Genomic DNA, 72,089 nt, shown 5'->3' with positions numbered 1-72,089 from the left:
AAGCGCTTTATCAATTGGCTTTATCAAAACAAATGGCCTCTATTCCACATATTCTTGAATATCCTTTGAAATTACCGCGCCTGACATATTTATTAAATATTTTAAATAATTAGTTACATTCGACAGCAATATTTCAGTTACAACGCCTGCTTCCACCCCCCCTACACGGTTACATTCGACACTACTGTTATTATAATGCTTTTTTTTCAAGGAGTCTAAGCTAAAATATTATTTGACATTGAACCGTTTATTATGTTTTAGCAATATGCGTGTATTTAATATTTTCTTAACGTTCTAATGTTAACGTATGCGAAAGAGTAAAAACTTTGTCAACAATTAAAAAATGTATGTCGTTGCATGAATAGACCCTACTCCATAAGTTATAAGACAATGCGATGCTTTTAAAATACAAGGCATGTGGTGATGTTTTTAGAATTGATAACGATGACGGAATGACGGGCGGACTGACACACTACCTGACCGCTTCTATTACAGATATACATCTCTTATTTTTAAAGCAATACGATTTAACATCTTGATATAATATCACAGGGTGACTGCATCCCACTGGAGTGTTCAGCTGGTAAAGTATTGCACAAAAGAAATTGTACAACAGCTTTTGAACTGATCAAAGGTCTGAGTTATATTTTAAATATGATATTATATACGGGATCAGAAGATAGCAAATCGTTATTGAATAAACAACTGGATAAAGAGCTATTAAAATTCCTGATCGGCAACATAAATAGCAGGGTAAGACTATCATAATGAAAACCAAAACATGTAATTAAGCAATCATGATTATCCAATACACTTAAAAATAACAATTGTATGTGGGTGTATGTTTATTTGAGTGTAGGTGTGGATGTGGGTTGTATGTGTAATGTCGTGAATGATAGTGTAAGTAAAATCAAGTTAGTGCTTGTGATTTCAATTTAAAATTTACGTAGGAAATGTTTTTCCATTAAGTTTTGATACATATTTACTCAGATTGACAAAGTACTAAAGAGGTACGCGTTATTCTACATGGCAGAAATAAATAATTTAGTGGCTACTCAACTCGGATCAGTAGGAGACTTCAACGTTACTTCAGCCTTGACTCTTTGGGCAAGCTTTAAAATCATATCTAACCAAAATTTCACCAGAGACGACTTTGAGGACAGAATTTTAAATGAAGAAATATTATATAATTATAATTTTACAATTGAAGTAAATAAATCATTGACTTTAAAATTATATTCTATGAACTCGATTGGTGATTCGAAAAATTGTTCACATTTTTATTCAAAAGAAACAAAAGATCGTTTAGCCTGCTGGGAATTTCATCAAAACATTTCGATTGTTGAAAATGAAAATGAAAAATATTACATGGACTCGTTCATTAACCTCAAACGCACATTAACTTGCAGTTTTGTGCGTTTTCAAAAGTCCTATTACGAACTGGATTTCAAAGACCAAGATATCCCACCAAATCTAATGTTGACCGTTTATCTAGAACCAACAAAGCTGATCTTCACAAAGAGATCTGATCTGAACATGATGGAGATAGATGAAGATGGCGAGTTAAAGATTTGTGTTGAGCTTCTGGAACAAAAGGTGAAAGAGATGAAACGTAACGAGCACTTACTGCATGAAAAACATTCATCTTGGGACGTAGCTTATTGTTTAACACTGACCTGTGTTACAGTTTCCATAGTTTGTCTTATACTGACTCTGGTAACGTACATGCGTTTTCCTGTGCTTAGAAATATTGCAGGAAAAAACACGATGTTTTTATGTTCCAGTCTACTATTGGCTCAGACTTCATTACTGACCAGCTCACATTTGTAAGTTATTTGGTATTATTTTTTCTCTGCAATATCGTATTATTTATATGTTATGGATAATTAACAATATTTTTTGCTAACAAATTTTTTACATTTATGAAGAACCGCTGCAAGCAATCTGTGCACCGCCTCTGGAATCTCCACCCACTTCCTCTGGCTCTGGATGTTGTCCTGGAGCTTCACCTGCAGTTACCACATGTTTCAAATCTTCACGTCCAACACACCAAACTATATCACTCCCCACTCTGAAAGACGACAGCTCTACAAAAACGTGTTGATGTCGCTAATACTGCCCTCAGTTGCCGTGTCTATGGTGGTCATTTTCTCATACGTCTACACCCAGGGGCGGGTCATTGGTTATGGTCACCTGACGTGCTATCTAGATTCTCCACTTCTAAATGGTACGGTTAGCAGATGGAAAAGAATATAAATATTTGGACCACATTGATAAAAAGCGTATTGACGTTGTGCGCTTAGCACTAAATCAATTTGAAATAGGAATAAAATTACAAATTTAATGTCAATATTATAAACGTTGTAAAATCTGCATTTATAGTTTTGTAAAAATTCTATTTTTCTCGCCCAGGTGTGACCTTTGTAGGTCCTCTCATTTTGATTACAACAAGCAACGTCGTCTTCTTTGGTATCACAGTTTACAAGATACAGAGCACCATAAATCTTCAGTCTGCCGAAACTTTCAGAAAAGACAACCAGCATCACATCTACGTTTACGTCAAGCTTTCCTTCATGACTGGAGCATTTTGGACATTGGCGATCGTAGCGGAATCAGTAGATAACCAAGTTTTAAGGTGATTGTAGTACAATGTGTAGCCTTCCAACTCAATTTAGAACTAGCATTTAATATGTAAATTCAAATGAAATTGAAAAATCAATTTAGTGTAACCATTATTTTCAAGAGGAGTACACTCTTGAAATTCTTTATATATATATATATATATATATATATATATATATATATATATATATATATATATATATATATATATATATATATATTTATATATATATATATATATATATATATATAGTTAATGCAATCTTTTGTTCTGATCAAAATCTATCAAGAAACTTATTTTATATTTTGTGTGATTAAATAAATAAAAGATATTAATTAAGTTTTCTTTCCTCTGTAGGTTAATATCCATCATCTTAAATGGATTGCAAGGTGTCGCCATATTTGTATCTTATGTCTGCAACAAACGAGTCTTCAATCTGTACTGGAATCCTAGGGGCCGCAACTCCACGATGGTCTCCGAGGTTGAGAGAAACAAATAAAACAATTCATGAAATAATTTCCTACTATGGAAGAAATTTGAACAGTAAAATAAACCATGCTACTATGAAAAGAGAAAGTAGTTTTGTGTTTTGGCATTAACAAACTGAAGCATTGGTATCTAGAGTAAAGTTGTTGTACGTTTTCTATATTTAAATAGTATTTTGTTAAGCTCTTAATGTGTTGTTTATTCTTGTGTGAAATAAATTTTGTATATTATTTTCTATATTTACCATTCCTGCTACCATTGTTTTCTCTGAATTTCTAAAAAGCACTAAGAGTACATCCGTGTCATTTAATTTCTAAGTCTTCATTACCACATTTTAATATTTTTTTCTCTTTTAAGGCTCATTATGTAATTTTAGGTAAAGATCAAATTAAACGTATTAAACATTTCACTGACAGAGTATTTTATTTATTTCTTTTAATGTTTTTTAATTCATTTGATGTTGTAATCAACAGTTTGGAAAGTCGCCATATATTATGCTTTGTATTTAGGTGCGTTAAATTTACAGAACAGAACAGTGAGACATACAAATATCAAATATGATGACAGTATAGCTCACAAGTTTAATGTTACGAACAAAATTACAAAATATGCCAGATAAAATGTGTTATTATCTAAGCCTGTGATCCAAAAGGCTGGTTTCAATTTATTCAATTTATTCCATTACGGTAACAATAGTAGGCACGAAGGCCTTTTTTCAAATTGGACGTTTTAAAATAAACAAATAAAACAACAATTCAATAACAGCCTTAAAAAAAAAGCAATTGCATACTAACGACATAGCAGTAACATAGCACTAAAAATGTGGAATAAAGAAATAATATTACATAGTTATAATACAAGATGAGATAAAATAAGTATGTAATAGATGAATGAGAAATGTTTCAATGAGTCAGTTAGAGAGGTCATTAAATAATTGTTGTTTTAGTTTAGATCTGAATATATTTTCAGATCTAGATAGCTTTATTTTATTAGGAAGATTGTTCCACAAATTAGAACCAGAGTAGGCGAAGCTATGATTTTGGAAAAAAAAGTTGTATATGGGAACGGCAAATTAAGACGACGATTTAATTTTATGTTAAAAGAAAATAAGTCTGATAAGTAAGAGGGGGCTGTTTCGTGGAATATTTTATATAAAAAAGTTGATTTAGTATATATTATCTTTTTATTTAATGGAAGTATTTTAGTTGTAATAAAAGAATCCAGACTACGAGACAGGCCAGTAACCAGTTTTATAGCCCTTCTTGTAATAATAGAAGAGGACGCTGCTTAGTTATAAAGCTACCGCTCCACACTACAGAAGCATAATCCAACCTAGATTGAATAAAAGCCTCATAAAAAAACTAGCCTGTTTCTATAGTCCAGAAAGTTCTTTATCCTTGCTAGTTGAACAGTTGTCTTTAATAAGGACATTCTTAGAAGATGAATATGATCGGACCAAGTGAGGTTGTGATCTATAACCAATCCTAGGCATTTGTAACTGTTAACCTGTTCAATGTTTGTATTGTCTATAGTAATGCGTAATGAGGTGGACGGAAGACGAAGGTGTTTCTGATGAGTAGTAATAATCCTTGACTTGGTTTTATCAGGGTGAAGTTTCATTTTGTTAAATTTTGTCCAAGTAGCAAGCTGATTGGCACATGTTTGAAGTTTGTAACTGAGTGAGTCAACACTGTCTGCAAAGACATGTAAAGAAGTATCATCAGCGAACATCTCGCACTGACCTGCGTCGATGTGCAAAGCAAGATCATTAATGTATAAAGAAAAAAGTAAAGGACCTAAGATGGAGCCCTGTGGAACCCCTATATTAACATTTTTCTGTGAAGAGATGGTATTAAGGTGAAACACGCGTTGACATCTGTTAGATAAAATGGAGTGAAGTAACCTAACTGTAAATTCGTGGAATTCGTATGAAATTAGTTTTTTAAGAAGTATGGTGTGATCTATAGAATCAAAGGCTTTTCTGAAATCGACGAACAGCGTGCCACAGAGTAGGTTTCTGTTAATATTTTTAAGCCAGTTTTCATTCATCTTAATCAAAGCAGTGTGACAAGAATGAAACTTTCTAAACCCAGACTGATTACTATGGAAAAGCGTATGCTTTTCTAGGTAGTTTTGCATGCATTTGTTTATATGTATTTCTAGTGGCTTGAAGAGGGAAGAAAGTATAAAAATGGCCTGTAGTTATTAGCATCATGGATGTTACCTTTTTTGTGTAGTGGTATGTATAACCTTAGCATGCTTAAAATGTTTCGGGTAATAATGCTTGGCAATACAGAGGTTATAGATATAGGTTAAAACTTCAATACTTTATTAGAGATATCATCAAACGAAGTTGTTGTAGACGGTTTAAGAGAGCTTAGGCTAACATAAACTTCATGAACAGTGAGAAGCGGAATTAGAGTTAAGTTAAGTAGAGTGTACCTGTTTTTGATACCTCGGCAAAACAAAGGATAATTTGGTCAGCACTTTGAAAGCCGGGTTTTCTTTCCATTAGAGGAGTCCAGGTCATAGGCTTCCTAAGGCCACTAGTCCACGATATGCACTCGAGACAAATGGGCCAACAAACGAACTTTCATTCAAATTACGCAAAATCTAAAGAAATGAAAGCATTTTCTAAAATGAGAACATAGTTTGTTGCTTTGAACTTATTTAACGAGGCGTGGGACATAGGGTTCACCTATTAATTGAATCCCAGAATAAGTGGAGCATCATTTAAGTCAAGGACACCATAGTTAATACGATGTCCTATTTTTAGCGCAATTGCCATTCTGGAGAATTGCGTTTATTAACCCGTCATTTCTGGATGTATGAATGGATGAATGGATGTGTGTCCGCAGCTTTAAGTCGTATCTCCTCCTCAACGAAGCAATTTAGATGACTAGTTCCAAAAGCAATTATGTTAAGCAAGTTACGAGGATGAGCATAGTCCATAAAAATTCCGGGTTTCTTTCATGGATTTCCCGGAAAAGCCAAAAACCTCAAAAAGAAGCAGTTTTTTGCCCATATCTCGGCAACCAGACCACTTAGCGACTTGAAACATGTACCAATCGATCCCTGCTATAATTTAGAACAATATTGCCGAAGAAAGTTTTCAAAAATATCCTTTCGTTCGGTCCCAAAAAAATTTTGAATTAATTAAAATTTGGACCGAATTAGTAGGCATGTTTATCCAACCACACCACACGCGTCATCACGTTCAATAGCTGCGCCATCACGTTCAATGGCTGCGCCATCACGTTCGGTTGTTAGGCGCGCAATGGTTTTTAGTCAAGTAACTCTATTGTAAATAAAACATGTAAAATACTGAAAAAAAAAATAATAAACGTTTTAATAACTAACCAATGGTTTTATTAACCCTTCTCTTGATTTACGCTACGACAGAGCTATTTTTAGATAACATAAGGAAATTGCGCTTAAATGTCACTAGACTTTTTAATTAACTTGTTTAACTAATTTTAGTAATTTCGCGGAAAGTTGATCACTGTATATAATAATATTTAAAAGATTTATTTTTAATAAATTAAATATGCTTCTATGTTTAAGATTTAGTCCATTATAACAAACTTTTATTTTACTCACTTCCTCTGTCGTCAGTCTCTCGTCAGTCTGTCTGTCTATATCGAAACGGCGGTGCAAAATTGCAGGCACTTCTAACTGACAGATACGGTTCGTAGTTGGTACGTGGGTCAAGACATTAAGACAATGCATCATGACATTCAATTTGACTTAATTGGTTGCCTGATTAATTTTTTATGAATTAATTAAAAATTTGACCGAATTAGTAGGCAGTCCAATCCAACTACTCCACACGTGTCATCACGTTCAATAGCGCGTCATCACGTTCAATAGGTGCAGAATGGTTTTTAGTCATGTAACACTATTGTAAAGAAAACATGTAAAGTACTAAAAAAATAATTCATAAAAAACGTTTTAACAACATGCTTTTATGTAATAATGCACTAAAAAGTAGAAAATAAATTATACACTACTATTTAAATAACTATTAGTGTATAATTTATTTTCTACTTTTTAGTGCATTATTACATAAAAGCTTGTTATTAAAAAGTTTTTAATGATTTTTTAACCTTTATAATAACGCATACTTAATAGAATACATCGAATATTTTACAATCATGGATAAACACTAGCACTGTTTATAGAAATCATAATTTAATTTAATTTTTAGCAATTGGCATACATCTATTTATATTAACGTTTATGTCATGTCATGTTGCATTGTCGTTGGGTCCCAAATTTTTTTCCTTAGTTTCTTAGTTTTAATCTATTATCCATGGAACCTGGCTCACTTAATAATAAATTATTACAAACACTTGTGATGAGATGTTATGCGTGAAAGAGACGGACCAAGATTTCTTTGGGATTTTTGGGGTAACCAAAAAATTGAAACCCTGCACAGGACTTATACGTCAAGGGGCAGTACTCTAGTAAATCTTGTGTATATGACAGAAATGTCCAGGGGAAATAATGCAATAAACTAGTAGTTATACAGGACGAATATGCACAGGGGCAATACTGTGACATCATCGAATTCCACTGCTCTGACATGCTTCTCCGGCGTTCTCCTCGTCTGATAAAACAGAGACAGACACAGAAGAACTTGGACACGTTTTTTAAGTAACCGGTCGCCGAAATCAAACAAAATAACAAAGAAAGGTGACCCTATAATATAAAAAAAACCTTTAACGTGAATGATACCTCGATACATGGTATATTGTACGCAGCATGATTAACCAGGCGTCACAAACTAATATTGCAGACGGATCACATCCATGTAGAAACCACTTTTTTGAGATTTGTGAGAAAAACCACCAAGACAATGTCTCTAGTATATTTTTTATATTTTCCTTTTTTGAGGTAAAGTTTTAAACAAATATAATATATAAACAATTTTATATTATATTTTTTGGGTAATTGTTTGTTTTGGTAACTAAAGGCATTGGGCCAACAAAAAAGATTTCTAATTCTAATATAGATCTATTTAGGAAACTCAAAATAGATTTCTCGTATAAATCTGTATGAGAGATCTCAAAAAAGCTTGGACATTTTTAACCATTGTGGCCACCACCTCACCCCCCCCCCCTCTCCGGGACAGGACTGAGGTCAAAGAATTGTATAAACGTCACACATGAGTCATACATACAATTATAACCAATGACGGCAGCACCTCTAAACATGTGGATATCCAAAAGGTGTTTGGTGTAACTAATTATGGAATCAATAATTCGGCAGAAGCTGTTTGATGATTACAATTGTAAAACTAGGTTTATAATAAATATGTTTCGTTAATCTTGATATTATGGGGGACTTTCTTTTTTGTATATTACATCATTTTAACATACTGTTATCGTATGGAAGACGGTACGTAATAGTTGGAAAAGCCAGCGTATTAGGCGCTCTTTTCCTCAAATTAGAAATTCACACGCATTATAATAGCCTCGTATTGTCTATTATACAGATAAATCGTGAATTAGATTTTTACGAAATTTACAAGGGGCGATAACCTCGCTGACCTAGATGCTGCTTAAGTCATGCACGTAACTTATTTTAATATAAAATAACAAGGTTAATGTTTTCTTTATTCGGTACGTTCGTTATCGATCAATTAGCGCTATATGTAATGGATATCGTTTATGATCACTGGAAGATTTCATACAATGATATCGTTTAACATTTCATATTTCAATTTTTGTTGCATTTTATTATTTATTTTTTTGTATTTCAAAACACAAATATGGAGTAGATAATTAACAGGTGTTAATTATATCTATGGATCTAATTAACTGAAATCAAAAGATGTGGAATATCAAATTCTATACTGATTACACTATCGGTAAGAGAGTGTTATATAAACATTAGTTTATTCACGTTTCTGTTCAAAAATATAAATTAGCCTTATAAAATTTAGAATTACCATCAGATGATGCAAGTAGAAAAAAAGTATCCATTAGCTGGGATTGTGAACTAGCAGGCTCATTCTTCATCAATTCAGTTTTTCCCTTTTTTAATTTAATAATGTGTTGTGCTTAATTGTAGTTTTTTATGTAAACTTTAGTGTTTGAAACACTCTGGATCTTAAAAACTGATGGCTCGAAAAGTTAATTTTTATACGTTTAGGTTGGTTTATTATTTAATAATTTATAACCATTTCACAATATCCGACTCTTTCTATGGAGCAGCCATAAATAAACAAAGTACTTACGTTTCCTCAAAATCCAGAACATCATCATGGGACGTATCTGCAAACAAACCTAGCAGCGGAGTAAAGGAATTGACTACAGTGAAAAGTGTCATCAAAGCTGAGGAACATACCGAAATGGAAAAATCTTCTAAGTTGTATGTCCCAGGCTACTCATACCAGTCCATGCATGGTGAATCTACTTCAAGCAAAATCGGCTTCGAATTTGAGTCTCCGTGGAAATTTATGACATTAATTCAGCCTGGCATGAAACGATCACCGAACAGGTCTCCGAGATCAGTGCGTAATTCGCAGTTTACAACACATCGGGCTATTTCTCCATTCAACAGCAGCTACATGCTACCTGTTGACTACCAGCAGAGTTACTGCCCCTTACGATGTAACCACAACCAGACTGTGAAGATGTACTCAGCGGAGAAATGTTACGTCCCTTATTGTCACGCCTGTAGCTGTGTGAGACCGGCTTGTGAGATCTACGACAACTGCTGTCCTGACGTCAGTGACACGTACTACCACATAATTGAAAACAAATCTGAACCGCAACACAGCTTTGAAATTCCAACTCCATCGAATGATGAAACAGTACGTTACAGCCCGGTTTTGACATGCGATAAGAAATTCTCCGACAGACCGGTACTGTACATCCACTCCTGCCCACCTGAGTACCCAGAGGACAGTGTGCGGGAACAGTGTGAACAATTGGCGGCTCCTGGTGCTCTCACACTGCAGACATTCACTCACGTGACGAACCAGTATACCGGAGTCCTCTACTGGAACATTTTTTGTGCTGCGTGTCACGGGGTCAATCTGGTAATTTTATTTTAATTTACCGTTGAGTGAAATATCCTTTAGTTAGAAAAAAAATGTTTTACTTTACCAATTTTGTTTTTTAATACCAATTTTTATTTCAAATTGTTTAATTAGCTTTTTTAGAATTAATTTTTTTATAAAGTACTATTTTTATATTATTATTTTTAATTTTTATTTCAACAACTTTTACCGAACGATTTTTTTCAAACTTGACAAGCCTTGATTTCAATGCAATGTGACCTAATTAGATGTTAAATTATTTTTTAGGTATTGAAGTATTTTTTAATATAAAATACTAATTTACGTGTTTTAATTTTTGTATACTTGCCTGTTCCTTTAATCCCTGATTAATTTCTGTTTTATTTTTACTTCTTTTTTATGAAAAATTTCATTTTATGAATAACATTGCAGGTGAATTCTCTACCTATACAAATCCATTGCAAAAATTTTATGAATGTGTACACTGAAACAGAACTTGTACATCTACTGAGAGCAGCGATTAAGCATTGTGCCGTGGTTCACATCACAGAAGGTCGGGAACATAGAACACCTTGTGTTGATACAAGGCCGATGTGAGTATTTTCTTCACTAACTGTGTTTGTGTTTCTTCCTCTTCTTCTGCGTTCTTAAATTTTAGCGTTGGAAGAGATTTCACACAACACAATTAAGTATACTTGACAACTTGTTTTGCGCCATATAGGCCGTTTAGCAGCACTGAGCATAACTGATTCGACCGCGGCCTTTTTGGGTGTGTTGATACACACTTTTTACTTTTCACCATTGCGATACTAATTAAAGGCTATCAGTCATAATTTATAATTAAACCAATCGAACTACAAAATAGAAGTGGAAAATGGGGGGAGGGGGATGGTGAGTCTTACGGTTTAGCGGGGGTTTATGTCCAAGGGGTTTTTGTCCAGGGGGCTTATGTCAGGGGGTTTATGTCATGGGGTTTATGTCAGGGGGTTTTTGTTCAGGGGGTTTATGACCGGATACCTGATGAACCACTTGACCACTAATTTTAGTCCAATTCTGCTTTTCTTATTTTATTATGCCATCATCGACTCATTCAAAAGTATAATTAAGTATAATTAAGTAAATGTATATATTATAACACAGCTTTTACACTTGCGTCATGTATACTTAACATGTTCTGTTGAAAAAAATGTTTTCAGAAAACATTTACTTGTTGCGAGCTGGGTTTTTTTTTCTGGACATGTATAGTAGACATGTATATTATACAAGTCGCAAGTGTAAACGCGATGTACATCTTACGTTAGGTGCACAATCATTACTTTTTCAACTTACAGAATCTAAATTATTAGAAGTCTACTAACCAAATTTACACTGTAAATAGCCACACATATTGTTTATTTATGAATTTGTATTTCCCAAGTGTGATGTTGTTTCTACACCGTACTCTTATTTCCTATGTAGGAAATACATCGACAGCTGTAACTCAACTACAACAAAATGGAAGTATAACCAGGACGTAGCTACAGCATGTCAAACGCTGAACAAGACAATTCATAAAGTCTTTATTACAGCCGCGGACATGCCGGGTGTACTGTATAAAAATATTTTCTGTGCTATGTGCCATATGGTGAGTAATTTTTTTATGTAAGCAGAACAATGTGTAATAATGTAGAATGTAAGACCTTGTTTGGCTGGTTAGTAGACGTAGTGTCTTCTGCCCCCTCCCCCCCCCCCCCCATCCTAATATCAGGTGAGTAAATTGTTATAGTTATAAACGTCTTTATAAAAGCAGCCGTTTTTTTTTTCACTTTTAACATTAATATGTTTCCAGCAAATTTTTGGTTGTGTGTAAATCATTAGGTCTCAGACACCCAGATAAGCAGAACATTTATTTTTACAGAATGTAATTTAGTATGTCGATACCCTTACAGATCACATTCAACTTACATATTACATCCTACAGTTAAACAGCTTACAAATGTTCACGTTGCCGCCATACAACCGTCTTCCTTAAAGTACATCTCTATACAAAACGAGTGATGTAAATTGAGTGTAATTTATTATTGTGACTCAAACGAATTTTGGCAAACGATTTAAAATTTAACAATGTCAACAGGAAAACTTTCCAGGTTATGGTCAATGTCTGCAAACAGAAATTAATCACTCAATTGACACAAGTCAACCAGTTGTAAGTATACTACTGCAATATATATATATATATATATATATATATATATATATATATATATATATATATATATATATATATATATATATATATATATATATATATATAATCGTTTCACATTCGAGCCCAAGACACATAGGGCAGATGAAGTAGAGTTCAGAGACCACGGCATATAAAGGGATAGTATGATCAGCACTATGTCCATTCCCGCCTTTGTTTCCTTAACGTAATTTATATACCCATCAGAGTTGGGAAGATTAAGGGACGTTCCGTTGATTTGAACCCCCAATCGTAGAGACTTTCGGGTTAGCTCTCTACCGCTAGGCCACGCCGTCAGATATATATATATATATATATATATATATATATATATATATATATATATATATATATATATATATATATTACTCTTTATACATAAGGTTTTAGAACAATACATCCCACTCCAAAAAAGCTTTATCAAAATAACTCTTATAATAAGTATATCTGTCAGATCTAAGACAAAATACCTAAAATTAAATATCCCTAACAAAATATCCAAAATCAAATTTCTCAGGAAAAAAAATCTCTTTGAGGATTTTACACGATGTTTAAGACTAATACTTGTGTGCAAATATATATATATAACATAAAATTGTTCTAAACAGATCGTTTTTCCTTCCACTGTCCTCGAGTACAAGAAAGATGACCCGCCTTTTTCTAGATTATTCAGGGTAAGGCCCATAAATCCAGAACTTTTTACAGAAGTCGAAATGCACACACGCAGAAACTGCAGAGGCAACGAATGGACGTCACCGAATGTAAGTTAGCCTATTTTATTATCTACCTTATTCCTAACCCTCTCCTAAATCAATACTAAACATATATATATATATATATATATATATATATATATATATATATATATATATATATATATATATATATATACATTATTAAATATTTACTCATAACTTTACTCTAAACACATCACCCTTAAGATTCTGCACGTAACCAAAAAAAAGCGGGAGTGATCTCCCCTAACCTTTCACACGTATTCTTATTTAACAATACGTGGGATGGCAACTCGAGTTATAGTCATGATTTTATATTAGTTTCTAAATACTTAAAGTTTTTTAAATAGAGTAGAATCTCGTAGAAAAAAAAATTCTTGTTATTAAAACGTTTTTATGCATTTTTAATACAGTAGAGTATAATAACTAAAAACTATTGCGCTATAAGTATAAATGAACATGAAAATGCGGGTGTAATAAGGAGTAATAGTTGGCCCCTAATTTATTTAGTAAATTTAATTAACTCATAAAAAATTAATTAGGCATCCAATTAAGTGAAATTTGATGTCAGCTTGCATTGTCTTGGGGTCTTGACCCACGTGCCAATTTTGAAACGTATCGGTCAGTTAAAAGATAATTTCGCTCGGCAGTTTCAATCTATGACTGACGACAAACAGACAAGAGCATGCAAGTTAAATAAAAGCTTGTTAAAACTAACCTAACCAGAGAATAACAAAACTTTTAAAGCTACCGACAACATTAATAATTGCAGGGTAACTGCGTCGTACAAACGTGCCCACCTGGGAAAGTAGCCAACAACACAACCTGTACAACATCCTTACAATTCTTCACGGGACTTAGTTACAATCTACAGATCGGACTTGTCAACGAAGCAAAAGACGATAACTATTTAATGAAAAAACAGAGATCGCTATCATATAATGAATTAATGGAGAAAATAGCTAGCAAGGTATGTTAGATATATATTCTAGTTAATGGTTACGTTTCTATATTTCTTCCATTTCATTACCATCTATATCATAGCCTAGACTTGAAAACTGAAATAAATATGGTATGGGTTATCGAAAAGAATCTTAATTTATAGTATACCGGTGCCATTTTTATGTATAAAGCATCGGTACGGTGTTTTCACTACTGTATAATTCAGTGTTTCTTCCAGGCTTTTTTCTCCGGGGTTGCACTTGAAATTTTCGGGGGGTAGGGGGGGGACCACCAATTTTAGGGGGGGGGGACACTGTCATAAGTATATATTTTCTATATAAATTCCATTTCGTTCGGGGTAGGGGGCGGTAGACTTTCTTCGTGGGGGTGGTGCCCCCCCCCCCCCCCCCCCCGAAGAGATGCATGGAAGAAACTCTGGTATAATTTATCTAAAATATAAGTATGCAAAGAAATGTTTGTGTTTACCATGTTTTCGAAAATAGGGCCTATATAGAAAAAAACTACTATCAAACATAATTCTATAAGTTTACCAAGTTTATAATGTGTTATGATACACATGTGTTTTCTGAATATAAATCTCATCTTTTCCCGTTCGTGCCCAAGACACGTGGGGCAGATTAAGTAGAGTTCATATCTTTCAGAGATCACGGCATATGAAGGGTTAGTGTGGTCATCACTATGCCCAGCCGACTTTGTTTTTCCTAACGTGAGTTAGGTACGAATTTGAGCTGGGTGGACTCATATAAATAATAATAAAAATTTAATTTACAACGGTACAAACAATAGACACATTGACCTTTTTCACAATGGTCGTAGTTGTTTTCAATATCATCATATTCTTTTTTTTAAATTACAATTTAATTATTAAAGACAGTTGTAAAATATGATTAGACTTGTATACGTATAATAATTAATTACTTTTTAGATTGACGACATATTAACTCCCTACGCTGTCCATTACACAGCTAACATAACCATGCTGATGTCAGATAGAGTTGGATTAGTAGGAGACCTCTACATAAAGTCTGCCCTCACATTCTGGGCAAGCTATTACTTTGTATCAAGTCACAACATTACCAGGGATGACCTAGAGCGTCAAATTTTAGACGAACAAACATTCAATCGGATAAACATCACCATTACAGAATCTGTAAAAATCAAATTAGTGCCGTTTTACGAAATCATTAATCCTAGAACCTGCTCCTTATTCAACTTCAGTGAAAACACTTCAGGAATAAGATGCCACAGTATGCAACGAAACAGAACTTTTGTTGAAAATAAAAACATAGCTTATTATTTGGATTCTTTTATAAACCTTAGACGAACCCTAACATGCAGGAGTGTGTGCTTCGATAAGTCTAATTATTCTCTGGAGCTTAAACACCAAGATATCCCAGTGTCCGTCCGAGTGTGTGTTGATTTTGGCGTCACCAATGTTACATTCACGAAGAGCTCTGAGCTGAGCATGCTGGAGATTGATGAACACGGAGTGTTGAAGGTGTGTGTTGAACTTCTAGACCGAAACTTGCAGAACGGAAACGAAAGCGAAAGTCCCCATCCGGAGATGGCAAATGACATTCTCGACGTGGCGCATCTGCTGACGCTGGTTTGTATGGTGGCGTCCATGATCTGTTTACTGTTGACTCTGATAACGTATATAAGGTTGCCAACATTGCGAAACACTGCAGGAAAGAACACCATGTTTTTGTGTGCTAGCCTTTTTCTGGCCCAGGGATCTTTGTTGACGAGTTCACATTTGTGAGTTAAAATGTTTTAGTTGGGTTTTTTTGTTTGTTTGTTTTTTTAGAGTTGTTTTTAATCGAGCAATTTTATAATTTTAAACTCTACTCTCAAGACTTTTACAGATCATTTTTTTTTTACATTTTAAATTCTACTTTAATAATTATGTTTTGCATAATATGTTTTTTTATATAATGTTCGAATAAAGAACTGCTCCAAGCATTCTGTGTACTGCCTCTGGAATCTCCACCCACTTCCTCTGGCTCTGGATGTTGTCCTGGAGCTTCACCTGCAGCTACCACATGTTTCAAATCTTCACGTCCAACGCACCAAAGTGTATTACTCCCCACTCTGAAAGACGACAGCTCTACAAGAACATCATCGGGTCTCTGGTACTGCCCACACTAGCCGTGGCCGGGGTGGTCATTTATTTTTCTGCGTCTACCCGGGGGGACAGGATTGGTTATGGTCACGTGACTTGCTATCTGGACTCGCCTTTGATGAACGGTACGGTAAATTTTTTATGGATAGATATGGGTATGCATGGTAGCTTTAATGTGATATATGAATGTTTAAAATAGACCTACAGTGCAAGGAAGACTATAAGGCATTTTGATATTATTTTTATTTTATACAGCTTAAGTTATATAATGAAATTATGATGCAAAATAAGTCGGAGACAAAATCTATTCAAAAGAAGGGATGGTAGATTAAGTACAAGAAATATAGTTTGCCTAAACAACGTGTTTAGCAAAAATTATTTAGTCTATCAAATCAATGATGCTTATAACAAAGTTGTTACTAGAATCTACATAGTAAACAAACACAAATTTAGTAAGATAAAAACAGGTGAGAGAGATTTTTAACGTTTTTGTTTTCTTCAGTTATCACATTTGTAGGCCCACTCACCTTGATCACGGTATGCAACGTCGTCTTCTTTGGGATAACCGTTTTCAAGATCCAGAGCATTGTAAATCTTCAGTCTGCTGAGACTTTCAGAAAAGACAACCAGCATCACATCTATGTATACGTCAAGCTGTCCCTTATGACTGGAGCATTTTGGACATTGGCGATTGTAGCGGAAACAGTTGACAATCAAGTTTTAAGGTGATAAAAATCAATATATATATATATATATATATATATATATATATATATATATATATATATATATATATATATATAAATATATATATATATATATTTATATATATATATATATTTATATATATATATATATATATATATATATATATATATATATATATATATATATATATATATATATATATATATATATATATATATATATATATATATATATATATATATTTATTTATTTATTTATTGTGCCCGTCCCCGCGTGTTGACGCGGTCTCAGAAGAAAGCCAGAAGAAATAGTTTAATAGGGTTGCATCAATGCGTTACTTATCTTATATTCTGATACGTGTGCCCTTGTTTTCTAAAACGGAGTTATTTAAATGTAAAAAATGCCTGCGCCATATCATATTTGTCGGGGCACTGTTTTACCTAGAGTTTGCTGTATGAAAGCCTTTAATGTACGCTAATCTCTCTCCGTAATAGTGAAGTAGAACACTCTTCGGCGATAGCCAAGTGTCAAGAACGTAGGTGAGCGCTCTCGGGGGCAGCCTGTTACACGACCGCAGGGTCGCCCCGTTTCTGGCTCGATTTTATCGTATGTCGTATACCGCCGTGTCAATATTGCATGGTGCTTTTTAAAGCTAACGTAGACGCCATAGTGCTCACATGATAGCCTGGGGTGCCATCTTATCCATATTATGTCGCCCTGTTTAAAAGCATATGATTCGCCATAGCGCTCATGGGAAAGCCCTTGGAGCCAAAAGCATTCTGTGGAACGCCTGATGTCGTTCCTGATTCGATTTAGTGAGTGACTATAGCAACTCATTGTATCCATAACCTATCGAACGTTGGCGCAATAGTACTCATGGGAGAGCCCGGGGCGCCAAATCATCCCCAGCCGGGGCGCAGGGGAACGCACTTAATTATTGTATCACAACGTGTCTTTAGTGTATAGCCTTCACTTAAAACGAACATTGGCCGGCCAATGTACCAAATACACTTTCAAGTTTAAGCGCTTCGGACTTTGGCCAGTACGTCTCGGCCAGTGCGCGCATTGGCCGGCCAATGTACGAAATACGCTCTTAGTGCTAAGTTCTTCGGGCTTTGGCCAAGAGAGACGGCCAATGCGGGCTTTAGCGCACTTCGGGCTTTGACCGTAACATATGTATATATATATATATATATATATATATATATATATATATATATATATATATATATATATATATATATATATATATATATATATATATATATATATATACATATATATATATATATGTGTGTGTGTTGTAAGCCTACAAACTGATTTATTCTAAAAGTTCTTCACATATCTCCACCCACAGGATAATATCTGTCATCCCAAACGGGTTGCAAGGTGTCGTTATATTTGTATCCTACGTGTGCAACAAGAGAGTTTTCAACATGTATCGAAATCCTCCAGGTCTCGGCTCTAGATCGACAGTGATCTCAGGACGACAGTTCTAAAACTATTAACCAGAAACGCAAAAATCATGTTGATTAATGATGATATAGTGACCTATTAGAATAAATTTTAATATAAAACAAACGCTTTTTGATTTTAATCAGTAATCAATCTTTACAATTAAATCAATTTCAATTGCCATTCATCAAATTAAACTGATTTTCTTATAAAATTATATCTTGGACAGATGCTGTTCTATCTTGCCTTGCATTTTAACATATAGTTTATAATTCCATTCGCATTATTCAAACAAAAACAAACAATAAAATAGAATTTAATTTTTTATTTAATTCGTTTTATTTATTATTTTTCTCTTTATGGGTCGATTTAACAATACATTGTTATACTGAAATAAATAGTACCGTTAGAATTTTTAATTTGGTTAGTGTTTGTGTGTGTTTGTGTGTATGTGTGTGTTTGTGTGTGCGTGTTTGCGTGTTTACATTAGTGGTTGTATGTGTGTGTGTGTGTGTATTTTGTTGTTTTTCTTTTTTTTAAGCATCGTGTTTGATTGTTTTGTTTTGTAGTTTTCTGTTTACTTAGTTTTTAACACTGCAAATAAGTTAATAATTATTTAATTGGTGGACATTGTCTGGATAATAATAAGCTAGCAGTAATTAACAACAGTATCGTGTTGTCATTTTATGTGGAAATTCAACATCTAAATCTGGTAGCTTCTTGAAATATTCAAGTAACAATCGGAAAGAATCAGAAAATATCTTTATTCAGGTGACACCATCACGAAAACACATTTTTAATCTTATAACCTCAGAGTTTATGTCAAGCAGGGGGCATATCACTCCTAAGCATGTCCACTCAGATGCGTAGCGAGGGCGGGGCGGAGGGTGCGGACCGCACCGGGTGACAACATTTAAGACGGTGACACCAAGGCTAAAAATTGCAAAATGTATAGAAGAAAATGCCTTTTTGCCAGATACATTAGTGATTAATTAAAGTTAAATATTATTTTAAGTACAAATCGACAATTATTACAAGAGTGGGGTGGGGGGAGACGACAACATGAGGTAAACTTGCAAGCTATAAAGAAAACAATGCAACATCCAACTGTATTATTAACAGACTATAGATAAACATCGTTACTATTAAGTCTGCAGTGATTAAAGCTTATACACACGTGTAAGCGTTTGTGGCATATATTTAAATTATAGGCCTATGTAGGCCGACACATACATACACATACACACACGTTATTTTTACTCTGGGGGGCGTACATTTGGTTATAAGTGTAAAGGAATACTGCAGGAAAGAACACCATGTTTTTGCACAGTATTCCCAGGTGGCCAGTTCACATTTGTAAGTTATTTACAAGACTTTTTAAAGGTGAAATATTATATTGAATATATCCCCACTTTAGAATCGGATGATTTTATGTCCACTTTTATTTTATTGTTCAGACCCTTGTCACATTAATATATATATATATATATATATATATATATATATATATATATATATATATATATATATATAAAACCTATCTATACTATATCATAATTAGAGAATCAGTGTAATATGTAATATATATAAAGACAACGTGGTTGGAATTGAGTTATATAACCAATTACTTGGTTTAGAGTTATAAGAATTGTATCTCGTCTAACCAACCAACAGCCACAACACGGTTAACCAATTAATTTAATTAAAATTGGAAATAATTATTAGGATTATAATTATGTTACCACTTTCGCCAAGCTCAAACAATGTAGATCCAACAATAAATGTTGTGGTTCTCTGCTATCCTAACGTTGCGGTATTTAGTCATCACTGTAAAAACCAACCAGACCAAAATTACTAACTAAATTGATAATACCTGAACGACTTTTTTCGTGTATATAATATTTCATTCACTATTGTATAAAGTTCTCTGAAAGTGCTTTCAGTGACCGTGTTTATTTTCTCAAGTGTCTACACACAGGAACATGTCAATGGTTATGGCATAACAACATGTTATGGTGATTCTCCTATGCTCAACGGTAAGTTTGTTAAGATAAATGTATCTAAACGTTTTGTACATGTTAATATTTACTTTGTGGTGGAATAAATTTGAAAGCCTGAAACTGCATAGTTTGATTTAGATGACTTGTGTTGAAGTTTGATGTTTATTGAGAAATTAAGAATACTTGCTGTGTAAGATACAAAAACGAATATAGCTACATTTTTCTAAATGGTATATTAAATATTTTACAATATCAAGGCCATAACTAAAATGCATTTCACATTTTATAATTTAATTCAGAATAGATTTTAAAACACTCATTTTTTACTTTCTCGTATACGAAGTATAGAGGAAGTATTGTAATCGTGCAAAAAAAAAAACTTTTTCACAGATCTCGACGTTTTACACCTCCCTGAGGCGGAAAAACATAGTTTTGCAATTTTGTCGGTATGTCTCTCTGTGTGTGTATGTGTGTCTGTAAACACGATAACTTGAGTACCGTTACAGTTAGGTTGATAAAATTTCATATATATATTTGTGGTTCTGTATCAACCTTTCAGCGATTTCCGATAACCGGAAGTGGAACTTACTCTTTTTTCAATTTTTCAAAAGCCTATAACTTGACTACTCTTTCAGATAGATAAAGGAAATTTCAAAAATAGGTAAAATATATAATTTTCTGCCTTCTGTCAAATTTTGAGTAATTTCCGTTGAACGGAAGTAGTAATTTACAAAAATCGCATTTTATAAAGTACTAATAATATTCCGCACTATTATACACAGACTGTTTGGCGTTCATTTTGTGCGCAGTACTTTTTTCTACGAGATTCTATTTAATTTTTAAAAGTTTAATTAAAAATGGATTAAAAATCATGTCTATATCCCGAGTTGCCATCCCCCGTAGTGTTATATAAGAATATTCGAGAAATGTTAAGGGAGATCACGGTTTATTTAAATGTCCATTTGCAATTTTTTTTTTCTTTTTTTATTCTACCAATTTACCAATTTAATAACATGTCATGTGTACCTTGTAATGCTATTAATCGATAATTTTGTTAATTTTTATAACAAGGCCTAAATTTATAACATGTAGAACCTAGAAAGTGTTAAGGAAAAATAGTAGACCTATATTATATTAAACTTAGGATGGTTTGGCCTAAGCGGTAGAGCGCTAGGCTGCTAACCCAAAAGTCTCGAGATCGAATTTGGACCCAAGTCAGTAGAACGTCCCTGAGTCTAACTAGCTCTGATGGATATCTAACTCATGCTATGGAAAGTTAAGGCAGCTGGGCAAAGTGCGGACCACACCTCATAAAGGCTACACCATATAATTTATTTTTACCTTTTAGTCCATTTTTTTCATATTTGTTTTTTGTGTGATTTGTAACTATATATATATAATTCTCTTATTGGAGACTTTAGAATACAAGCTGTAAGCTCTAGGCATATCGCAACCGCCCTCACCCCACATGGTCTGGTGAGCTGTGGTTCACGCTAAATGTTTACAATCGTAGAGCCGGGTTTAGTGACGCCTATTAGGGGCAGATAATTTAGTTTGAAACTATTTTAAATTTACGGAGCGGGGGGGGGGGATAATTAAGAGGAGGCTGCTGTCACTGGGTGGGGGGTTGGGGAAATGAGGGTTTTAGTGTTTTAAAGCAATTTTTTTTCAATGATAGCAATGGTACTATCAAATTCACAAATTATGAATTACTGAAAAGTAGAAAATAAAATTAATAGCGGCGTGTAATACGTCGCGGGTCGGCTCGTATATAATAAAAGCCAACAATGAACTAAACAGAGTTCAGCCTTGACATTAATCTGATAGAGCGATCACTAGTTGTTGTTTTTTTTTTTTTGTTAATTATCTGGTTGCCTCCCCTTTTATAATTGATATTAGCAATGTTTTAATTAAATTTAAATGACTAATTGTCTTTCTAATTAGATTTAAAAATTCAATATTCATGTATTGCCAAGATCTCCCGTTGTGCCAAATTTCAGCTAAATCGGAGAATAGGAGGTTGGTCAAAATTCCTAGATTTGAAGAGCCGCATACACACATACTAAGCAAGCTAAATAACGCTCTTAATAACACCGAAATTAATACTCTATTCAAGCTGTTCTTAACCTTTTTAGAGGCACCGAACCCCACCAGCTACATATGCGTGTTCAGTGACGTATTGTAACAGGAAGAATAATACGATTTTCTTCAAATTCATAGCATAACTGTACTGACAAAATCCAATCGCAAGTCATATGAGTCGGGTGTCTTAATTTCCGCTAAACCCATAAAACTTACTGATCGAACCCCTGGGGTTCGATCGAACCCAGGTTAAGACCCACTGCTATGTTCTGTACACTCAAGTCATTAGACATTTTTTTCGTAACGCTGAATGAGTTCTGAAAACTGTGTAATTGACACTCTATTTGATCAGTAGTAACGTTCAATTTACTTAATAAAATAAACAATGATATCTTGTTACATATTATATTTATAATATTACTCAATGATACCGTTTTAAATTCTGCAGAGCTAAAGAGTTGTTAATGAGTTGTTAATCAACCACCTAATGAATTGAAATCAAAGATGTAGAATATCAAATTCTATACTGATTATAATTATATAAAAAAAATGTAATTAGCGTTTCAATTTCAAAAAGGATAAATTAACATTTAGGAAATTTAGATATAACATGACGCAGGTAGAAATGGGTTTTTTTCCTTCGAGATTGTGCACTAAAACCAGATTTTTTTCTATTCATTTTTTTAAGATGTAATAATGTGTTTTTATGTAAAACTTAGTGTATGAAAACATTCAAGATCTAAAAGTCTGATGGCTCGACAAGTTAATAATTTTATCCTTAGGTTGATTTTTTATTTAATTATTTATAACCATTTCACAATATCTTACTGTGGAGCTTCTTTACTTAAACAAGGGACTAACGTCACCTCAAAACCCAGAACATCATCATGGGACGAAACTGCATACAAACAAAGCAGCGGGGTAAGGGACATGACTACAGTGAAAAGTGTCATCAAAACTGAGGAACATACCGAAATGCAAAAATCCTCTGAGTCGTATGTCCCAGGCTACTCGTACAGGTCCATGCGCGGTGAATCTACTTCAAGAAAAATCGGCTTCGAACTTGTGTCTCGATTGAAATTTTCGACATTAATCCAGCATGGCATGAAACAATTACTATACAGATCCCCAAGATCAGTGGGTAATTCGCAGTTTACAACACATAGTGGTATTTCTCAATTCAACAGCAGCTACATGTTACCAGTCGACTACCAGCAGAGTTACTGCCCCTTTCGATGTAACCACAACCAGACTGTGAAGATGTACTCAGCTGAGAAATGTTACGTCCCTTATTGTCACGCCTGCAGCTGTGAGAGACCGGCTTGTGAGATCTACGACAACTGCTGTCCTGACGTCACGGACACCTACTACCCCATCGTTGAAAACAAATCTGAACCGCAACAGAAACTTGAAATTCCAACTCCACCGAACGGCGACACAGTAAGTTACAGCCCGGTTTTGACGTGCGATGAGGTATTCTCTGACAGACCGGCGCTGTATATCCACTCCTGCCCACCTCAATACAGTTGGGCTGTTGTGCGGAAACAGTGTGAGCAGGTGATGGCGCCTGATGATGTAACACATGAAACCTTTACTCACGTCATGGACCCGTCAACCCGGGTCCTCTACTGGAACACCTTTTGTGCCATGTGCAATGGAGTCAATCAGGTAATTTAATTTTAATTTGTATTGTGTCTTTTTGCCTTATATTTGAAAAAAAAGGTCCGTTTAATTAATCGAAACATTTTTTTTAAGTAGCAATTATTTTTTTTTGGTTTGTTTTTATTGAACTAAAGATTGCGTAAAAAAACTTGTTTAGATGTATTCCGGGCGGTATGGTATAGGATCAATCACATGATAAGTAAACGATTTGAAATCATTTTAACCAGAAACTGTATCCATCGTCTCACAATCGTATAGTATAAAAATCAAGATCCCGGTATTAAATCCTGAGGAACAAAGCCACGCGTTCCCATCGAACAAGGTTTTGAGCAGCTCTCTTCAATTGCGCTCACGTAAGGATTTCCTTGGCCGACCTATTTTTCCTCTTTCCCCGGGGATTTCATTCTAATGCTTTCCTCTACTCTTATCAGGGTATGTCTTATCCATCCCCATTCACCAGATAAGAGTTAAATCTTGCAGACTGCCTATATCCATTGTGGAGAACTGATGATTTGGGGCTGTAACTTCTGGGCGTATTTAAAGAACGGATATTTAAAAACTAAATTTTCAGAACGTGCGTGTAGATATTATCTTACTACATGACATTAGACCCCTCATTCATATTGTGTTTACTATGCTACAATCTATCTAACAACCAGTGGCGTAGCGACCCTTCCCGGGGACAAACTTTCAATTTTTAATTTGCACCCCTTCCTCTAACTTTCGATTTGCACCCCCCTCCCCCTCAAACTTTCGATTTGCACCCCCCTCAAACTTTCGATTTGCACCTCTTAAAACACTATTTAACACTCGACTTAATCACTTAATTAAGTGGAATTATCATTTTTCTCTATATATGTTGCTATTTTTTGCCTTGGTGTCACCCCCCCCCCCCCACATCGACTCAAAAGTATATATCGTTTTTACAAAACCAAGATACAAATATTATTTTTTGTCTACTTGTCTACTCGTTTTAATGCAAGATTAAAGGTTTTTCTTCACTGCTTATTTATCAACATTGACATACAATGGTTAATATTGCAGGGAAAAACTCTACCTGTGCAAATCCAGTGCAAACATTTCATGAATCTGTACACTGAAACAAAACTTGTTCATCTACTGGGTGCCGCGGTAAAACATTGTGTCGTTGTTCACACTATCCAGGATTATGAACGCAGAACATCATGTGTTGATACAAGACCGATGTAAGTATTACGTTATTCTATACAAGGCCTCTTTGTGTAAACGTTTACTGAGGAGAAGGGGGTTTAGATGGTGTGACGTCACGCTTTTGCCTAATAAAAACTATGTTAGAAAACAAATTTTAGCCGTTATTTCGCGTTTTAGAAAACTGTTTTGATAAATTGCAATAGGAATTGATTAAAATACTCTTTGTTGACGAAGTTCAGACAAGTTTTTGGAAAAATATCGTATTTTTAATAATATCGTAATTTTTAGGGGGTAGGCTCCAGAAAAAACCAACTTCTTAATTAAAACCTTTTATTGATTCATTTGTGTATATCTAAGTTAGGGTACTTGAAGGAAAATATTTCCATGCATCAGGGAATATTTTGAAAATATGGTTGCCATGGCAACGGCGGCCATCTTGAAAAAAACATCCTTTTCTGGAGTTCTAAAATTTCATAAACTAACATAAATATCGGCTATATAACCATTGATCCTTCTTGTACTAACGCTAATAGAGTCAGCTGGCTAGTTTTTGTAACAGAAATCTCTCTAGAAATATTTTTTTATAATTTTCAAAATTTGGTGTGACAAAATTCCAAAGAAAATATTGCTAAATTCAATGGAATTTTACCACAATTTTTTTTTGAAAATTTGAAAAAAATATGTCTAGCTGTTTTTCGGTTACAAAAATTAGCCAGCGCACTCAATTGGTGTTAGTACAATAAAGATCAATGATTATATGGGTGGTTTATATGTTACTTTAGGAAATTTTAGACTACACAAAAGGTAGTTTTTTCCAAGATGGCCGCCGTTTCCATGGCAACCATATTTTCAGAAGAGTCCCTGGTACATCCAAATATTTTTCCTTAAGTACCTTAACTTATACATACATAAATAAATGAAAAAGGCTTTTTAATTAAAAAGTGTTTTTCTCCGTTTTTTCGGGAGCCTATCCCCTTAAGGAAAATTCAACTGCAATTTTGACGGGGGTTGTAGACTGAGGTGTGACGTCATTTTAGGGGAGGGGTCTGGCTTTTTGTGACGATGTGTGACAAAGGGAGGGGGAGGTAAAAATCGTCCAGGGACACCTGCAATTTTCCGGACTAAATTTTCCGGGGGGGGGGGCGGGGCGGTAGACTTTTTTGGGGGAGGAGGGGGGGCCTCGCGAAGCCCCCCTCCGAAGAGATGCCTGGAAGAAACACTGGGAGTGTCTACAACACACAATAATATACTTCACACATGTAACATTCGTGTTTTTTTAATTATTTTATAAAGGAAATACATTGACAGCTGTACCTCCGGCAATTCCACATGGACGTATGACAAGGATGTGGCCACGGCGTGTCAAAGACTGAACAAGACAATTCATAAAGTCTTTACTAGAGCCGTGGACATGCCGGGTGTAATGTACAAAAATCTGTTCTGTGCCATGTGCAGCATGGTGAGTATCTTATCACATTGAAAACTATCATCATTAAATTAACGATTGTCTTGCATTATAATTTTAATACACATGTCAAGCTTATTATTTTCTGTAAGCTATTCGGTTCCAAATCAACAGGAAAGCTATGTGTACCGTATGTTACTTAGCCCGTTAAAAAATTAACTACTAAAAAAATTTACACATTCAGCTACATCACTTACGTTTGAAAATATGTAGGTTGATTAGTGAGACGGCGGGGCCTAACGGTAGAGCGGGTTTCAGTCAGTAGGACGTCCCTGAGTCCACCCAGCTTTGATGCGTACCTAACTCACGTTAGAAGGAAAGTAAAGACGGCTGGGCGTAGTGCTGACCAACACTGTCCCTTCATATGCCGAGGTCACAGAAACAGGTGAACTCTACTTCACTTGCCCCATGGAGCGTCAAGTTTGAAAAGGAAACTTTACAATACAACTTACCCACTTAAAGTTGGCATCGTTACAGACTACATCAAACACCCTACATAAGTACAATCTATACAGCAACATCTTTTAAAGATTAAACTCTGGAATACTATGTTTAAGCTTCACTTGTTTTAAGGCAAAAAATGTACATGCACTTTAACATACACCATAAGTAGATACACATATACAAATTATCCTTACATCTTAAACTTAAACATCTTTCCATATTCGAATAACCTCGTTACAGTACATACAACCGCTTTAAAATTTTAAAATTTCATCAGGAGGATTTACCTACTTATGGGCAATGTCCAACAACTGAATCTAAACCTTTGATAGACACAAGTCAACTCATCGTAAGTATCCTATTGTCTGTCCATGATTTTTTTTCAAAACTTAATTGTTTTTAAATGGCTGCGATGATAATTTGACTGACAGTCTAATACGATGGGTTAGCTTTTGCAATATTTTATTTAGTTCGCAACGTCTGTTTGCTATTTTGTTTGTGGGATGTGGCAAATGTTCTAATTCACTTTGTGTCCACTCAGTGGCGTAGGCAGGGGGGTTAAGGGGGGGGGGGGGTCATAACCCCCCATAGACCCCTCGGTATATATATATATATATATATATATATATATATATATATATATATATATATATATATATATATATATATATATATATATATAAAGTATGAGGGGGTGCAAATCGAAAGTTTGAGGGGGGGTGCAAATCAAAAGTCTGAGGGGGGGTGCAAATCGAAAGTTTGACCCCGGGTAAAAATTGGAACCCCCCCCCCCCTTGAGACGATCCTGGCTACGCCACTGTGTCCACTTCTAATGTAGCGGTCGTTTCTTCAGCGGGTGGCGCGAACCTCATATAAATAACAAATTATTAAATTATTAAACCATGCGTCAAAAAATAGCAATGATTTAGAGCCATTCGTGTGCTTTGGGATTTCCCTATCTCCACGTTCCGTGTGGGAACATTAAAACGAAAAATAGTTCGTATTATTTTGTCATAAATTAAAATCTAACTTTAATTAAATCATATCATAATTTAACCTATTCCAATGTTAAGAAACAAAGATTAATATGAAATATTTAAGGCCTGAAATAGTTCAGTAAAACACTCAATTATTTAAACCCTGAATCGATAGAATCCAGTAATCTTAATCTAAAATCTCCGATCGAATCGACCTAACACAGACCTTACAAATTACTTATTAAGTTTCGTATTCTCGAATTAGAAACTTGATAATATTGTTGGAATCTAATAGAAACAACAGTTAATCATTAAAGCTATAGCCGAAAGCTAATAATGGACTGCAACGAATTAAACTAAGCAACTGGCATAAAATAACACACAGGACAGCCTTCTATATTGTAAAGCGAAGCGGGCTCGTGCTTTGATGACACACTCTAAAATAGTAAATGTAAACGTTCTTTATAGACAGTTTCATGCAGAGGCGTAGCGAGGGGGGGGGGGGGGGTCGGGCCGACTTTAGGGGGGCGCCAAATTGAAAGTTTGAGGAGGGGGGGGGTGCAGATGAAAAGTTTGAGGGTGGGTGCAAATCAAAAGTTTGAGGGGGGTTGCAAATGAAAAGTTCGAGGGGGGTTGAAATCGAAAGTTTGTCCCCGGGTGCCGGGAAGGGTCGCTACGCCTCTGGTTTCATGTGTACTCTATTGCACCGCTGACTAACCTGCTGCACAGCTTCATTCTTACAGTACAGAGGGGAACGGACTGGTGGATGAGATGCTTTTAGTAAAAAAACAATTTATAAAAACGTTTTAATAACAAGCTTTTATGTAATAATGTACTAAAAGTATAAATTAAATTGATTTTTTCTTTAAATATTTAATAATACACTATCATTAAAATAACTATAAAGAAAAGCGTGAGTCACATTATTACTATTGGATATCTTTACTAATATTTAGGAAGAGACCCACGCTTTTCTTTATAGCTATTTAAATGGTTGATTTATTTTCTATTTTTAGTGCATTATTACATAAAATCTTGTTATTAAACTGTTTGGGGTTTTTTTTTACTTTCTCGTATACAGAGTATAGAGGTATAGAGGAAGTATTGTAATCGTGCACAAAAATCACATGAAATTATGACAGCTGTCACCGTTTTACACCTCAGTACTTCATCACACACGGAGTATAGGGGACTTATTTTAATCGGGAAAAATTCTAAATCGAGATGTATCAATATTTCGGCATTTTATGCGTATTTGAGTCAGAAAAACTGGGTTTTGCAATTCTGTGCGTGTGTGTGTATATATGTGTGTGTATATGTGTGTGTGTAAATACGATACCTTGAGTACCGTTACAGTAATTTTGAGAAATTTTCCTTTATCCGTTAAAGTAGTAATTTAAGCTATTTCCGATTTCTCAAAAAACGAAAATGAATTTTATAATGTAATAATAATATTCCGCACTATTATACACAGATTGTTTGGCGTTCATTTTGTGCGTAATTCTTTTTTCTACGAAATTCTATTTTTAAAAAGTTTAAGTAATTAAAAATCGATTAAAAATCATGTCTATTTTCCGCGTTGCCATTTCCCGTAGTGTTATATAAGAATATTCAAGAAAGTTTAGGGAAGATCACTCCCGGTTTATTTATGAAATTTTCTCAGTACTTTTAATTTTTTTTTAAATTTAAATAGAGTTGCATGACTAAAAACTATTGCGCACCTAATGAACATGATAACGCGCGTATACTAGTGCAGTATAGTTGGATAAGACAGCTACTGATATGGACGACAAAATTTTAATTAATTCATAAAATATTAATTAGGCATCCAATTAGTCAAATTTAATGTCAAATTGCATTATCTTCATGTTTTGACCCACGTGCCAACTTTAAAACAAATCTGTCAGTTAGAAGTGCACGACGTTTTGCTCGAGCGTTTCGATGTAGACTGACGACAGACGGACGACAGACTGACAGAGGAAGCAAGTTAAATAAATGCTTGTAAAAATTCGACTTGATATATAATTAATATTTTAAAAGTGTTAATGTTTGTACTAAGCTATAACTTTATGTCAAAAAAAACTCAAAATTGATTACACTCATCTCTAATGGGTACCTGATTTACGTTATTGAAAGTAAAGGCGGTTGGGCTTAGTACTGACCACACTATCCGTTCATATGCCGAGATCAGAGAAATAGATGTACCGTTAGGGTCGAAAGGGAACTTCATTTTTATCAAATAATATTCCATACAGATCGATGTTCCTTCGACTGCAATCGACTACAAGACAGGTATCCCTCCATTTTCCCAACTGCTTAATGTAAAGAGCTTATTTCCAAGACACAACGAAGAATTAAAAAGCTACACACGTAAAAACTGCAGTAGCGATGAATGGACTTCACCGAATGTAAGTAACATGTCTAATTTTGTCAAAATGTGTTCGTGGACACGCACGCCTAAAAGTTGCTTCATGAATACACCAACATGCACAATGTTGATATTATCTATTACATAGTTAGTACTTTAAAGTATTATTATTCTTTGGTGAAAACAAACAAGCAAAAATGAAGATGTTCTGTCGTCGTCATCGTCGTCGTCCCGTCCCCCCCCCCACCCACACACACACACATTACCCCACCAACAAGTTAAACAAAAATATCTTTTGAAAAAAGCCAGTTGTAATAATTACAAATGATATAAATAATATTATTAATAAGATTTCTGTAGTTAAACAAAATCTTAGATACACTATATATTAGATTTAGAAAATCTTAGGTAAACAAAATCTTAGATTAAAAAATCATAGATAAGCAAAATCCATCCAAACGTAGAGAACAGCACAAAATATGTGTGCAGCTATTGACCACTCATGACTGCTAACCTGAGATTCTCGAGTTCAGATCCCGGGGCTCAAGTCTGTATGATGTTCCTGAGTAGCTGTAATGGGTACTTGACTCTCGTCAGTGAAACCTGGGTGTCAGGGCGTAGTGCTCACCACACTATCACCTCGTATGCCGAGGTTATTGAAACAAATGCACTCAACATCTTCTGCCCAAAGTGTTTTTGGGCACGAACGGGAAAAGATGATGAGATGGTGGTAGAACACTTCTTATAAGAAGCTTTATTTTACATGCTTCCTCGTGATTTTGCCATTGTATGTCGTTATAGATCGATACTGGCGAGCAAAATTTCTACCACTTCTTACCGACCAATTTCTCTTAAACTTGGCACGTGGGTCAAGACCCAATGACGATGCAATCTGAAATCAAATTTGACTTAATTGGATGCTTAATTAATTTTTAAACAGTTAATTAAAATTTCCTATATAAAGTAATATTTTTAGTTACGCAACTCTATTTTATTAAAAAAATTGAAGTACACTCTTGTTTTTAGTTAATTAAATAGCAGTTCCTTACTGTAAATTTAAATGAAAGAAAATCATTAAATTTCTCCTTTTAAGCGCATTATTACATAAAAACATTTTTAAATGCATTTCTTTTTGTAAATTTCAGGCTGACTGCGTCAAGCTAAAGTGTTCAGCCGGGAAAGTAGCCATCAACCAAACCTGTACAACCGCGTTAGAGTTCTTCAGGGGTCTCAGTTACAGTCTGCGATTCGGACTTGTTAACGAGGCAAAAGACGATAGCTATCTAATGAAGAAACAAAAATTCTTACCAAATAATTATCTAATGGAGAACATAGCTAGCAAGGTATGTGTCACATATATACGAGTTTACTGAAATGTATTAATAAGTATTTCGCAGTCTTTACTCCACGGCTAGACAAAAAAAATAAAAACAATGTGGAAAGGATATAGAAAAAAACGCCAGTATACTTTTGTATTTTGTTTTGTCAAGCATATTTGACTTCTTTTTACTTTCTCGTATATGGAATATATGTGAAAGTGTTATAATAGTGCTAAAAATTGGAATTGAGATGAGGTAATACACATTTCTTGTGAAAACCCAGTTTTGCAATCTTGTCTGTATTATATGTTTCTCTGTCTGTCAAAAACTTTCGTGCTGTTTCAGATACGTGAACGAAATATCATTTATAATATTAGGTAATTTACTCTATTTCCAGTTTCTCAAAAAACCTTCAGAGTTCAGTAACTATTTATAATTTTTCTCATAAAGCAGCTTTTTCTTAAAACATTTTATATGTGTTTATGTTCTCGAAGAACGAGCTGTTTGTCACAATCGTACTTACCATTTATATAGCCCTAATCGATTGGAAGTACCATTCTAATGCTAATTATCTATATATATAATTCTCTTCTGGGAGCCGTTAGAAAACAAGCTGCAAGCGCCTTCTTGCAGTCCCCTCTCTTTCTCTCTATCACTATCACTACCACCCCCACCCCACCCCCACATTGTCTGGTGAGTTGTGGTCACGCTAAATGTTTACAAAGCTAAATGTTTACAAATCGTAGAGCCGTAGAGCCGGGTTTCTATTAGGGGCAGATAGTTTAGTTCGATTTTAAACTTACAGGAGGTAACTAAGAAATAACTAAGAGGAGGCTGCTTTCACTGGGGTGGGGGGTGTAGGGTCGGGGTTAGGGGAAAGGGGGGGGGGTAGTGTTTTGAAGCAAATATTTTCAGTGGCAGCATTGGTACTGTCGAATTCACAAATTATGAATTACTGAATAGTAGAAAATAAAACAACTAAATAGCGGCCTATGATACGCTGCGGTTCGGCTCGTTATACATAAATATATAGAACATGAAGGGGAGTTCATTCTCGCTTTATTAACAAACGTAAAATCTATTCTCAAATAGAAGCAGAGTTTCTATCAGGCATCTCTTCAGAGGGGAAGGGGTCACTGCCCCATAAAGCTCGTCGACTCTTCTATCCTCTAAAGTTTCAATTGCCCTTCCCCCCCCCCCCTCCTCCCGGAAAAAAGTCTGAAAGAAACACAAAATAGTTGTATGGAATATTTTTAATTGTGTTAACTGATCACGAAATGTTTTACAATTTAATATTTAAACAGTATAGAAATGATTATTGGAATTTTAAAAGTGTTTACCCATTGGGTACTGTTATACTATTAAAGAAATCTCCACCAATCTTATTTAACAAGCTTATAAAATTATTAATGTTGCGTGTTATTTTATACACTTAGAAATGCATAAATATAAATATTTATTACTTTATAGATTGACGTCATATTACAATCCTATGCTGTGTATTACACGGCTAACATAAGTATTCTGATGTCAGACAAAGTCGGATCAGTGGGAGACTTCAACATTAAATCCCCCCTCACATTCTGGGCAAGCTATACATTTGTATCAAGCCACAACATGAACAGGGATGATCTGGAGCGCCAAATTTTAGACGAACAAACATTCAGTCGTATATCGATCACAGTTACAGAATCTATAAAAATAAAATTGGTGCCGTTTCTTGAAATTAGCGGGTCCAGAAACTGTTCCTATTTTAATTTTCATAAAAACGCTTCACGTTTAAGATGCTTCGATTTTCAAAGAAATAAATCGTTTGTAGAAAATAAAAATGAAGATTACCACCTGGACGCTTTTATCAATCTTAGGCCAACTTTAACATGCAGGTATGTGGGGTTCAATCAGTCAGATTATTATGTGGAGCTGAAACAACAAGACATCCCACCAACTGTTACAGTGTCCGTTGATCTTAAAGTCACAAATTTGACCTTCACGAAGAGCTCTGAGCTGGGCATGTTGGAGATAGATGAAAAGGGTGGATTGAAGGTTTGTGTTGATCTTCTAGAGATAAAGAGGCAGAGAATAAACCAAAGCGAAATTTCCCTGCCTGGGAAAATTGAGAGTGTTGACGCGGCATATATTGTGACGCTGGTCTGTGTAGCGGCGTCAATGATTTGCTTACTGCTGACTCTGATGACGTATATCCGGCTACCTATATTAAGAAACACCGCTGGGAAGAACACGATGTTTTTGTGTGCTAGCCTGTTGTTGGCCCAAGGTTCTTTGTTAGCAAGTGCTCATTTGTAAGTTTAATTGTTTTAGTTTGTTCTTTTGTTGTTGTTTGTTTTGTTTTTTGTGTTGTTGTTTTTTTTTTGTTTTTTTTTTGTTGTTGTTGTTGTTGTTTTGTAGTGAGCATTTATTTGGTTTTATTAAACTTTTACAGACCATTGCATTGTCACAATTTTAAATACAAATGTAGCAATAGCGTTTTCTTTTTACACATGCGACATTTTATTTTTATAAAGAACCCCTCCAAGCATTCTGTGCACCGCCTCTGGAATCTCCACCCACTTCCTCTGGCTCTGGATGTTGTCCTGGAGCTTCACCTGCAGCTACCACATGTTTCAAATCTTCACGTCCAACGCACCAAAGTGTATAACGGCCCAGTCAGAAAGACGACAGCTCTACAAGAATATCATCAGGTCTCTGGTACTGCCCACACTAGCCGTGGCCGGGGTGGTCATTTATTTTTCTGCGTCTACCCGGGGGGACAGGATTGGTTATGGTCACGTGACTTGCTATCTGGACTCGCCTTTGATGAACGGTACGGTAAAATTTTTATGGATAGATATGGGTATGCATGGTCGCTTTAATGTGATTTATGAATTTTTAAAATAGACCTACAGTGCAAGGAAGACTATAAGACATCGTGATTTTATTTTTATTTTATAAAGCTTAAGGTATATAATGAAATTGTGATGCAAAATACGTTAGAGACCAAATCTATTTTTAAAATGGGATAGACGATGAAGTACAAGAAATATATTTTACCTAAATAATGTGTTTAGCATACAGAATTAGTCAATCAAATTAATGATGCTAATTTAAAAAAATTGTTACTAAAATTTACATTGTAAAGAAACATAAATTTAGTATGTGAAAACTGGTAAAAGATATAAAAACGTTTTTTTTCTCCAGTTATCACATTTGTGGGCCCACTCACTTTGATCACGGTATGCAACTTCGTCTTCTTTGGGATAACCGTTTTTAAGATCCAGAGCATTGTAAATCTTCAGTCTGCTGAGACTTTCAGAAAAGACAACCAGCATCACATCTATGTATACGTCAAGCTGTCCCTTATGACTGGAGCATTTTGGACATTGGCTATTGTAGCGGAAACAGTTGACAATCAAGTTTTAAGGTCATAATATATATATATATATATATATATATATATATATATATATATATATATATATATATATATATATATATATATGGTTCCATGACAAATTATCTCAGGACACATAATCTCAGGACAAATGATCTCAAAGAACAAATGATCTAACGGACAAAATATACCAGGACAAAATATATCAGGACAAATGATACGATGGACAATTGATCTCAGACAAAATATCTCAGACAAAATATCTCACAGCAAAATTTTAATAGTATGTACGATGATTTTAGTTGATTTGAACTTTTTTTTATTGACTGTCAATATGGTATTGTTTACTTTTTACGCATAATAATTGTGAATAAAATGAATTTGTTAAACTGAACAAAGCATCAAAAGATTTATCAAACTTAATCTTTGTAATAGCATTTTTATTTGAAAAAGTAAAAATTAAAACCATTTTACTTTTTTAGTCTGAAAGGTATAATAAATGATAATGTATAAAACAAATAAAGTAACTGTAGTTGTACAACATTAATATTCAAAACACGCGAAATATTTTTAAAAAATGTGAATGGATCTTCAGGTTCGTAACATAAAACTATTGTTTCTAATGCATCATCAACTCAAACATAACGTTCACGTTTCTTTGCTGGCAGGTACATCGTTAAAATCACACCTCTCCAATACTATGTGATCATGTATTGTATGAACTCTTGCTTTACATGTTCTAACTTCACGTTTCCAAATTTCTTTGCCAGCTGCTCAACTTGTGGCTTTTATAAACATAAATTCACCAGAAACGAATGTCCTAAAACCTTTCAGCTAGGTAACTAACGAGGCAATAGCTGAGTAATCACCACCAATGCTGCTTTGTTTGCATGCACACAACGACAAACTTAGCTCCGCGATGACCGCTGTCGTTTAAATACGCATTTCTCACCTGATCACTAAGGTGTGACCGACGCATAACTATTGACTTTAGATGCTAGTTGTATTGTCCATGGAGGGCGGTTGTCTTTTCCTAAAGGCGTGTCTCTGCGGCCACCTTGATACGAAGGTGTGTCTTTATTGTTGTTTCATTCCCTTTTATGTAGTTTCGTCCACCTGACATGGTAGGATTGTCTCATGTTTGTCACGCCCACCTTCGCTGTCCATCGAATAAAATTCTTAAATCTTCGCATTCTATACAAATTTATGCGGTAAACATTTATCACAATTATTATATAGGCTCATAAACCATATTAAACATAGTAAATAAAACCATATGACAGTCAATACAAAAAAATGTTCAGATCAACTAAAACAATCCAATACACTATTAAAATTTTGCTCTGAGATATTTTGTCTGAGATCAATTGTCCATGGTATCATTTGTCCTGATATATTTTGTCCTGGTATATTTTGTCTGTGAGATCATTTGTCCTTGAGATCATTTGTCCTGATATATTTTGTCCTTGTATCTTTTGTCTGAGATCATTTGTCCTGAGATCACTTGTCCTGTCACCACATATATATATATATATATATATATATATATATATATATATATATATATATATATATATATAATACAGAGAGAGAGAGAGAGAGAGATTTACAAGCAATATTTTGTTGTTCTCAACTTTCCTTCTGTCTTAATGCATTTTCTTATATAAATGTTCCTTGCATTTTCTCATATCTCCACAGGATAATATCCGTCATCCCAAACGGGTTGCAAGGTGTCATCATATTTGTATCTTACGTGTGCAACAAACGAGTCTTCAGTCTGTATCGGAATCCTCCAGCACCCGGCTCTACCGTGATCTCAGTTCCAGAGAGAAGCGGATCAGGGCAACAGTAGTTTTAAAACTAGCCTGCTCACCAAGTTGACCAATGACGGCACGGTGTAATGTTAGAATAAATTGTAATAAATTATAATAAAAAATTACGCTTATTGTTTTTAATCGGTAATCACACTTTACGACAAAATCAATTTCGATTACCATTCATCAAGCTTATTACGTTTAAACAGAATTGGTTTTACTTATTATCTTTCTCTTCATTTTTCAAATCAAGAAAAGATTATTATATATATACGGTAATAAATGGTAACGTTCGAGTTTTTACTTTGGTTTGTGGTTTTTGTAATGTATTGTAAATGTTTCTGATTACTTAGTTTCAAATACTATAATTTTTTATAATTATTTAATAGGTGCACAACAAATTTTAAGCATTCCATAAAAAAATATTAAGTAGCATCAAACAGCATTATCATCTTGTCCTGTTATGTGGGAATTCAGCATCAAAATCTGGTAGCTTCTTGAAATATTCAAGTCAAAATCGAAGAGAAACAGAATATTTTTCATCAGATGACGCCATCACGATAACAGATCTTTAAACTTAAATCCTCAGAGTTTATTTCAGGCATCTCTTGTGAGTACTTAAAAAGCACGTCAAACACCCCCCTCCACGCACACGCACCAAATTGGAAATAATTTCATACCCCCCCCCCCCCCCCGGAGATATATGTCTTGAAGATACATTGAATACCCCCATTTATGAGAATCCCCCTCCCCCTGTTAACCATCTCGCTTTTATACTTTGATAGTTTATATAATTAACCCCCCTCCCCCACCCCCTCACACACACACGCACCCCAACACCTAATTTCATATAATTATCTACACCCGTCAAGAACATAAGGAGAGGGGGCGATGTAATTGAGAACACTGCGTGGTTGAACACAGAATGCAATGTGTAATTTGAGATAATCAGCGTATCTAGGCTAAACTCGATCAAAGTATTGGAATGTGTGCAAAGATAAGGGACAAAAACGTTCAGGAAATAATTGAATAGAAGAAATACGTTGTGTGAAACACTGATCTAAGATGTGGTCAAAGATTGTTGCTGTTTTGATAGTTGTGCTCTGTATCCGAATGTCGCACCAGCAAAGACGTGAGTACATATTGTCTTGAGCTTCACGTTATTATAAATTAAACTGTCCTCCCCATCAAACATACAGGGTCTTATAAATTAAATGTTAATTGCATACCTTCAAACTAATTTATAATGAAATTTCAAAATGTGGGTATGTTAAAAACATTAAATTTTGTGGAATTTTGGGGCATTAAAACTAGTTTTTTAACGGGCCCACAATTTGAAAATTCATAATAAATTATTTTGATGATAGGCACTTACAATTTTTAGATGAGTACCTCAAAATACGGTAGAAGATTATGAATTCATTGTTTTTCGGTCTTAAAGTTTAATATTTTATGAATGGTAGAAATCCTACGAAGGGGTTAATTTTTCAAGATGGCCGCCGTTGTCATAGTTACCAAGATTTTTCCACCATCTTTCTTTTATGGAAACATATATGTGGATGAACCTTTAAAAAGCTATAGAGAAAAAATTGTTTGCTCTCTAGTATTAAAAATATTTTTTAATGGAGCATACCTTAAGGAAAGCAAATTAGTTTTATTTTCGGATTCAATGGCCTTCAATGCGCATAACAAGTTGACACGTAGTACTCAATAGTGTTAGAGGCAGTAGCGTACGCAGGGGGGGAGCAGGGGGAGCGGCCGCTCCCCCTCTGGCCATTTTCAGCAAAGTGGCGCCTTTTTGGAAACTTTTTAAACTCAAAGTTTTAAACAATGATATTTGTTAAAAAATATTTTTGGTCGGCACATCTATGTAAATCACAAGATTTCTTTTCATGCAGCAATTAAGCATTATTGTACTAGTCTAGTAGTGTCTACGTTTACAACACGTATTAACAGCTGCATCAGTTTGCCATTCTAAAAATAACCATTACGATGCATTGCAATGTTTAAAAAAACCCTACGGGTAGTACCACTTGGCAAGAGGGGTGTTAAGTTTAAGGCAACTGTATAATGTATTTGCTTACGAATAATTGAATTAGAAAATGTTATACATAAAACTTCACACATAATTACTTTATATATACAGTTTGAATCGTGTGATTAATTTTTAAAAAATTACAATACAGAAATAAATACAACTGATGTGGCACCTCTATTTAAATTTATTGATGAGCAAACTGCGTAGTGGTGGGGAAATTTTGACAAGGTCAACAACGTCAACACTATGAAGTAGTAGTATTCTTACAGTGATTACGATAGTGATTACGATTACAAATTATATGAAACAGTTACAACCCCCCTCCCCCATGGACCCCTCTGTAAAAAAAATATTGTCATAATACCACTGCTACTTATTTAAATCTATTTCTGTAATATATATTTGTGTAATATATATTTGTGTAATATATATGTATGTTTAGAACAGTCATCTAAAAACTGACGCTATGTTCACTCTAAGTTGGTTATCTCCCCCCCCCCCCCCACACACACACCTCACCACCACAATTGTGTAGAGCGACATTAATGCCACACTTAGGTATACACTGGGTTGGATAATTGACTTAAAGTGACCAGACAGTGGCGAATGAAGTTGAACCCCCCCCCCCAACCCACCCCGAACTGATCTGTTAAGTACATGTAGAAAAACGCGTAGTGATGTACCAAAGTACCATGCCGCCAAAAAAATAGCTTTTTAAACGTAAACTCTGTGAGTATTGTTTTTGCAATTACCAGTAAACAGGTGTGTGTGATCAATACAGTATTTCTAACCCATAACTATCACTATGTTAAAAATGATCTTTAAAGAACACAAAGAAGCAGTAGTTAATTAAAAATATATGATCTGAACTAAAAGACCAATATTTAGTTAAATGTAGGCTGTTATTCCGAATGCTGTCTAATATATTGAAAAGCACGTTTTTATACCAATTCTGATTTTAAAAACTTTTATTATGCTGTTATACTTTAGCATTTATGATAATGATATATTACATTCTGATTATAGACAAAAACATTTTGTAAACACGAATAGTGTTAAACAATTTCATTATATTCTAAAGTAATTATTTATTTGTTTTGACATTTATAATTAAATGTGTAGATATATACATATTTATATTAAGAGAGTGATTCTTTCCCCTATTTCACTTGTCTTAAATAATTTCCCAGGAATTATTATGTAAGAAATTTGTTTACAAGAATTACAAAACAGATTGTGTTACGTTCATTGTTTTTGATTGTAGTGGGTGTAGATTTTTGTTGTTGTTTTTGTTCTAGATTGATACAATTTTTGTTTTGTCGGCCTACTTTGTGTTTTTTTTCTTTTTTCTTCAGGTTGCTACTTTTAATTTATTTTACATCATAGCGAAGTAATGACATACAGCTAGTAATTATATATATATATATATATATATATATATATATATATATATATATATATATATATATATATATATATATATATATATATATATATATATATATATAATACACGTATATATATATATATAATACACGTTAAAAAATCGGCGCCTTTTTTTGCTCTTTTCGCTCCCCCTACAACGAAAACCTGGATACGCCTCTGGTTAGAGGGTATGTCTTCCAAAACTAAAATTAACAACGAAGAAGAAAAAGTTTTATTTTACTTTCATCGCATTAAAAAGCTTATTATTCTAAATGTTGTTTCTATTTGTTTTATTCCAAATACTCTCAAACTACTCTACGCCTCTCCCAGCCGACTACTGTCAGCTGAAGCCGGAGAGCGGCTTCTGTGAGGCCTACATCCCCAGCTTCTACTATAACCCAGCTAGCGGGGACTGCGAGTCGTTCGTCTACGGGGGATGCGGCGGCAACCAGAACAGGTTCGGATCCCAGCAGCTCTGTGCCAGCACTTGTCTGGCCAATGTCTAAGGATGAGAACGTTCCATCACGTGGTGATAAAATTTGGAATGGTCAACTCGGCCATGTAGATTAAAGCATCATAAATACATATCCTTAAACGTGTTTTCTGTCTTTGATATTTCAGTACGTAAGCCGGTTGATTTTGTTATTTTGTTTTTATTTTTTGTTTTTATTCTAAAAAATTGATAGAGCTAGTCCAAGGTGTTAAAAAAGACGTCCCCCACAGCTCAAGAGGGTAAAGACTGTTTTGACAATGTGTAGCCCAGGTTAATGTGATAATGCATGTGTAGCACAAGCTGTATAATTCGTAAGGATGATCATCTTTTCCCGTTCGGAACAAAGACACATGAGCAGATGAAGTAGAGTTGATCTGTTTCAATGACCTTAGCATACAAGTGGATAGTGTAGTCAGCACTATGCCTGGACGACTTTGTTTCCTTTGTTTGTGCATATTCAGGTGGGTGTCTACGTGTTCCAGCTAAAGAGGAAACAATTCCTGATAGACAACAACGTCGTCAAGTTTCACATCTCAATTATTAAAGACGAGCCGACCCGCGGAGTATCATACGCCGCTATTTAGTTGTTTTATATTTTACTTTTCAGTAATTCATGATTTGTGAATTCGACAGTGCCAACGCAGCCACTGAAAATATCTATATATATAATTCTTTTCTGGGAGACGCTAGAAAACAAGCTGTAAGCGCGCTCCCTACCACCCCACCCCTACATGGTCTGGTGAGCTGTGGTTCAAGCTAAATGTTTACATTCGTATAGCCGGGTTTAGTGACGGCTATTAGGGGCAGATAATTTAGTTTGAAACGATTTTAAACTTAGGGGAGGTAACTAAGAGGAGGCTGCTTTCACAGGGGGAGGGGTGTAGGGTAGGGGTTGGGGGAAAGGAGGGTGGGGGTAGTATCGTTCTTAACGACCTACTGATAGTGTTTTAAAGCAAATATTTTCAGTGGCAGCATTGGTACTGTCGAATTCACAAACTATTAATTACTGAAAAGTAGAAAATAAAACAACTAAATAGCGGCATATGATACGCCGCGGGTCGGCTCGTTTGCTTTAAAACACATTCAGTAGCTCGTTAAGGACGATAGTTGGTTGTTAGTGACGATAAACCCCCCCCCCCTCATTTCCCCCAACCCCTAAATTTAAGTTGAACCACAGCTCACCAGACCATGTTGGGGTGGGGAAGGTTGATTTATGCCTAGTGAAGAAGAGAGGGGACTGCAAGGCGCGCTTACAGCTTGTTTTCTAGCGTCTCCCAGAAGAGAATTATATATATAGATAGATGTTTCTAATCACAACATTTCCCAACTGAAGCTTTCAACGGCTACCTATGTTTTAGTTTCAGAAAGATTTCTCTTATCAATAAGCATTGTGGGGTCGGCGTGGTGGAGTCGGTAAAGCTCATGGTTGCTAAACCGAAAAGTCTCGAGTTCGAACACTCGGGCAGATGAAGCTCGCTTGGTGGGGACGACCACTCTTCTAGGAGAGACAACTCCAAAATCAAACAACTGCTGTACTTTGTTCCTATGGAAGCAAATCCAAAAAGAAAATCAGCCTGAAATCGGAGTCAATGGCCTCAATGGCGCATAACCAGTTGACACGTACCCTTAATTGTGTTGGAGGGGATCACTTCCAACACTGAAATTAAGAACGAAGAAGAAGATGGCATATGGGCTTCGCCAGAGCTGTTTGTAACTACATAGATCTATTTTTATTAAATAGAGCAAATGCCTAGGTGAACAGTTAGAGCGAAATTGTAATTAGTATCCAAAATAAGTGCCTTAGATCTGCAAAAACTCTCTTAAGATTCGCGGGGGCATTCCTAAGATGGGAGGCGAGATAAGAACAGGCAATATAAAATTCAATCTAAACAGTGTCGTTTTCAGTGGTTTTTAATCTGTATTATATCATGTTTACTTATATCACGTTCTATAGTCCAAGGAAATGGGACGGAGTGGTCGAGGGGTAGATGACAAGACTGTTAACCCGAAAGTCGTCACGTCTTTTGAGTCCACCCAGCTCTGATGAGTACCTGAGATACTATGAGGAAAGTAAATACGGCTGGACATGGAAGTGACCTATTCTTTTTATACACCAAGGTCTGAGGACCAAAGGAACTCAAATTTGTTTGCCCTACACGCACAAACACATTATTACTGGGAGTGATATTTCAAATACTTAAGTCAATAAATGGTAGCTTATCAAAGGATTCCAAATCATTTCATGGTAGATTGCAGTATGTCGAATAATATTATCGAAATAGTATTTACTGATTATTTGAATTCAAATCATGCTGTGGTGCATTATAAAGCAACCATAACCACTGGCGTAGCGAGGTCGGGTGTCACCCGGTGCGGCACTTAATGGTTTCACCCCCCCCCCCCCCCAAAGGCGTAGCGACCGTTACCGGGGACAAATTTTCGATTTGAACCCCCCCCCCCCCTCAACTTTCGATTTGCACCCCCCCCCCCCCGCCTCAAGTTTTTCTCCATATATTTTGCTATTTTTTGCCTTGGTGTCACCCCCTAAATGGTGTCACCCGGTGCGGTCCGCACCCCCCGCCCCCCCCCCCCCCCCTCGTTACGCATCGGACCATAACTATATCGGAAGAAAAAAGATTGTATATAACCAGACAAAAAACTAATATACAGCTTACAAATGTTAGACATCTTTTTTACTATGTTGAATATTTGGAAGTATGTGATCATCTTCGTTCTTATTCTTTTTTGTTCTTAATTTTAGTGTTGTAATGGATTCACTCCATCACATTTAAGTATTCGTGTCAACTGGTTAGGCGCCATTTAGGCCGTTGACTTCGATTTCAGCTTGCTTTTCTTTTTTGGCATACATAACCTTTGTCCAACCAAGAACAAACTACAAGTTGTTTGATATTGGAGTTATCTCTCATAGAAGATTTGTCGTCCCCAGTTATCGAACTTCATCTGCCAGAGGGTTCGACCACGCCGATTCCTATATGATTATCGATTGACTTCGCTTCGGACTGACGTAGAAGTAGAGAGGCCTTTGTATTCTGTTACTAAAATACGCTAAATTATTTATCAAAAATCTCCAGAATCAGCAAAGTCCTTTAGATCTCAGTACAAACTTGTTTAAATATTAAAGAAATCGGAAGTTTGTTTATTATCCTGGAGAATTAATAAACATCGCGATAAGATACAAACGAATCAAAGAAACATAATTAAAACCCAAGTCCAACCTACGGTAGCTAGATTGGGTGATAGTTGATGAACAAGACAAGTGTGTTTTTCGTAGCTAGAATATTATACAGACAAATTGTTGAATAAAATGATGTTCATGTTCTCAAAATTTCTTCTTTACATCACAAATGTGTGCTTGGTGGCTGGGAGTTTCTTTAACGCGGCTCTGTACAAACCAGCTTTTATGAGCTCAGTGCTATCAGGGCATGCCTGGACAGCTGACAAGGCTAACGACGGATACGACAATGTGGATGTATTTAGTGGACACTGTTCTCACTCCGGCGACGATTCTCCTGGATGGTGGATGGTGGATCTGAAAGGTATCTACAGAGTGGAGCAGATTGTTCTAGTAAACAGGTGAGTTGGAAAGCTTAACATTTAGATCAGAGGCGTAGCGACCCTTCCCGGCTCCCGGGGACAAACTTTCAATTTGGCGCCCCTCTCGAGATCAACCTTTCAATTTTCGATTTGCGACCCCCTCGAACTATCGAGTTGCACCCCCCCCCCCTCAAACTTTCGATTTGCACACCCCCCCCTCATATATTTTTTTTATATTTATAAAGCAAAAATGCAGCTAAAATAATATTTTAATTTGTTTTTCCAACTCATTTTGGCGCCCCCTAGCGCCCCCTAAGGTTGGCGCCCGTGACATATGTACCCCCCTGCCCCCCCCCCCCTTCGCTACGCCTCTGATTTAGATCCACAGATACATCAGCTATTTTATTTTTTTTAATGCACAATACATTACATTTTAAACCTCAAGAATATTGTAGAACTTTTAATGGTAAAACTTAATAGGGCAAGAATAATTGAAATTATTAGCTAAATTGTTGCTGGAACGAGTTCTTACTAGATTTTTTTTAACTACAGTTTGCTTTATTTAAAAATTTCGTGTTTTCAAAAATCTCTGTAAATCTATTCTTACTCTAAAAAAAACTAACGTTCTGTTTGTAGGTTAACTATTCTTCTTTGAAGCAAATCTAGGACATTACCCACCCTGCAGTCATCTCCCACCCCCACCCCCTTCAGTTACCCCCCAGGACAACTACAACCCTATCAATTAAAAAGTGTCTCATTTCCTTTCCCCTACCCTCACCTACACACTTTAGCTTTGTCTTCCCTTTCTTAAATTTATTATGTGGTGTTGGATGTTAGGATCAGCTTTAGGGTTAATTTGTTACCTCAAGAACTTCCATTTTTTTTTTTGCAGTTGTAGAGTGGGGGGTGGGTCTAAGAGACAGGTGGATAATTCAACTAGGGTCATTTTCGTTAGGTGGGATAATCCATGTGTCCGTTGTGGGGGGGGGGGGTAATGTCCTGCTTCTATTTGATGATCAGCATGTTTAAAATCGATTTACATCATGTCTCGTTTTGTTAAGTAAGAATGTATGTCCGGCAAAAAGGTTTCTAGGTAAAAAAAAAAACAAATGTACTGAAATATACTCTACAGGGGTGATCAGATTTCTCCGTCAATGAGAACGAAAAATTTTACTTTTGATGTTTTTGAAACCGACCCAAGACTATCACGTGACTTTCCTATGGAAGCTGGCCAGGTGTGCTACACGAGACTTGAGCCTGTCGGACCGGGAGAGACGTTCATAAAGAACTGTACTGTACCAATTTTGGGAAGATTCGTTCGATTCATCAGGTATCTATATCCTTTAAAAGCAAAAAAGAAGGGGGGGGGGGGGTCAGTGGCGCAGCTACCGTAAAGCTAGCGTAAGCAAGGCATAGGGACTCAAGGCAAATAGGGGCCCTTTTTCGAAAGTGTGAGGGGTGGGATGCAAATCGAAAGTTTGTCCCCGGTCGCCGCGGGAAGGGTCGCTACGCCTCTGAGTGGCCCACTAACACTTTTTGCATATGGGCCCAAAAATCCTAGCTACGCCACTGGGGGGGTACGATCTTCCTCGCACCAATTAGATCGGATATTATCAGGAAAGCAGATTTATTGTTCTTGCGGAAGTGCGTTATTCAACCTCAATCTATAAACTATATCGATCTCAATAATTGCGTATAAAATTACTCTCGTGTATGTACACAACCAACAACACACAGAGTTTATCTAGATAGCTCGACAATTTGTTAAAGTAGGTTATCATACAGAATATAGTAATTGTATGTTAACGTTACGGCGTGGCCTAGCGGTGGACAGCTAGACTACTAATCCGATAGTTTCGAGATCGAGTCCGGATTCCAGTAAGTGGAACGTCCCTGAGTCCAACCAACTCTGATGGTTATCTAACTCACGTTAGGGAAAGTAAAAGCGGATGGGCATAGTGCTGACCACATTATCGCTTTATACGCCGAGGTCAAGAAACATATGAACTCCACTTCATCTACCCAAAGAATCGTTAGGTCTCAAGTGGAATCTTTATGTTAATGTTAATACTATATTAAAAAGTATTTCAATTATTCCCTTATTTTCCCAGACTCTTACATAAAAATCACACGCATGATTTGTTTAATGTTTTCAGATACACGTACAGCGCACTGAATATTTGTGAGATAAAAGTTATGGCCAGCTCTGTGAGCTACAGTGACAATAATTTTGTGTTGACGAAAAATTCTCTGATTCAAGGCACACCTTTTCTGACGCTATACACCTCAATGGTCGACATCTGCACGTTAATGTGTCTACAGCGTCGTGACACCGATACGTGCACCGCCGTCAACTGGGTTCGAACCACGAACCAGTGTCAGATGATCAAGGTCAACCCGCGAATCACTTTTTCTCTGTCTGCAGACCCAAATAGTGACTGTTATGTTGAGGCTTAAAGGATAAATTTGATTTTTTTTTTTTTAAATCTGTCTGAAGTGTTGGTTTATTTAATCCGGCTAGCTAATTGATGTATCGTACATGTTGAAATATACGTTATTTTAACTCTTTTAAAAAAAATATTTCCAAGTTATAAAATTTGATAAAAATCTAACATACCATAAATTATTTATATGGAAGGCACACTACCTTAAGGACATTAGAAGAAATAGTTAATGAAATGTATGTTGTGAACACACGGACACGCCTTACAGGTGATCCGATGCGTAGCGCAACACATAAGACAAACAACCACAAAAGGGTTACAAAAACAAGACTGAATGAAAACAAAGGCTCGTTGAAACTAAAAGAATTTAATAGTATCTACACTATCTACACCTAACACATTCTATTCTAAACACAAAATACACAAGCTAGTAAAACTACGATACAGTGGCTAAATTCTAGTATAAACCTAACCTGTACTAACCTTGGAGATCTGGACAAAACTGAGGCAATCACACACGTTTTCAGACACCTTGTATACCCTTTCGTAAACTTGTACCAACCGGACTATTACAACTCACAGCACGAGAACTGAAAAAGGACGAACGGAATAGGGTACAGGAACAAACAAAATTCACCCCCATTCATCCCCCTTCACTCGTTTACTACAATGTTTAATTTATTTTAACTTACAAATTGATGTTATATACGTTAACAATGGTTTGTAATTAAAACTTAATTTACTGTCGGTTTGGGGTCATCCATAAATGACGTCACACTCGTAGGGGGGAGGGGGGTCCGTAATTTTGTGACGATGTGTGATGAGGGGGAGGGGGGGGGGGGGGGTTCAGATATTGCGACGTCACATTTTTGCATTATAAAAAAGCAATGTTAGAAAACGAATTTTAGACGTTATTTCGCATTTTAGATAACTGTTTTAATAAATGGTAATAGTTTAGACAAGATTTTAGAAAAATATCGATGTTTTAAGAAAATTCAACTGCAATTTTGAGGGGGGTTGTAGGTTGAGGTGTGACGTCATTTTAGGGGGGGGGTCTGGCTTTTTGTGACGACGTGTGACGGAGGGGAGGGGGGGAGGTAAAAATCGTCCAAAAAAGCGTGACGTTATTTATGGATGACCCCTTTCAACTTGTCTTTTAATAGTAGCGATCTATGAGCTAATTGAAAGTTTACACTTTTGATAAATAAATCAGATTAAAATATAACTTATTCTTTAGCTTTTATTCTTTGGGTAAAACTGAAATAAACGCAAATATAAATGATGTGCTTTTTTTCGTCACTGTCTGCGAGCAGGATGAATCAGAGGCGTAGCGATGGGAGGGGGGGCGGGGGGCGGGGGTAAATATGTCCCGGGCGCCGACCTTAGGGGGCGCCACAATGGGTTGGAAAAAGAAATTAAAATGTCATTTTAGCTGCATTTTTTGCCTTATAAACAGTTTGAGGGGGTGGGGGGTGTAAATCGAAAGTCTGAGGGGGGGGGGGTGCAAATTGAAAATTTGCTTCTGAGAGGGCGCCAAATTGAAAGTTTGTCCCCGGGCGCCGGGAAGGGTCGCTACGCCTCTGGGATGAATGTACATCTTTTGTGTATGAAACGTCGGGGGCTAGTCGGTGTTCCTTTTGTTCAGAAGAGCGGAACTCAATATTAAGTATTGCGACCACTGGCAGATGTTTTGATGAATTGGGTGCCCCGCTGTGGTCAAACCCCCTGTGGTCAAAGCACCTGTGGTCAAAGCACCTAGGACCGTGAATTGGTGGTTCACAGATATACGAGTGATTGTAATAGACATGTGTTTAAGTTAATATTATCGATTGGCAGGCATAATCTGAACTTCAACTTTGTTCAACGACCAACCTTTACCCCCCATGTATCCTCGTTCTACATTTCCTCACTGACAATATAATTTCACAATGGACCCAATCGAGAGTAGTCTCAAAGGTAGTCGAGAGGTCCATTAAATATTTTTAAAATCATGCACGGTGTAATTAAAATAAATATGGATGGTTATAAAACCCTGTGTGGTTTTTTTTTTCGGACTTTAAAAAAGGGTGGATGTATTTGACGTTTTAGTATTTTCGGTAATTAAACACGGTCGTTTTTTTTTTTAAACGCAAAAGCAATTTTGTTTTGCACTATTAATGACGACATAAACAATGACAACTAGCATATATTTTTTATACCAAATGGCAGAACTAGGTCATGTGGTTTAAAAAAGCATTATGTTATTTAAAAACATAATCTGCAAGTTTTGTAAACAAATAACTACCCATCACTGAGTTTTGTACAGCCAATCAATGCTTGTCTTACGAAAGTGAAACATCCGGTTATAATTAATGATTAGCAAAAAATAAATAGAAATCTAACCTTAAACTTAAAAAGTTATTTTCAAGTTCTCTGGATTTGCAACTTTTATAAATTGCGTTATAGAGACTTCCAGATACAAAACACCTGTTTGTGATGTAAAGAAGAATTATCGAGAACATGGACTACATTTTATTCCGAATTTTTTTACATCTAACACGGAGAAATTACTGCTGAATGAATGGTGTTGAATAACTGATATAATTCACCGTTACTTTTGCGATTTAAATAAAAGGAAACAGGCTACTTTGATTATTGATAATCATTATATTTTTTCTAAGCTTATCTTAATCACAATGATTAAAAGAGCAATAAAACTTATAATATATTCTCAAAATATAGTATATTCTATTTTATAGGTTCATCCATAAATGACGTCACGCTTTTCTGACGATTTTCACCTTCCCCTCCCTCTGTCAGACATTGTCACACAATGCCAGACGCCCCCCCCCCCCCTAAAATAACGTCACACCTCAGCCTACAACCCCTCAAAATTGCAGCTGAATTTTTCTTAAAATACGATATTTTTCCAAAATCTTGTCTCTATCAACATAGAATATTTTAATCAATTCCCATTACAATTTATTAAAACAGGTTTCTAAAACGCGAAATAACGGCTAAAATCCGTTTTCTAACATTTCTTGTTTATAATGCAAAAGTGAGACGTCACACCATCTGAACCCCCTCCCCCTTCCTCTCATTACACACCGTCACAAAATTACGAACCCCTCCCACCTACGAGTGTGACGTCATTTAAGGACGACCCCTTAAAAGTAGCAAGTAGTGCTAGGTTCTCCCCAGTAATCTTTAGGGCAAAGCAAGCTATCAATAATTAGTTCGTTCAGGCAGTGGCGTAGCGAGGTCGGGTGTCACCCGGTGCGGCACTTAATGGTGTCACCCCCCCCCCCCCAGAGGCGTAGCGACCCTTCCCGGGGACAAACTTTCAAATTTTCGATTTGCACCCCCACAAACTTTCGATTCGCACCCCCGCCCTCAAGCTTTCGATTTGCACCACCCCCCCCCCTCACATTTTTCTCTATATATTTTGCTATTTTTTGCCTTGGTGTCACCCCCCCTAAATGGTGTCACCCGGTGCGGTCCGCATCCCCGCCCCCCCCCCCCCCTTCTCGCTACGCCTCTGCGTTCAGGATAACAACATTAACTTCGTAGCCTCACACTGGTGAATTTAATCGATAACAAACAATAAGTTCTATCGAATACCACACAATATGGGGTCAAGAATGGCATCCAACACGTATTGATTCTTTTTATCTCAAATATAAAAAATGTATAGAAGTTTGAGGATGAAAATAATCAAGTGTGGGACTTCCTTTCACGTTTGTTTTCTAAATACCGCGACGTCATGTGAATAACGTTAAAAATCAATGACAAAATAGTTTAATCATTTAAAGAGTTGTCGTAGATTTAAGTTTAGTTTAGTTTTACATTACGGTTTAGGTTGAAGTTGAGGTTTGAGGGTTAAGAGTTGGGGGTTGAGGGTAGGCGGTTGGGTGATTGGGTTGAGGATTGGGGGTTGGGGGCGGAGGGTTGAATATTTTAGGTTTGGGTTTGGGTTTGAGTTTGGGTTTGGGGTTTGATTCGGGTTCGGGTTCAGGTTCAGGTTCAGGTTCAGGTTCAGGTTCAGGTTCAGGTTCAGGTTCAGGTTCAGGTTCAGGTTCAGGTTCAGGTTCAGGTTCAGGTTCAGGTTCAGGTTCAGGTTCAGGCTCAGGCTCAGGCTAAGGTTCAGGTTCAGGTTCACGTTCAGGTTCAGGTTAAGTTTTAGGTTTCAGACTCAGGTTCAGGTTCAGGTTATATAAGAATATTCGAGAAAGTTTAGGGGAGATCACTCCCGGTTTTTTTTTTTATCTTTTTCTTTGGAAATAACAATGTAGATTTGGTTGAGAGAGTGGTGCTGGAAATTATACTGGCTTGTAAATGGGATCAAACTTGAAGCGGACTTAGCATGCAGCACAACTTAGTGGCGGTTTATCTTTTTGTTGTTGGTAGAAATGGTCATCGGCAAGACACTTGCAAGATTATGGGATCAAACCCAGTTTTTAGTACCGTCAGCTCATCTATGTAAGATTAATAACGCCACAGCGTAACCGTAATTATGCACAGGTAATTATGGCGCATGTTATTTTTAGCGTCCCTGTATCCTGATGCAGCTTAGGTAAGGCGTAGACAATATACAGGATGTGTCAACAAAACATTTGAGGTCAGCTAAAGTCAAAACAACGCCTTGTTAAAGTTAGGAAACGTTCAGCTTGAAGCGGATTTAACATGCAGCACAATCTTGTGGCCGTTTTTCTTTTTGTTGTTGGTGTCAGTGGTTATCGGCAAGACACTTGTAAGTTTATAAACAGCTCTATGTTCATAAATACAAAGTTATTTAATACAGAAATCTTTATGAATATATTTGTCTCGTTCCCGGGGTTAAGAAAATTTTTTTTTGTTTTTTTTTTAAAAACACTAAGAAAAGTCTAACATTGATGTGTTCGCATGGGGCGCTGCTTTATTCAAACATCTGTGTACATAAATAGAAAAGTAGCACGATATAAGTAATGGTAGAATGTATCTTTTCTTGTGATTTCGCCGTGTACAGAGTATACACCGTGTTGTTATCACAATGAGACACCTAATATTGTTTTTGGGTGCTTTATGCCGGGTATTTATTAAAGCTGAAACATAGTATAAGTTATATTTATAAAGCCAGCATTTTGCTTCAACAGTCGAACATAACATAACAAAACATAACAAAACAGAAAGAAAAACAAGTCCTCGATATTGCTTCGTTGAGGAGGAGATACGACTTAAAGCTGCGGACACACATCCATCCATCCATCCATCCATCCATCCATCCATCCATCCATCCATCCATCCATCCATCCATCCATCCATCCATCCATCCATCCATCCATCCATCCATCCATCCATCCATCCATCCATCCATCCATCCATCCATCCATCCATCCATCCATCCATCCATCCATCCATCCATCCATCCATCCATCCATCCATCCATCCATCCATCCATCCATCCATCCATCCATCCATCCATCCATCCATCCATCCATCCATCCATCCATCCATCCATCCATCCATCCATCCATCCATCCATCCATCCATCCATCCATCCATCCATCCATCCATCCATCCATCCATCCATCCATCCATCCATCCATCCATCCATCCATCCATCCATCCATCCATCCATCCATCCATCCATCCATCCATCCATCCATCCATCCATCCATCCATCCATCCATCCATCCATCCATCCATCCATCCATCCATCCATCCATCCATCCATCCATCCATCCATCCATCCATCCATCCATCCATCCATCCATCCATCCATCCATCCATCCATCCATCCATCCATCCATCCATCCATCCATCCATCCATCCATCCATCCATCCATCCATCCATCCATCCATCCATCCATCCATCCATCCATCCATCCATCCATCCATCCATCCATCCATCCATCCATCCATCCATCCATCCATCCATCCATCCATCCATCCATCCATCCATCCATCCATCCATCCATCCATCCATCCATCCATCCATCCATCCATCCATCCATCCATCCATCCATCCATCCATCCATCCATCCATCCATCCATCCATCCATCCATCCATCCATCCATCCATCCATCCATCCATCCATCCATCCATCCATCCATCCATCCATCCATCCATCCATCCATCCAGAAATGACGAGTTAATAATCGCAATAATTGCGCTAAAAAACTTGCTTCGTCATTCGAACATCGTCTCCCCAGACATAGAAAAAAAACCTCACCCCACTATTCAAAATGTACCGATACGTCAGACCTAAAATAAAATTAACCCTCTCTTACCCAGCCATTCGAACACACCCAAATAAACTTATTATTCTGTTATAGCCCACACACTCACACATCGTGTTTCGTGTTACTTATGACATTTGATACCTTCATGTTTATTAGGGCGTTCTGAATTATTTTTTTTCCATGAATATTACATCCGGGACAGTGGAAAGTGTATGAAACTGACATGCAAACATTCAACACAAAGGGTGTTGTGCTACAAGGCATGTGTGTTGACAACTCGGTGTTCGGGTTTGCGTTTAAGTGTCCTTCAAATCAAGAATTGTTTTGTCTATAATTTTTTAATATAATAGAAAAAGTAATTGCAGTGAAAATTAATGCTGTCCATAATAAAGAACTTGCTTTAAATGTGTACTAAGAGAGTTACATAAGTCATCACTTTAATATGATTTAGTATAGCTTTTACCCACTTACTTAAAGCAAGCGTGTTATGATGCATGTTTGACTGGGGAAATCGGTGCGCATGATTGATGGTGCGGCCGTATATTGAACGAGTGAATGTGTGACGAGATACGAAAGATAGTGACGTTTTAGGTTAGAGAGTTGGTTGCTATGAGCTTGTGGGTGAGTTAGTAGAATCCTTAGCGTTGTGTGAAAGGACGTGTGCTGGTTGGCATGACTCAAGTTGAGAAATAGGTTCTAGGAAGATAGATTTATGTAGATACAAGAATAAAAGATTCGTATAAGGAGTACTTAGTTCCTCTTATTTCTAAACGTCGTTGATCTGTCTTAGTGGTTATCAAGGTTCAATACTCTCTCCCTGGTATTGGAGAGGAGTTAAATGGTAGTTGGCTGAGTCAAGTAAATCAAACCCTCTCACTGCAGCAACATAAGCGTAACAAAGCGTATAATCCAATATCATTTTTTAACATAGCGGCCCATGGGTCAAACGAAAATAGAGGAAATCTATTTCTGTTAACTAGGATAGTGTGGCCAGCTTTATTTCCCTTACGTGAGTTAGGTACGTATAAGAGCTGGGTGAACACGGTGACGCCCTGTAACCTGTAACTAGCTAACCGGAAAATTACCTTTAAATCAATTTCATCTAAACAATCTTTTAACCAGGAAGTTTCAAACCAAGATAATAAATTCTAAAACAAAAACATTAAAAAAATAAACGTGATTAACATTTACAACACAGTTCTGTCTTATCGAAAAATACACGCCAAACACAATTGAAACCTTGAGATAGAGATAAGATTGGTTGCTGACATAAACGTTCTAAAAATGATGAAAACGACGATGTTTGTGTTGATGTATTTCATCGCGTCTTTTGTAATTAACACATCGGCACAAGTTATTCGTAAGTCATGACTTAAGGAAAGTATTTATAGTTTATTCAGCTGCCTGGGTTCGGTTAAGTATAACATTCCAAGTCTTTTTTTAAAGATTTTCGTTATATTAATCAACTTGAAGTACTTTGAACACATCAGTAAACACAATCAAGTTTACTTGAACCGTTTTTCAACTATGTAGTGTAGAGTCTCTGGCCACACCTACATACACAGACTACACACTATACACGCAAGGGACATAACTATGATATTTGTAATTCAAGGGAAGTAGCAATAACTCACAAGTCACAATGTAACAGTTTACAATAAATAAATGTGTTCATTCATGGATATACTAGCATGTATTCACGTTTCTTTCTATGTGCACATAATTTAAATCCAAAGCTAATAGTTTTCAATTTTTTTTAGAAGAACAAAGCTTCAAAATATTTTTGGGAGATGAAAAAAAAAAGCATATTACAAGGTGTAATTTATTACAGACATAAAATATTACAATCAATTTATTGTAATTTTATATTCTGATGTATTTGAAAACTTCAGAATTTAATTTAAAAAGCACTCTGACATCGAGTTAAAACAGGGGTCGGCAACCTGCGGCTCGCGAGCCGCATGCGGCTCTTTAGGTGTCAAGATGCGGCTATTCAGCTCGATGCACAAACATAAATAATTATTTTATTTTTAAAACTCATAAATGTATTATTCTGCCACACTCAGTAATGAACGATATAATAATAAATATTAGCATTAAACACTCGCTATTCTATTAGAACATTTAGTAACTCGATATTTCAATGTAGAACTACTTCCTTGTTTCCTAAAACGTGAGTTATTTAAATGTAAACAATTCCTGTGTTTGGATCATATTTATCGGGGCACTGGTTATCTACACTACCGCCTACCACCATGGCGTGCTGTGTGAAAGCCTTGAGTGTAAGTTAATCACTCACCGTAATATCACCATTAATCACTCACCGACGGTAAGTGGCGCTCTCGTGAACCCGATAACACCCCCTAGCTCGGTTTAATTATCGAATGTGTGCTCCTTAAAACTAAGGTAGGCGCTTAGTGCTCACGGGATAGCCCTGGGCGCCAAATCGCACCCTGCAGTGCCTCAATTTAGTGAGCGACTATAGCAATCCATTGTATCCATAGCCTATCGCGCTGTTTAAAATGAACGTATTGTTGCTATATAGTGTACAGATTTTAAAAAAAACGAATGTTGGCGCTATAGTGCTCGCAGGTGAGCCGGGGGCTCTTCGGGTCGCGCTATGGACGAGGTGCCGGCGGTTGCGTCTGTTGCAGTTTTGCCGCTGAATATACCCCTTACGACTTGGCAATGCAGAAAGCCCGATTAACGGATGCCAAGTACTAACATAGCACTCTGGAACTCTGGGCGCCAAAACGTGTATTGACACAAAAAAATGCACTAACTCGGGCGCCGCCCATAAGAAATTTTAATTTTTTTTCGCAGAAATTCCTCTCGGGAGTGTTTACATTTACTCCCCAAAGTTTCATGGCACTCGGATAAACTGTGTCGAACCGCATACAATTTTTTATACCGTATATAGAGAAAAATCGCACCTCTACCCCCCCCCCCCCCCCTGGGGCGCCCCCCTTGCGAAATTAATTTTTGCATATATATATATATATATATATATATATATATATATATATATATATATATATATATATATATATATATATATATATATATATATATATATATATATATATATATATATATATATATATATACAATATTTATACTAAATCCTAATTAAAGATCATAATATCTATATATATAATTCTCTTCTTCGAGCCGTTAGAAAACAAGCTGCAAACGCTCTCCCTACCTCCCCACCCCTACATGGTTTTAGTGAGCTGTGTTCACTCTAAATGTTTACAAGCAGAGCCAACGATTTTAAACGTAGGGGGGGGGAGGAGGGGGGAAGGGAAGGAAAGGGGGGGGGGTTATGGTCCTTAACGAGCTACTTATAGTGTTTTAAAGAAATATTTTCAGTGTCAGCGTTGGTACTGTCGAATTCACAAATTATGAATTATTGAAAATTAGAAACAACTAAATAAACAACTAAATAGCGGCGTATGTTATGCCGCGGGCCGGCTCGTTAATAATAATAATATAAAAATGTTGGCGGCTCTCAAAAGGTTGCCGACCCCTGAGTTAAAAGATACATTTCATGGAAAGCTAAGATATAGACTGGGAACTCTCAGTTAACTAAAAAAATGTAAAGAAAAAAAAAGTATTAAATTTAATTAAGACAGTCTCAAGCCAAACATCACTCGATCAGCCCTCGATCAAGTTAGAACAGTCTTATATTTCTCAGGTTTTAAAAGTGCACAATTTGAATGGTAGAAAGAGATAGCCACCTTACCCCCCCCCCCCCACACACACACACACACACACACGGACACGAGGCAACCTGATTCTGTAGATTACTTGTCTGATACTGTAAAATACACCTGTAGATTACATGTTTGATACTTTAGATTATATATGTTGATTACATGTCTGATATATATATATATATATATATATATATATATATATATATATATATATATATATATATATATATACACTCTTAGTTCACTAATCGTTATCAACTTAATTACTGTTTAAATTGGTTAAATAATTGGTTATCTAATTGCTTATCTAATTGGTTATCTGTCTAATAATCAGATTGATAATTTGTTTGATTATCCATTTGATAATCTAACTGCCTATCTAATTAGTTATATACATAAACGTAACACCCTTACCTTTCTCCAGTGGCCGGTGCCTGTACCCAGCCCAAAGACGTTGGCCCGTGCGACGCCATCATACCAAGATGGTACTTCAACAGCGCGACCCACTCGTGTGAAGCCTTCGACTACGGCGGCTGTGGCGGCAACGACAACAATTTTCTCACCCAAACCGACTGCCTCACCAGGTGTGTGACACACCTGGGCTGAGATGAATATACGACAAGGGGAATCAGTGCCTAAACTAACATGGCGAGGATGAATAAAAACAACAACAAGAGATTTCGAGCACTATTTAAAACATTTCAATAAATTAACACAGAGACAAATGTTACTGTTTCAACTTGTCTTTAAATGTAATAACGTATATATATATATATATATATATATATATATATATATATATATATATATATATATATATATATATATATATATATATATATATATATATATATATATATATACGCGTGTGTGTGTGTATGTGTGTGTGTGTGTGTGTGTCTAGGGGTGAGTTAGTACGTTTGTACGTGAGTGTGTCTGTATGAGGGCGCGCCTGCATGCTTGAATGTGTATGTGTGTGTGCGTGTGTGGGAGATATGGGGGCTATATAATATATATATATATATATCCATATATATATATATATATATATATATATATATATATATATATATATATATATATATATATATATATACATATGGATCCTGGTGTTATGCTCCATCTCAAAGAATAATAGAATTTTTACAAAGAAAAAAATTCAGATTACAAAAACTTCCGATTACGTGAATTGTCTCGTCTATAAGCGAACTTGCGACACTTTCCCGTTATCATGCGCGTCTCTGGCAGATAAGACTTGGAATTACCTAATTGAAAAGTGTTATCAGGGACGTCGAGCTAGCCGGGCCAACATGCTGGGGAAGTTTAGTTTGATTGTGGTTCTCGCCTGCTGTCTGCAGCTGTCCTTGCAGCAGAGACGTGAGTTACCTGTCCTTGTCACTGATAGTGAACGAATGTGTGTTTTAGTTTGTTTAGGGCGATTAAATGCTACATATAGCTAATCCATTGTTAACGTATTCGCTAAAATATTGGTAACTTACATCGGATTAGCTAATATATAATTAGCTTACCACGGATTAGGCAATACTTTTAGCTTCCAGCTGATTAGCCAATACATTTTCGCTTCCAGCGAATTAACTGATACAACTTTAGCTTTCAGTGGGCTATTGCTGCATGTAACTAATCTATATTTTATCTTAAACTAGACTTCTGTTTTTACATATTTTTCAATGCACAACTGCTACATGTAGCCAACATATTTTTATCTTACAGATCAGTACTGCTACATGTAGCCATGACATTTTTATCTTACAACCTACGTGTAGCCAACATATGTTTATCTTACAACTAAGTACTGCTACATGTAGCCAACACATTTTTATCTTACAACAAAATACTGCTACATGTAGCCAACATATTATGTTTATCTTACAACTAAGTACTGCTACAAGTAGCCAACATATTTTTAATCTCACAACAAAGTACTGCTACATATACTGCTATATGTATTCAACATATGTTTATCTTACAAGTATTGCTATATGTATCGAACATATTTTATCTTGCAACTAAGTACTGCTACGTGTAGCCACCATCTTTATGTTAGCTTGCAACTAGGTACTTCTACATGTAGCCAACATATTTTTATCTTACAACAAAGTACTGCTACACAGAGGCGTAGCGACCCTTCCCGGTGCCCGGGGACAAACTTTCGATTTGCACCCCCCTCCAACTTTCGATTTGCACCCCCCATTCGAACTTTTGATTTACACCCCCCCCCCCTCAAACCTTTAATTTGTTTTTCCAACCCATTTTGCCCCCCCCCCCCCCCTAAGTTCGGCGCCCGGGGACATATGCCCCCCCCCCCCTCGCTACGCCTCTGCTGTTACAAGTAGCCAACATATTTTTATCTTACAACCAAGTACTGCTACGTGTAGCCACCATCTTTATGTTAGCTTGCAACTAGGTACTTCTACATGTAGCCATGACATTTTTATCTTACAACAAAGTACTGCTACATGTAGCCAACATATTGTTTCACCTTCCAGCTGACTACTGCTACCTGAAGCCAGACTCCGGGACATGTGAGTCCCACGTGCTCAGCTACTACTACAACCCCGCCCACGGGGACTGCGAGACTTTCATCTACGGGGGGTGTGACGGCAACTTCAACCGGTTCAACTCACACGAGCAGTGTGCTCACTTCTGCATGCACATCAGGGAGGTGCGCGCCTAGTCAAACTAGTCCTTGACGATTTTCTAAGTCTGACTGAACACGAGAAAAGCTCCTATAAAAATGTTCTAAATTTGAATAGATCCAACAAGATTTAAACATTACGCTAATAAATTACTTAAACACATAAAATTCTTCGTTTTTTTATATACATATACTTTTTTTTCTGTTACTGTTTTTATTTTATTTTTCATTTTTGTCTTGTATTGTTAGCGTTGATTTTTTAAAACAACTGAAGCTATCAGTAGCGTAGCGAGGGGGGGGGAGGCGGGGGGACATATGTCCCGGGCAAATTGAAAGTTTGAGGGGGGGTGCAAATCGAAAAGTTTGTCCCTGGGCGCCGGGAAGGGTCGCTACGCCTCTGGAAGCTATTGTTGAAATTTTATTAACTTCTTTATCTGTTGATTGAAAAAGAGATGTTTCTGTTCTTAAAATGTGTGTTTTCCTCTTTTGTGGATAGATGCAAGTGCAAACTTCATCATGATTTAACAGGTGCTTGCACTTATTAGATTCCTAAACGCTAGGGGGTAATATACTCACTTAAGATATTAGCTGATATAATTTGAATGTATTAAAATGTCATGTCAAAACTGGGGTCTTTTTTCTTCTATAAAGCGTGTGCTATTTAAAACTTCAAAACGTTTTTCAAGTAAGTATAAAGTTTTTTTTTAAATTGGACAATAGTTGTGTTTTTTTTTTCAATTTTCTTAGAAATTCATCTTTATCTTGTGTCTGACCCAATGAAATGCCTATCTGAAATTGTAACTAATGCCACTGATTAGGTTCTTTTAATTAGTACTAAGTCACAGCGTGCTAATCAGAATTTAGTGCAGTGTGCTAGTTCAAACTAAATGACATGCTGATTAGCAAAAAGTGGACTAGTTCTAATTAAAACTAAGATTATTGTGCTAATTAAAACTAAGATTATTGTGCTAATTAAAACCAAGATTATTTTGCTAATTAAAACTAAGATTATTAAGCTATTTTAAACTAAATACAAATCGACAATGTTCGTTCCGCTAATTAAAGCTATATATAATGTGCGAGTTAAGACTAACAAGCGCATATCATCATTTATACCACCAACCCTCCCCTCCCCGGCCACACCTAAATCCAATTAACATTTTAGTTCTCCCGTGTCGGCTAATCACCGCGCCTGACAATCGCCTTAGGGCTGTCCCAAAAATGCCATTCACTTGATTACACTTAATTACACGGTCAGGGACATCTTAATTACCTTTAAACGTGTCTTCGCGTATATCTTTCTAAATAATGGACACAAGTAGATAATCCGCTATGCAAAACTGCATATTATAATTCGAGAGAATTATCTGCGAGATATATCCCGTGAACAATAGAAAATAAACGTACTAGGATTTGGATACATTTAAAAGCAGGGTTAAGCCTTCACACTATTAAACCCACTTCCCACAATTTCTATCTTCTGTTCTTCACTGTTCAACGCTTATTTTTATCTTAAACACATTAATATAACACATTAATATATACTCTTAATTTCGCGTAATAATAAGCGGTAGAGCGAAAACACTAGATTTCGAATCCGGGTCCAAGTCGATAGAAAGTCTCTGAGTCCACCCAGTTCGGATGGGCAAAGTGCAGACCACACTTCCCCATCATATACCGAGGTCAAGAAACATATGAACTCTACTTCGTCTGCCCAATGAATCGCTTGGTCTAAAGATGATTCTTCACTTTACACGAAATAAAGAAAGAAATTTATTTGTCGACAAACACACACGTATATATATATATATATATATATATATATATATATATATATATATATATATACTAGCTGTATCCCGTGCTCCGCCACGGTAAATCTTTTTTAAATGTACCAACTTGGGAACAGAACAAAACTAAACACAACACAAACGAACGCAAAAAAAAACACAAACTAAAAAACAAACACAACACTCATAACATAAACACAATTTAAATGCAATCATAAAGGCATATTGCTCACAGCCTAGCCCGTAGCGCCAAATCGCGCCCTTTCCGGTGATTTGCACCCCCCTCAAACTTTCGATTTGCACCCCTGTCCCCACCCCCCCCCCCCCCGCCCTAAAACTTTCGATTTCCACCCCCCCCCCCCCCCCTCGCAAATTTTTTCCAACCCAATTTGGCGCCCCCTAAGGTCGGCACCCGGGGACATATGCCCTCCCCTCGCTACGCCTCTCCTATAAAACCCCTAGCTTGTCCTCAAACCGAAAGATAGAATAATAATTAGTAAACAGTATAAATAATAGGCAGTATTTAAAATATCCGTGTTTTACCTACAATATTTCACTTTATCCATTCACGCATTTTTTTCCAGTACTTTAAATTTTAAAAATTTACAATAGAGTTTCATAACTAAAACCATTGCGCACCCAATGAACGTGATGACGCGTCTATAATAGTGCTGAATAGTTGATTAAAAATTATAAGTAATAAACAGTAGGGCCTACATTCAGTGAATAAAATAAATAAAAGATATCATTTTATCAATCCATGCTAATTATAATTTTCTAATTATAATTTCCTCTTACACATCCGAATAATTTGCATTCACATTTTGCTAATTATATTATTGCAACACTAATTCCTTCTATGACGAACGTATATTTGCATTCACATTTTTTATTAGCGTGAGTTTAATGTATTTTTAAATTACCTCCTTTGTCAAAATTAGAAAAGAGTTAAATTAATTTGATTTTTCTACCGTACTGTTATTATGTTATTAAAATGTATCCACTTTTTCTAGGAATATAAACGAAAATGATATTTGACATTGATCCTTTTAATATGTTTTAGTAATGTGCGTGTATTTAATATTTTCTTTAAGTTATGCAAAAGAGTAAACACAGTGGCAATTATAAAATAGCTCTATGTCGTTATATAAACAAACCCTACTCTAATACTTATAATAAGACACTGCGGTGCACTGTAAAGCACAGTATGGTGCGATGTTTACTTTTATGGTTTCAAAAGCTATAGCGATGACAGAAGGAAGGAAGGAAGGAAGGACTGACACACGCTCAGCCCGCTTATATTATATATATATATATATATATATATATATATATATATATATATATATATATATATACGTGTGTATTTGTCGACATATATGTAACGTTCATTCGTATACCACATTAAAACATGAATTTAAGCAAGAGATTCTATTACAATATAATGTAGATCAAGTATTCCAGCGGCAAAGTCAAACCAATAAGAATAAACACGGACGCAACAAAACAACAACCGAGACAGTGGGTGACAACTGAAGTGTGCTACCATTACGATGACTAATCGTGTACATATCACCCCGTAACGTTGTCTGAAACTTGTAAACACTGTCAATTTTTTTAACAGACCTTGACCTTTCGTTGTTTCACTTTTTCCCCTGCGACATACGTGTTCCGCGTCACCCCCAACCCCCACCCCTACTCGTTGCTTCACTTCACCTACCACTAACACCCACGTAGGTAAACAAACACAACCGACAGGTAAACTGGTTTTAGCTCGTTAATCTCGACATTTACTTCATTTGAAGGACTTGAACATTTGTAGCAGACGATGGAAATGAAAGTGATTCTGTTGATGATTATTGCTACGTCACTGGTGACGTATGCAGCCTCACAGGTGTCACGTGAGTAATTAAGCGTTAATGACGTTTCATAATTAAAAGAAATACTTGATAACCTTGTTATACTGAAATAGCTCTCCATCTTTTTAAAAATTAATAGGCAACGATTTGTTAAGTTAAAGAATGCTGAACTTCTTAAATTAACACAGTTAGTTTTAATTAAACAATCGAAAGGAGAAATTTTCAAGTGCATCATTTTCCTTTAAAGAAATCTAACATCTAAGGCTAGTATTTAAATTTTAACAAATAAAATTATTATAATAACTAAATTAACATTAAATCCACCTTAACCAACAACATTGTAAAAAAGAATTTCGAATTCACTAAGCAGTATGATGAGTAAACCGAGGCTAATTTTTATAATCTTCACCTGATTAAACCTTAGCTCTATCTCTGATGTTTTAAGCTGCTGATGCATCAATGCTGTCTGATCTCGTCTACAATAAAAAGTTGTTTTCTTTCCAATAACAGCTGACGATTCAGTAATAGCTAGTCTATACCTACGTTGTTGTAGTTTTGTGGGGGTTGTTGTCGTGGGGGTTGTTGTGGCTGTGGTTGTGGTTGTGGTTTACGTAGTCATAGTTGTGGTTGTGGTTATTGTTGTTGTTGTGGTTGTTGTAGTTGTTATGGTGATGGTGACTGTTGTTGTTATTGTCGTTTTTGTTGTTGTTATGGTTGTTGTAGTTGTGGTGGTGGTGGTGACTATTGTTGTTATTGTCGTTTTTGTTGTTGTTGTGGATGTTGTAGTTGTTGTGGTGGTTGTTGTTGTTGTTGTTGTAGTGGTGGTGACTGTTGTTGTTATTGTCGTTTTTGTTGTTGTTGTGGCTATTGTAGTTGTTGTGGTGGTGGTGACTGTTGTTGTTATTGTCGTATTTTGTTGTTGTTGTGGTTGTTGTAGTTGTTGTTGTGGTGGTGACTGTTGTTGTTATTGTCGTTTTTATTGTTGTGATGGTTGTTGTAGTTGTTGTGGTGGTGATTGTTGTTGTTGTTGATGATGATGATGATGATGATGTTGTTATTGTTTTTGTTCTAAAATAGCTAATGACCTATTGATATTTATTCTGTAACTGCGTGTTGTCTTACTGATGACTTAATCATGTCTAGCCCTACCATGTGAGTTTCCCGCTCTTTATTGCTGATGAACTTATCTTCTGATCTACACATATTTGCTTCCCTACCTTGAAATCTTTACCCAATCATCTATGCTTCTCTCCCTTGAAATTTTTTAACCCATTCATTTTTGCTTCCCTCCCTTGAAATCTTTTTACCCATTCATTTTTGCTTCCCTACCTTGAAATCTTTTTACCCTTTCATCTTTGCTTCCCTCCCTTGAAATATTTTTACCCAATTATTTTCGCTTCCCTACCTTGAAATCTTTTTACCCATTCATCTTTGCTACCCTCCCTTGAAATATTTTTACCCAAACATCGTTGCTTCCCTCCCTTGAAATATGTTTACCCATTTATCTTTGCTTCCCTTCCCTTGTAATCTGCTTACCCAATCATCTTTGCTTCCCTCCCTTGAAATATTTTTACCCAATCATCTTTGCTTCCGTCTCTTTAAATCTGGTTACACAATCATCTTTGCTCCCCCTCCCTCCACAGCCGAGTGCTACCAGGAGATGGACCCAGGCCCCTGTCAATGGATGGTCCCCCGCTGGTTCTTCAACATGACCATCCGCCTGTGTGACATGTTCAACTACAGCGGTTGTGGGGGCAACCTCAACAATTTCCGCACACAGGGCGAGTGTTCGGAGAAATGTGAGGCCCAGCGTTATCGCGGCTGAAATGTCCTTGTTCAGGGGAGATAACCAAAAACATTGTCTATAAAGGGATATAACTAAAATCATTATCAAAACCAAGTTCGGAGACAACTGATATTATGGTTCGTGTGTGTAAGACATTATTGTTACATATTATAATTATAAATAGTAAATTTGCATTACATATACTTCAAAATTCAATGGTTGTTGTGCTTAAATTTAGTGTCTAGAATATTATTTCAGTATAAATGAGATGGTTTGAAAAATATGGATCAGTTACAAATCAGTGAAACTTGATAGAAGGTGTAATATTCAAGCAATCCGCTACAATTGCCTTTAGAAAAAAAAAAGAGAGAGAGAGAGAAAAATGCAAATGGCTTGGGTTGATTGTTTGTTTTTTCATTTCTTTCCTTTTTCAAATAATTTTCATGTCTTTTTAGATGTACCTTATAATTACTTCATTTTAAATTATATCGATGTAGTTTATATGTAAACATATGTGTAACTTTTCATATAGGAGGGGTGAATTTTTTAATATGTAGACCAAAAGCTATTTTATTATAGCTTTAAAGACATAATTATTATGTTGAATTTGTGTAAAATAAAAATAATTTTAAAAAAACAGCAGTATTTCTACATTATTTCTATACATATAATAAAAATATTAATACATAACTTTAGTTTTTATTGCATTTTAAACCCCAACTTGAATTAGCAGACTTTCAACTTGCTTAGCACAACAGTTAAAATAGGTTTAATAAATAAGACACATTCTTTCACATGAGTCCAATCATTTATGCACGAGGTTGTTCCTAAGAGCCTGAAATTGAACACGGCCTACCGAGACAAAAAAAATTCTTCGCGTATTTCCTTCTAACCTAAAAATAGCGACTGGCCTTCGATCTATATTCAAGGTAATATAACCCAGCATTTCAAATTACATTGCAAGTGTTTTCCTTCTTGTGGTAAAACAAATATTTCGCCTGGCTTTCAAAACATAAGCTGTAGTGTGTTATCAAAGTAAAATCTAGACAAATATTTTTTTTCTCTTTGCTTGTAAACTTATCTAAGAAAATTGAAAACAACAGCTGCGAAATTTTGTGATTATAGTAAAATTGGACGTCTAAATGTTAGAGGTAAGGACGTCAAAATATTTACGGTAAGGAAGTAATAATGTGTATGGTAAGGACGTCAAAATATTTATAGTAAAAACTTCAAAATGCTCATAGTAAGGACGTCTAGTTGTCTATGGTAAGGACGTCGAAATGTGTTTAGTAATGACATCACGTATGCATTGATAAAACTAAAGTAGAGAATCCTCTTTAGACTTAACTATCCATTGGGCAGATAAAGTAGAATTCAAATTTTTCTTGACATCGGCATGTGAAGGAAAAGTGTGGTCAGCACTATGCCCAGCCGTTTTTACTTTCCCCTAACACGAGTTATGGTACACATCGGAGCTTGGTGGACTCATGGACTTGGACCCAGATTCGAACTCGAGACTTTCGGGTTCGCAGCCTAGCGCTCTACCGCTTAGGCCACGCCGTCTAACTGGTGCATTAATAGGACCCCAAATTGCATGTCTTTTTAATGTTTTATTGTTTTAATCCAATACATCATACGACATTAACACTAGCTTTTCCTTATGGTGAGTATGGTAACAAGACCATGTGAGGGGGGGGGTGTAACGTCGAAATTCTAAATGACTTGAATATCAGTAGCTGCGCATAGCATTAAGATCAATGGTGAGTGGGACTTCAAATTTCAGAGACAAACAGACACTACTGGAGGTGGTGCCACCAAACAAAGAAATTATATAGATGAGATTAAGGTGTGTGGGTTTGGCATTAGAATGTTGTAGTTAAATACAATATAACTGACTGAAAATACGGAACGTTGTACACAAAATTGCAAATTAATAAATCACTAAGCGTAACAGTATATGTAATTCTAAGCTTAAGATTTAAACACATCCTGAATCTTATGTCAAATCAAACCTGACAGTTAATCATGCGGTTAGACAGTGAATATCCGTGTATTCACAAACAGTGTTTCCTTCACAATTTTTCTCTGGTGGGGGGGGGGGTACACTGGATATTTTCGGGGAAGGCGAACTAAATTTTACAAGGGGGGGGGGGGTCGGAGGACACTGGTAACAGTATATATATATATATATATATATATATATATATATATATATATATATATATATATATATATATATATATATATATATAATATGTGTGTGTGTCTGTGTTTGAGTTATATTTTAAATACATTGCGAATCTCTAGTACCAAAAAAGCAACAAAACAACCACGATCTTGAAGTTAAACACTCGCATGTACACAAAACACTCACTTATGCTCACACTTATACACGTCTACAAAACCCTGATCACAACATGCGTCAAAAAAACCATCAGCCACGAAAACATACTCAAGTGGTCACACCAAGACGAGTGGCTACCTACGACCTTCACCGACTCATCCTTCAACACTTGACACACTGCTCGTCACACAACTTCCGGTGCTCATCTCAAATCCTGTATTTAAACAATCCGGGCCTGCACGTCATGTAGCCATTGTACTGTGAGCCGTTGATACAAGTACTCACTCGCACGCATAGACAGTAGAGATGATGCAGTTTATGTGGATCGCAGTTTGTTGCTTCATGTTGATTGCGGGTCAGAGTCTAGAAACACGACGTGAGTTGGTTTTCGTGCTAGGCTTAACTGTGATTATTATATTTTGTGTTTGGTTTATCTATCATTATCATATTTTGTGTATGGCTTATCTGTGATTATCATGTGTTGTCTTTGGCTTATTTGTGATTATCATATGTTTTTTTTTGGCTTATTTGTGATTGTCATATGTTGTGTTTGGCTTATTTATGATTATCATATCTTGTGTTTGGCTTATTTGTGATTATCATATGTTGTGTTTGTTTTTTTGTGATTATCATATGTTGTGTTTGGCTTATCATTAGTGATTATGATACTATTCGCCTGGATTATCATCAGAGGCGTAGCGAGGGGGGGGGGGGTTGGACCGCACCGGGTGACACCATTTAGGGGGTGACACCAAGGCAAAAAATAGCAAAATATATAGAGAAAAACTTGAGGGGGGGGGTGCAAATCGAAAGTTCGCGGGGGGGGGGGGTGCAAATCGAACGTTTGAGGGGGGGGGGGCTAAAATCGAAAGTTTGAGGAGGTGCAAATCGAAAATTTGAAAGTTTGTCCCCAGGAAGGGTCGCTACGCCTCTGGTGGGGTGACACCCGACCTCGCTACGCCACTGCTTATCATCATGACTATCGTATTATGTTGTGTTTGGCTTATCTGTGATTATCATGTATAGTTTGGCTCATCATAGTGACTAGCGTATTAAGTTGTGTTTGGCTTATCTGTGATTATCGAATGTTGTGCTTTGATTATTTATGATTATCACATGTTATGTTTGGCTTATCATTGTATGTATGTGTTTCTGTATGTGAGATTGTCTTTAAATGTCTGTAAACATGCACGTACATACTGTGTTCCCTGTGTGTGTGTGTGTGTTTGTGTGTGTGTGTCTGTGTGTGTGCGTGTGTGTGTGCGCGCGTGCGTGTGTGTGTGTGTGTGTGAATGTATGTTAGAGAGAATGCACGCAAATGCCCAGGTAACAGTTATAAATATTTCGTATACACTACTCATCCAAGCATGTCTCTGATACCACGCATTGTATCAATAACACGTCCCCTTTCAAATCACAATCACGCAATACTTATAGGCCCCCAACTTATCACGCAATACTTATAGCCCCCCAACTTATCACGCAATACTTATAGGCCCCCAATTTATCACGCAATACTTATAGGCCCGCACCTTATAGGCCCCCAACTGTCTGTTTTGTGTCTATCGCCGATATTTACAACGAGATTCTCCTCATTGTTAATGTAATTTGATTGTGTCCATTTAGCCTTGTATGGTACTAAACACATTAATCAACATGAAATGTTTGATCTTTTTTTAAATCTCTTTCCATATTCACTGTTTGATAAGACGAAAACAAGTGCTTCTTAAATATCTGGTTAGGGCTAGTTTTAGGAGTAAGTATAAAAAGGTTAATTTTGCTGCTGTAAAGTTTAATTTACGAGCTGTGTTAGTCTAAGGGTTCAGTTAAAGTTAAAATCAAAAGGACATGATTAGTATAATCAACCTGTCCCCACCCCACTTCAACACTCTCCCACGACAGTCCGCTAACATCCACCCCTACCAGCACACCACCCTCATTTACATAAAACATGCATTACCTTGCATTTTGTCTTCCCCCTAAATTCCCCCCCCCCCCACCACATACCACTCTAAAACCCTATATACCTTTATTACCTGTATTTTGTCTTTCCCCCCCCCCCCCAGCACACCAACCGCCCTGAAACCTATATACCTAAATTACCTAACCTCCTCAACCAACAAAAAAACGTATATTACCTGTAGTTTATCTCACCACCTCCCTCTACCAGCCTTTCCCTTCCATCCCTCCTCCATCTACCCGACAGAGGGACGTCTAAGGCTATCGGCATGCTAGTGTTCTACAACAAAACTTATATAACCATTGTTTTATCTCTCCCCCCCCCCCCCCTCCAGCTTCCTACGGCATGCGAGTGTTCTACAACAAAACTTATATAACCATTGTTTTATCCCCCCCCCCCCCCCCCCCCGCCTCCAGCCTCCTACTGCAGCATGAAGGCCGACAGAGGGACGTGTACGGCTATCGGCATGCGAGTGTTCTACAACGCCAAGACCGGCTACTGCGAGAGGTTCTTCTACAAGCGGCTGTGGCGGCAACAGAACAATTTCTTCACCAGACGGGAGTGTATGGACAAATGTAAGGCCAAGCGTAACGGCTGAGGGGATGTGACGAACGTGACGAAGGATGGGATGTGACAACCGTGAGGGCTGATGGGATGTGACAAAAGTGACGGCTGAGGGGATGTGACAAATTAAAAGGCTATTCTCCAGCCGTTGGGGTAACGTCATAGTGGAGATCTGTCACCAAAATTGTGACTTAGTCTCCACTCTGTGTTCTTTACCTACGTTTTACAAAATGTTATCTCTTTTAGGTATATTTTCCCTAATAAGATTTTTTTTTCGTTTAGGCATCACATTCCAAGACGGTTTAAGTACCCAATTTATGTTCAAAATACCTTAACAAATTCTTTTTCGTTAAAATATTTTCAAAATTATTAATAAATAATAAAAATATATACAATATTCAACGTTTTTATGTTATAAGTTAGAGAGATATTTAAATTCATTATTTGTCCTTAACACGATTCTTATTTAAAAGATTTAACTAAAGAACAAACCTGCCACTAAAGTATCAAGTGTTGAATTTTATTCTTTTCATACAATTCTTATATATGTAAAAAAAACGGTTAAACTACATGTATCAATGTTAAACTACCTGTATCAGTATATTATGCAGCACTTTATATAAGCAGTGTTTCTTCCAGACTTTTTTCTCCGGGGAGGCACTTGAAATTTTCGTGGGGGGGGGGCGGACACTGTTAAAAGTATATATTATCTATATAAATTATATAAAATTTCATTTCGTTCGGGGGGGGGGGGGCGGTACAAATATTTCGGGTGGGGGGGGGGGGGGGGGGGGGGGGGGGCGAAGCCCCCAGAAGAGATGCCTGGAAGAAACTCTGTATATAAGTTGCATACAAGGTTTTACTCGCTCTCGCTCTGGTGCTCTGGTGTAAATAAAGTAAATTTTTGACACATCTCGTTTAATGGGAGGTAACCGTAAAAATTTTAAAGTACGGTCATAATATTAATGCAGTTACCGTTATTGTATTTTCACCAGGATATCATCTTGTGGGAAAAACCGGGTTCGAAAAAGGTGAACTTTGCTTTTCTTACTTAAAAACCAGGACGGACATCTAAACTCTTTATCCGAGATTGCAGTGTATAAACACAGACAGATAAAAATCTCCCAGGGCTCAATAATGATCGAGATTGTGCTCTGGGGAGTTTCAGCTATATTTGAAGTGGTGTGCATGTTTTTATAGATGAAGGTAAATAGTAATTCACATCAAAGCCATCGCTCTGGGTGTCTAGGCAGGGTGTCACACGATGCGGCAATTAATTGCTGCATTTTCGATTTAGTGTCACCTTCTCCTCCCCCCCCCCCCCCATAATATGTCTTGGTTTACAAGGTCCGCTTGTCTGTAGATGTGTGGCAAATCTTGTACCTCTATTTCAACCCACTTCTAATCAGAGTTTCTTCCAGGCATCTCTTCATTTATACTGCCCCCCCCCCCCCCCCCCGAACGAAATGAAATTTATATAACTTATATAGAAAATATATACTTTTAACAGTGTCCCCCCCCCCCCCCCCCCCGAAAATTTCAAGTGCCCCCCCCCCCCCCGGAGAAAAAAGTCTGGAAGAAACACTGCTTCTAATACAGCGATTTCGTTCAAACTTTCCAGATACGTTCTTCTTCGTTGACAATGCAAGGATATATATTTTCTAATCTAAATAAGGCATTAAAATTTTATTCAAAAGTAACTATACCCAATGATAAAAGAGAAAATGACAAGAATAAACACTAGAGATCGCGCGATCAACTCGTTGTTGACGAAATAGTGTTGGTCACAGTTGGCTGATTTCTGGCTTAACATCGAACAAAGGGGCAGATAACTAAGATAACTGGGTTTACATATCACAAGCTGCTCGTCGGGTTTTAGCGCAATTTATTTTTTAGACTTTGTGTCAACTTCATGAAGAACAAATTATTAAAAAGTGGAACATTAAACATGTATTTTAAAAGATTATATTAACAAGCTTTTAAAGGCACTGAAAATAAGAAAATAAAACTAACATTTAAAAAAAAAAACTTTGGTCAATAATATATATCTCACGAGCAACCAAAGATTGTTTTAAAGAAAGCCAGTTGTTTTCTGTGCATTTAAAACCTGGTTATTAAAATGCCTTTTCATATATATATATATATATATATATATCTTTTTTTTTTTACTAGTCACTATCCCGTTGTAGTTCTTCTTTTAATTCGAACAATTAATGTACAAAAC

At 36.2% G+C, this 72,089-nt stretch overlaps 4 protein-coding genes and 1 long non-coding RNA gene across 5 annotated transcripts; all 5 read left to right on the top strand.

The window, feature by feature from the left end:
* The first annotated feature begins 38,003 nt into the window (after positions 1–38,003).
* LOC131940511 (kunitz-like toxin PcKuz3) lies at positions 38,004–41,078 on the top strand. The gene is made up of 2 exons (XM_059299171.1): positions 38,004–38,163; positions 40,825–41,078. Exons 1-2 carry the CDS (start codon positions 38,097–38,099, stop codon positions 40,998–41,000), a joined length of 243 nt encoding a protein of 80 aa, XP_059155154.1. The 5' UTR covers positions 38,004–38,096; the 3' UTR covers positions 41,001–41,078.
* Positions 41,079–51,609: 10,531 nt separating this feature from the next.
* Positions 51,610–57,553, top strand: LOC131940525 (kunitz-like toxin PcKuz1). The gene is made up of 2 exons (XM_059299189.1): positions 51,610–51,715; positions 57,331–57,553. Exons 1-2 carry the CDS (start codon positions 51,649–51,651, stop codon positions 57,510–57,512), a joined length of 249 nt encoding a protein of 82 aa, XP_059155172.1. The 5' UTR covers positions 51,610–51,648; the 3' UTR covers positions 57,513–57,553.
* Positions 57,554–58,151: 598 nt separating this feature from the next.
* LOC131940529 (kunitz-type serine protease inhibitor PPTI-like) lies at positions 58,152–59,646 on the top strand. Its single transcript, XM_059299193.1, has 2 exons — positions 58,152–58,283; positions 59,414–59,646. The coding sequence occupies exons 1-2, from the start codon at positions 58,217–58,219 to the stop codon at positions 59,599–59,601; spliced, it is 255 nt and encodes an 84-aa protein (XP_059155176.1). The 5' UTR covers positions 58,152–58,216; the 3' UTR covers positions 59,602–59,646.
* A 3,464-nt stretch (positions 59,647–63,110) lies between these two features.
* On the top strand, positions 63,111–65,550 carry LOC131940531 (kunitz-like toxin PcKuz3). Its single transcript, XM_059299194.1, has 2 exons — positions 63,111–63,253; positions 64,855–65,550. Exons 1-2 carry the CDS (start codon positions 63,181–63,183, stop codon positions 65,034–65,036), a joined length of 255 nt encoding a protein of 84 aa, XP_059155177.1. The 5' UTR covers positions 63,111–63,180; the 3' UTR covers positions 65,037–65,550.
* Positions 65,551–67,539: 1,989 nt separating this feature from the next.
* Positions 67,540–70,368, top strand: LOC131940530 (uncharacterized). Its single transcript, XR_009386558.1, has 2 exons — positions 67,540–67,717; positions 69,718–70,368. It is a non-coding gene; the product is annotated as an uncharacterized LOC131940530 (long non-coding RNA).
* Positions 70,369–72,089: the final 1,721 nt, after the last annotated feature.

This window comes from Physella acuta, unplaced genomic scaffold, assembly GCF_028476545.2.
Source record: "Physella acuta isolate Inbredline_101_S28 unplaced genomic scaffold, ASM2847654v3 ptg000320l, whole genome shotgun sequence".
NCBI lineage: Eukaryota > Metazoa > Mollusca > Gastropoda > Physidae > Physella > Physella acuta.
The sequence above is the reverse complement of the archived record's forward strand: the minus strand, read 5'-3'. Positions and strand labels throughout refer to the sequence as shown.

Bases quoted from the DNA above. Each gene is read 5' to 3' on its own strand.
- LOC131940525 (XM_059299189.1), top strand. From the start codon at position 51,649: ATGCAGCACAATCTTGTGGCCGTTTTTCTTTTTGTTGTTGGTGTCAGT. The intron at 51,716-57,330 runs GTAAGTTTATAA...ACCTTTCTCCAG, and splicing joins TGGTTATCGGCAAGACACTT to TGGCCGGTGCCTGTACCCAG.
- LOC131940531 (XM_059299194.1), top strand. From the start codon at position 63,181: ATGGAAATGAAAGTGATTCTGTTGATGATTATTGCTACGTCACTGGTG. The intron at 63,254-64,854 runs GTGAGTAATTAA...CTCCCTCCACAG, and splicing joins TGCAGCCTCACAGGTGTCAC to CCGAGTGCTACCAGGAGATG.
- LOC131940529 (XM_059299193.1), top strand. From the start codon at position 58,217: ATGCTGGGGAAGTTTAGTTTGATTGTGGTTCTCGCCTGCTGTCTGCAG. The intron at 58,284-59,413 runs GTGAGTTACCTG...TTCACCTTCCAG, and splicing joins GCTGTCCTTGCAGCAGAGAC to CTGACTACTGCTACCTGAAG.
- LOC131940511 (XM_059299171.1), top strand. From the start codon at position 38,097: ATGTGGTCAAAGATTGTTGCTGTTTTGATAGTTGTGCTCTGTATCCGA. The intron at 38,164-40,824 runs GTGAGTACATAT...CGCCTCTCCCAG, and splicing joins AATGTCGCACCAGCAAAGAC to CCGACTACTGTCAGCTGAAG.